This window comes from Malaclemys terrapin, chromosome 12 (assembly GCF_027887155.1).
Source record: "Malaclemys terrapin pileata isolate rMalTer1 chromosome 12, rMalTer1.hap1, whole genome shotgun sequence".
Classification (NCBI taxonomy): Eukaryota; Metazoa; Chordata; order Testudines; family Emydidae; genus Malaclemys; species Malaclemys terrapin.
In genome coordinates this window covers 43,524,921-43,596,853 of record NC_071516.1, presented here as the reverse complement: position 1 = coordinate 43,596,853, position 71,933 = coordinate 43,524,921, and the positions used below count along the sequence as shown (strand labels likewise).

At 42.8% G+C, this 71,933-nt stretch overlaps 7 protein-coding genes across 7 annotated transcripts in view; all 7 read right to left on the bottom strand.

The window, feature by feature from the left end:
* The window catches only part of LOC128847006 (olfactory receptor 12D1-like), a 933-nt gene extending 196 nt beyond the window's left edge, over positions 1-737 (bottom strand). The window contains exon 1 of the mRNA XM_054046325.1: positions 1-737. This exon is cut by the window's left edge and continues 196 nt beyond it. Within this exon, the coding sequence (XP_053902300.1) occupies positions 1-737 (737 nt within the window).
* A 1,505-nt stretch (positions 738-2,242) lies between these two features.
* Positions 2,243-3,184, bottom strand: LOC128847012 (olfactory receptor 12D1-like). The gene has a single exon (XM_054046331.1). It carries the CDS (start codon positions 3,182-3,184, stop codon positions 2,243-2,245), a length of 942 nt encoding a protein of 313 aa, XP_053902306.1.
* A 20,162-nt stretch (positions 3,185-23,346) lies between these two features.
* On the bottom strand, positions 23,347-24,300 carry LOC128846094 (olfactory receptor 11A1-like). Its single transcript, XM_054045168.1, has one exon. It carries the CDS (start codon positions 24,298-24,300, stop codon positions 23,347-23,349), a length of 954 nt encoding a protein of 317 aa, XP_053901143.1.
* Positions 24,301-33,244: 8,944 nt separating this feature from the next.
* Positions 33,245-35,167, bottom strand: LOC128846093 (olfactory receptor 11A1-like). Its single transcript, XM_054045167.1, has 2 exons — positions 35,106-35,167; positions 33,245-34,232 (listed from the first exon to the last, which is right to left on the bottom strand). The coding sequence occupies exons 1-2, from the start codon at positions 35,165-35,167 to the stop codon at positions 33,245-33,247; spliced, it is 1,050 nt and encodes a 349-aa protein (XP_053901142.1).
* Positions 35,168-38,970: 3,803 nt separating this feature from the next.
* On the bottom strand, positions 38,971-41,268 carry LOC128846092 (olfactory receptor 11A1-like). The gene is made up of 3 exons (XM_054045166.1): positions 41,261-41,268; positions 39,420-40,351; positions 38,971-39,104 (listed from the first exon to the last, which is right to left on the bottom strand). Exons 1-3 carry the CDS (start codon positions 41,266-41,268, stop codon positions 38,971-38,973), a joined length of 1,074 nt encoding a protein of 357 aa, XP_053901141.1.
* An 11,932-nt stretch (positions 41,269-53,200) lies between these two features.
* LOC128846091 (olfactory receptor 11A1-like) lies at positions 53,201-54,148 on the bottom strand. The gene has a single exon (XM_054045165.1). The coding sequence runs from the start codon at positions 54,146-54,148 to the stop codon at positions 53,201-53,203; it is 948 nt and encodes a 315-aa protein (XP_053901140.1).
* A 9,933-nt stretch (positions 54,149-64,081) lies between these two features.
* LOC128847146 (olfactory receptor 6N1-like) lies at positions 64,082-65,029 on the bottom strand. Its single transcript, XM_054046497.1, has one exon. It carries the CDS (start codon positions 65,024-65,026, stop codon positions 64,082-64,084), a length of 945 nt encoding a protein of 314 aa, XP_053902472.1. The 5' UTR covers positions 65,027-65,029.
* Positions 65,030-71,933: the final 6,904 nt, after the last annotated feature.

Sequence of the window (71,933 nt, the reverse complement as noted above, 5' to 3'; positions counted from 1 at the left end):
AAAATCACCACCGTGAGGTGGGAAGTGCAGGTGGAGAAAGCCTTCCTCTTGCTTTGTACCTTCAGGAGGAGGAAGGAGATGATGTAGAGGTAGGAGAGGAGTATAAGTATGAATGGGCCTATCACGATGCCTCCAGTAACGATGTTGAGGAGGCTCAGGTTGAGGCGGGTGCTGCTGCAGGCCAGGCTCAGCAGGGGTTTGATGTCACAGAAGAAGTGGTGGACATGATTGGGGCCACAGAAATGCAGCTGGGAGGTCATGACCGTGTGCATCAGGGCGTGCAGGAAACCACTGGACCAGGTGGCCACTGCCAGGAGCAGGCAGACCCATGGGTTCATGACCAGCCTGTAACGTAGTGGGTTGCAGATGGCCACATAGCGGTCGTAGGCCATGACGGCCAACAGCACGGCCTCACTGCTGCCAAGGAAGTGGAAGAAATGGAGCTGCACCAGGCAGCCGGTGAAGGAGATGATCTGATGTCTTGATAGGAAGCCAGACAGCATCTTGGGTATCGTGACCGTGGAGAAGCAGATGTCTAGGCAGGAGAGGTTGCCCAAGAAGAAGTACATGGGGGTGTGGAGCCGGGGCTCGGCCAGCACCACGGCCATGATAGCCCCATTCCCCAGCACACTGGCCATGTAAAGAAGCAGGAAGAGAGTGAAGAGGAAGCACCGCAGCTCCTGGAGCTTGGTTAGACCCAGGAGGATGAACTCGCTCACCTCCGTCTGGTTCTCCATCGCTGCAGGGGGGAAGAGGAAATGCCATAATAGAAAGAAATGCAACAATCTCCATGGTTATTATTTCTATATGCACCTTCCATCTAAGGGCCCCACACTGCCTGCCAGTTATTAAGTAACACTTCCCATGGCTGCTCTGGGGTAACATCCCAATTTCACAGATGAAATAATGGGTGCTATGAGGGATAATGTGCCGTGTATATTTATATCTACATTGTCGTATTGATGACTGTATTGGAATTGCAAGGTATCACTTTAAGTGTGTTTTCGTGTGGAGGTGTTTTTCTCAAATGCTGGGGGAGAGGGCTCAGGAAGAAAGTATAAGAGAGGTAGCTCAAAATAATACAGTGTGGTGAGTTGTGCCTCTCGGCCTCAGGGAACAGCCTGTTTTCTCTCTCTTTGTTTTGGATTATTGTATGTAGTCATTCTACATTCGAAGAAATAAAATAGTGTTATGTTGCAACCTAATAAAGCTAGCTAAGGAGGTCACTGGATATCTAATACTGATTTTCCTTAACTTTTGGGACACTGGGTTAGTTCCAGAATATTGGAAGTAATCTAACAATGGACACATTCTTAAAAAAAGATAAATGGGATGACTCGTGTAACCATAGTCTAACATAATTTCCAGAAATGGAGTGGCTGATAGAAGACTTGATTAATAAATAATTAAATGGGGATAGCATAATTTATTCCAATCCACATGGGTTTATGGAAAATAGATAGATAGATAGATAGATAGATAGATAGCACAATTTTGGCCAATAAAAGATATAGAATTCATGCAATATACTTAGACTTCTGCAAGGCGTTTGATCTGGTAGTGCAAGACAATTTGATTCAAAAACTAGAAAGAGACAAATTTAGTATGGCATACATTAAATGGATTACAGACTGGCTAAATGATAGGTCTCAGAATCTCACAGTAAACAGGGAATTATGATCAAACAGGTGTGCTTTTAATGGGAACCCGCAGGGGTAAATTCTTTTCCATATGCTGTTGAACATTTTTATCATTTTGTCAAACAAAAAGATTCCCCCTGAATTTCCAGCATATTGTTTATTTCCACCCAGGCTTCTTATTCCCTAAGGTCAAATTTCTGCTGCCCAGTGCAAAACTACTGTCAAGGGTGAATTCTCTGTAACTTGAAGTCTTTAAACCATGATTTGAGGACTTCATTTACTCCGCCAGAGGTTGGGGTCTATTACAGGAGTCTATTAGGTGAGGTGCTGTTGCTTGCATTGTTCTGGAGGTCAGGCAAGGTCAACACAATGGTCCCTTCTGACTTTAAAGTCAACGAACTCTCCCTTACTATTAACCTCCATTTTCTAGTTTAGGAAGGTTATCTACAGCTTATTTCCCAGTGCCCAATGCATAGTGATTCCCTACAAACTAATGGCCAGCTCCCAGTGCACAATAGACTCGATGAGAGAAAGCACATTGTATTGTCCATTACCCACTCTCGTTCTCAGCCTCAGAGACAGAGAAAAAAAATCATTTTTTTTCATGTCCTTCCAGGGAATAGTTTTCTTCCTACCACTTTCCTCAGGGCAGATTTCACCTCCTGGTTCCTCAGGGTGTAGATCAGGGGGTTCAGAACTGGGGTGACGATGCTGTACATGAGGGTAGCTATCATGTCCCTATCTTGGGAGTCCCCCTCAGAGGTCAGTACATAGTTAAAGATAATGGGCACACATTGTAAAATCACCACCGTGAGGTGGGAGGTGCAGGTAGAGAAGGCCTTCCTCCTGCTCTCCCGTGACTGTACCTTCAGGAGGAGGAAGGAGATGATGTAGAGGTAGGAGAGGAGTATAAGTATGAATGGGCCTATCACGATGGCTCCAGTGACGATGTTGAGGACGCTCAGGTTGAGGCGGGTGCTGCTGCAGGCCAGGCTCAGCAGGGGTTTGATGTCACAGAAGAAATGGTGGACCTGATTGGGGCCACAGAAATGCAGCTGGGTGGTCATGACCGTGTGCATCAGGGCGTGCAGGAAACCACTGGACCAGGTGGCCACTGCCAGGAGCAGGCAGACCCATGGGTTCATGACCAGCCTGTAGCGCAGTGGGTTGCAGATGGCCACATAGCGGTCGTAGGCCATGACGGCCAACAGCACGGCCTCACTGCTGCCAAGGAAGTGGAAGAAATGGAGCTGCACCAGGCAACCTGTGAAGGAGATGATCTGATGTCTTGATAGGAAGCCAGCCAGCATCTTGGGTATGGTGACTGTGGAGTAGCAGATGTCTAAGCAGGAGAGGTTGCCCAAGAAGAAGTACATGGGGGTGTGGAGCCGGGGCTTGGCCAGCACCACGGCCATGATAGCCCCATTTCCCAGCACACTGGCCATGTAAAGAAGCAGGAAGAGAGCGAAGAGGAAGCACTGCAGCTCCTGGAGCTTGGTTAAACCCAGGAGGATGAACTCGCTCACTTCCGTCTGGTTCTCCATCGCTGCAGGGGGAAGAGGAAAAGCCATAATAGAATGAAATGCAGCAATCCCCGTTTTTTTTTTTTTTTTTTTAATATATGCACCTTCCATCTAAGGGCCGCACAATGCCTGCCAGTTATTAATTAACACTTCCCATGGCTGCTCTGGGGTAACATCCCTATTTCACAAATGAAATAATGGGAGCTAATAGGGATAATGTGTGGTGTATATTTATATCTACATTGTCGTATTGAGGACTATATTGGAATTGCAAGGTATCACCTTGTGTGTGTTTGCGTGTGGAGGTGCTTTTCTTGTCATGCTCACATGCTGGGGGAGAGGGCTCAGGAAGAAAGTATAAGAGAGGTAGCTCAAAATAATACAGTGTGGTGAGTTGTGCCTCTCTGCCTCAGGGAGCAGCCTGTTTTCTCTCTCTTTGTTTTGGATTATTGTATGTAGTCATTCTACATTCCAAGAAATAAAATAGTGTTATGTTGCAACCTAATAAAGCTAGCTAAGGAGGTCACTGGATATCTAATACTGATTTTCCTTAACTTTTGGGACACTGGGTTAGTTCCAGAATATTGGAAGTAATCTAATGATGGACACATTCTTAAAAAAAAATAAACGGGATGACTCATGTAACTGTATGTCTCTCAGTCTGACATAATTTCCAGGCATGGAGTGACTGATACAAGACTTGATTAATAAATCATTGAATGGGGATAGCATAATTTATTCCAATCCACCTGGGTTTATGTAAAATAGATAGATTGATAGATAGGACAATTTTGGCCGATAAAAGGAATAGAATTCATGCAATATACTTAGACTTCTGCAAGGCGTTTGATCTGGTAGTGCAAGACAATTAGATTAAAAAAAACTAGAAAGAGACAAATTTAGTATGGCATACATTAAATGGATTACAGACTGGCTAAATGGTAGGTCTCAGAATCTCACAGTAAACAGGGAATTATGATCAAACAGGTGTGCTTTTAATGGGAACCCGCAGGGCTAAATTCTTTTCCATATGCTGTTGAACATTTTTATCAATGACCTGAAAGAAAACATAAAGTTTTTAGATCACACAAAAATTGGGGGGGTGTTGAATGTTTTAATTTAATAATGATTCAAGATTGTCAAATAACAGGCTCAAATGGCATTATTTAATCTAAGTTTATTAATCAAAGATTAATACAGTACTATGCAGAATACAGAAAGTATAGACACTTTAACAACAAGGAGTCTGGTGGCACCTTAAAGACTAACAGATTGATTTGGGCATAAGCTTTTGTGGGTAAAAACCTCACTTCTTCGGATGCATAGAGTGAAAGTTACAGATGCAGGCATTATATACTGAAACATGGAGAGCAGGGAGTTACTTCGCAAGTGGAGAACCAGTGTTGACAGGGCCAATTCAATCAGGGTGGATGTAGTCCACTCCCAATAATAGATGAGGAGGTGTCAATTCCGGGAGAGGAAAAGCTGCTTCTGTAATGAGCCAGCCACTCCCAGTCCCTATTCAAGCCCAGATTAATGGTGTTAAATTTGCAAATGAATTTTAGTTCTGCTGTTTTTCTTTGAAGAAATATGGACCCACAGAAAGGAGACCCTTGAAGAATTCCACCTGGACTTCAGCAATTTCCACCCCACCATCAACCTTAGCCTGGACCAGTCCACACAAGAGATCCACTTCCTGGACACTACAGTGCAAATAAGTGATGGTCACATAAAGACCACCCTATAACGGAAACCTACTGACTGCTATACTTACCTACATGCATCCAGCTTCCATCTAGGACACATCACACAATCCATTGTCTACAGCCAAGCCCTAAGATACAACCGAATTTGCTCCAACCCCTCAGACAGAGACAAACACCTACAAGATCTTTATCAATCATTCTTAAAACTATAATACTCACCTGGGGAAGTGAGGAAAGAGATTGACAGAGCAAGACGGGTACCCAGAAATCACCTACTACAGGACAGGCCCAACAAGGACAATACTAGAACACCACTGGCCATCACATATAGCCCCCAGCTAAAACCTCTCCAGCGCATTATCCACGATCTACAACCTATCCTGAAAAATGATCCTTCACTCTTACAGACCTTTGGAGGCAGGCCAGTGCTCGCTTATAGACAACCCCCCAACCTGAAGCAAATACTCACCAACAACTACACACCACACCACAGAAATACCAACCCAAGAACCAATCCTTGTATCAAACCTCATTGCCTACTCTATCCCCATATCTACTCTGGCGACACCATCAGAGGACCCAACCACATCAGCCACACCATCAAGGGCTCATTCACCTGCACATCCAATAATGTTATATATGCCATCATGTGCCAGCAATGCCCCTCTGCCATGTACATTGGCCAAACTGGACAGTGCCTCTCCAAAAGAATAAATGGACACAAATAGGACATCAGGAATAGTAACAATCATAAGCCTGCAAGTGAACACTTCAATCTCCCTGGTCATTCTATTATAGATTTAAAAGTCACTATCATTGAACAAAAAAACTTCAGAAACAGACTTCAAAGAGAAACAACGGAACTAAAATTCATTTGCAAATTTAACACCATTAATCTGGGCTTGAATAGGGACTGGGAGTGGCTGGCTCATTACAGAAGGAGCTTTTCCTCTCCCGGAATTGACACCTCCTCATCTATTATTGGGAGTGGACTACATCCATCCCGATTGAATTGGCCCTGTCAACACTGGTTCTCCACTTGCGAAGTAACTCCCTGCTCTCCATGTGTCAGTATATAATGCCTGCATCTGTAACTTTCACTCTATGCATCCGAAGAAGTGAGGTTTTTACCCACGAAAACTTATGCCCAAATAAATCCGTTATTCTTTAAGGTGCCACCAGACTCCTTGTTGTTTTTGTAGATACAGACTAACACGGATACCCCCTGATACTAGACACTTTACCATCCCCTGTTGATGGTGAAGAGAAGGTAGTTTGGACTCTTCTCTGTACTTGATAGAATGCTTACAGTGTTCATACCCAATCTAACTTTGCTTTTATTGGGTGTCAGACAACTAAACTCCTTTTTTGGGGGAAAATCCTTTCCCGACCTTAACTCCACCATGTTTTCTGTTTCCTAATTACTGATAGACTTTCTTTTATGGTTCTCAGTTTACCTGACTGACAAGTAAAAAGGAATCTCTAACCCGGACATTATTACTAAGAGCTGTGACAACCGATAGTTCTCAATGAGTTAAAAACATCTTTCGAAGGGTCATTACTTTCCTCCATGACAGAACCCCTGTGCAATTACAAGTATCCCTTATCAACCAGCCAGTTTGCTTTACAACATACATTTGTAGACACTTTCATTAGTTTGAGTGTTTTTTTTCCCCTACACACCTGGACTGTATTAAGAAAGACAGGGTAAAAATGTTTCATACATTCCATCATAGAGACCATTTTCCCTTCACCCATCAGGTTAACTTGAAGGCCAAGAAACTTTTTTTAGTTGAAATATATATAGGACAATAAATGTACAGATACACAACATGAAAAAGGCTGTTGGCTTTTAAAAGAATTCTCAGGGTTTAACGTACAAAAATCATAAAATGTGGAGTTGTAAATAATGAAGAGGACAGGATGCTGATACAGAGTCATCTGACTCAGTTTGCAAAATGGGGGAAATTTTAAATAGCAAAGTCAAGCCAGATGGTATACAGTTGCTCGTGTAGCCATAATTCTGCCCCTCGTGCATCCATCCTATGCACTAAACAGGACAGCTCTCTTGTGGAACAAAATAGCATATGATCAAGCAATGAAAGAGAGTATCATAATGCATACCTACAAGGGGTCAGCGTTAAGGTTGCACAGCAGTTGTAGAATCTGGCATTTCCCAGCTGCTGAGTGTAGTATTTGACTTTGCAACTTAAATAATGTTCTTTTGTGCATTAATTCTTATTCTGTGCAGCTATAATAGCCCCACCATGCCTCCTCTGCAGGGTTTACCCCTGAACCCCGAGCTCTTACTACTTAAACTACACAACAAACTACATGAGCCGGCAGCAGACGGCTGCTAGTCAAGAGATGAGGGGAATGGAAGAAGTCAGGAGCTTCCCACTAGCTCATCTGCCTTGGGCAGCTCTTTCTACTCTGCTGTGGATCAAACAGATATAGGGCATCTGTGACACAGGCAGGGAGCTGCTGGTTGCTAAATACGGGCTGGAAGTTAGGCACCCATATCCCTGTGACTTTCAATATGAGGCTGGCACTGAGAGCCCTTAGGCCTTTTTGAAAGTTCCAGCCTATAAGCTTGTCTCAGTTTTGCAGGGTTATCTAATGCCATATATCATCATAGTTTCTTTTGGTTCCTGTGATTGAACATCTTGGCCATGGAATCAACTGCCCGAAGGGAATGAATGCATCACATCTGTCAGTCTGACAGCCTCTCTTTGCATGAATTTGTCCCCTATATACTCCCCCATTTCTCCCGCACACTCCCTCCTCTCAAACGAAAGTGTAACACACACACAAAAATAAGCCTTGATAAGAGGGCAGGATGAGAGAAGGACATTACCCACATGCTGCCTATTGTAGTACCTAGGCTCCTTTGTGCTAGGCACTGCACAAACGCAGAGTGAGACAATCCCTGACCTGAAGAACCAGCCTAAACAAACAAGACAGAGAAATGGGAAACAAGTTTTCCAAAGCATTACACCAGCTAGTCATGGCAGAAGGAGGGAACAGACCCCAGCTCTCCTGATTTGTAACCCGGTGCTCTGCTCACTGAGCCAGGCTGTCTTGCAAGCATTGGCTGTTATGGCTACTTGCCTTTGTGGAGTCAGAAGCTTTTCAAAGGAGTATGAGGCCTTTTGAAAATCTTACCCTTGGTGATGCTCTCATGCTGTTTCCTTAGAGCTCAGCCAGGGTGGTTTTGGTCCTTCTTTTAATGGAAACAATAACAATCGCTGGCATGAAAGGGCACTGAGGAGAAATAGCAGGAATTACTGTCTGTGGAGAAAGGAAGAGAGATGCAAGCTCCTATTAACTTGAATATCTGGATGGTTGTGCTGAATCTGTGGCACAAATGAGCCTTTTTATCATATTCACACCATGGGGGGAAACCAATTTCCATTTTCTGGATGGCTCCCATGGGGCAGAATGTCTGAACAACAGAAGGATTACTGGTCTATGAATAACAAGCCAAGCGTTCCCTACAGAGATGAAAGTCAAGCATTATTGTGCAGACAAGAGCTGCTGGGAAAATAAGTAAACAAAGCAGTGATCCTAAGGGAATTAAGTGCTCAAATCCCTTTGAATATATTTGAATATCCCAATCTAAAAAAATAAGACTCTGGTTTGCAAATATTGTGCTTTATTTTATTTATTTATTTATTTACTAAAACCACGGAATTTGGTCCACTATGATTCTGTATGTAGTTCTTTGTGATTCCTGGTCCCATTCGGCCATGGAGGATTAAAAAAGATGTAGCAAATTAGATGCAGTTTGCAGAAGGTTAAAGTATCTATGAACACTTTGGCTAAAACCCCATCCTGGTTCAGTGGTGACATGAAGGAAGCAGAAATATTTTTTTAAATGAAAAAATGAGGCGATTGGTAGCAATCGATGTAAACTAGAAGTTCTGAATGTAGAAATTTGATAAGGAGATCTAAATACACCAGGAAAGAAATTAGAGTAGAGAATAGGAGTAGAGGTGATGTATCACCTATAGATTTCATTGGTGAGATCAATATTTGAATTCTGCATACAGTTCTGGTTGGAGTGCATATTTTAAAAGGGATGTTGAAAATCTTGAGAGGGTTCAGAGAAAGGCCATGAAATATATCTGAAGTCTGGAGAAACACTTTACAATGAGAGCTTACTAAAGACGAGATTGATAGAAGACTTGATTACACTGTAAAAATTCCTTCATGAGGAGAAAATAGCATGGCTCTTTAAGCTAATAGAGAAAGGCAGAACCAATCACTGGTATCTCAAGCAAAACAAATTAAAAGGAGAAATAAGGCACCCATTTCCAACAGGAAGGTTGATTAACCACAGGAACAAACCCCGAAAGGGAAGTGGTGGATTCTCCTCTTTTGCATCTCAACACCAAAAAAACAACCAGTGCTCAAGTGGGGCCTAAATGCTCTACTGGAACAGCATCCAGCACTTTTTCTGAGAGCTGCAATGGCATTGTGGTACTTCTTTCAGGGGCACAAGGAAGGCTGTGACTGGAGTACTGGGGAAGTGTTGGGTCCACACCTCCCAGCCCACAGCATCAGAACTCAAGCAGGGGCTCCCCATTCAGCAGGGATGCTGATGCCCTGTCCTATTTTGTCCTGTGTGGGCAATGGGTCCTTCGGACTTGATGGGCATGGGCGGAAGAGTAGGCGGTGGTTGGGCCTCCATTCAGAGCTAGCCAAGGAAAGGGGCTTGCCCCTTCATTGTGCCCCTGTTCCTGGTTCTCCTACGGTAAGAACCATAGGCACCCCTTCTTTTACTCCTACTCAGGGTGAATGGACACAGAGGGATGGATAAGTCAAATCTGAATGGTTCTGTAATGATGCCAATCAAATTTGGCCCTCTGTCCCTCTGTCTCCATCTATGGAGGGGTGGACACACCAAAACTGAGTTGCACTGTGACCACATGGGGCAGGTCACAGAACCCTAAATGGAGAATTAGTCCCACTCCCACAGGACAGGAACTGCCACTGGGGTCATGGACTTCATTCCAATTCACAATTACTGTGAACACTATGATATTTGTGCAAAACTGTAGCCTTAACCATCAGGCATGGCTGCAGGCCAGACAGCACCAGAAAATCAAATCTTTTGGATACTGTACCTTCCCCATGGACGTTGAATCTAGTTATAGTGTGATATCTGTTGCTTAGTGGTTCAGCCACAGTCATCCTGAATTAGTTCTTCTGTATTAATTTGAATGCAAATCATAAGGAGTAAGGGCCAGATTTTTTATGCTGTTTAGCTGCCTAGTGGGGTTTTTAATAGCATCTAAGCACCTAACACCCATTGACATCAATGAATTGTGAGCACCTACATGTTTCGGAAAATTCCACTAGGCATCTAAATACATCTAAATATCTGGCCCTAAGGTACTAATCAATAGATAGAATTTTCAGAAGGGCCAACATAACTTAAAAGCCTACGTCCAATTTTCAAATCTAACTTGGGCACTTAGAAATTCAAGCCTCAATTAAAAACAATGTGATTCTCGCTTCTAAGTCATTTAGACACTTTTGAAAATTTAACCCAGTGAGCTTCAGGATGAAAGATGCTGTGGGGGCCTGGGAGATTGGCTCTATCTGACATTAAGTCTTTCTGGTAAGCTACCGGCGTAAGACGCACATGGAAAATCCCCAAATCACAAACCTACAGGTGTTCACTGACAAAAATAGCTAAGAGCTCAATAACATCCTTTTATATGGCAACAATGGTCATGAGTGAGAGTAAACATAGACGAGAGGGAGGATTTAGCAGGGAAATTAGAGGACAATTATTGGGCCGAGACTGAGACCAGAACTGCCCACCGGGGGAGGGCTGATGATTACAATAAAGGGGAAACACAAAAGGATCTCTGTGTTCACTCCTCGGGATGTGGTGGAGGTAAACGGGTGGTACAGCTATGCTTCTGCAGGGTGTAGCTGAACTTCTGCTACAATAAACTGAACTGTAACTAAAGACTCCAGTCTCCATGTGTTCCTGTGTGTGTCCCTTGGTCATGTCTGAAGACATAGGATACCCCAACAGATGCTGTCATTTTTCAAATCTAAAATTGAGTAGCATTTTCTCCACACATAAAAACATCTAGAAGATAATAAGGTGATAAATAACAACCAGCATGGATTTGTCAAGAACAAATCATGTCAAACCAACCTGATAGCTCTCTTTGATAGGGTAACAAGCCTTGTGGATGGGGGGAAGCAGTAGACGTGGTATATCTTGACTTTAGTAAAGCTTTTGATACTGCCTCGCATGACCTTCTCATAAACAAACTAGGGAAATGCAACATAGATGGAGCTACTATAAGGTGGGTGCAAAATTGATTGAAAAACCATTCCCAAAGAGGTGTTATCAGTGGTTCATAGGCATGCTTGAAGGAGATAATGAGTGGGGTCCCGCAAGGATCGGTTCTGGGTCCGTTTCTGTTCAATATCTTCATCAATGATTTAGAAAATGGCATAGAGAGTACACTTATAAAGTTTGTGGATGATACCAGCTGGTAGGGGTTGCAAGTGCTTTGGAGGATAGGATTAAAAATCAAAATGATCTGGACAAACTGGAGAACTGGTCTGAAGAACATAGGATGAAATTCAATAAGGACAAATGCAAAGTACTCTATTTAGGATGGAACAATCAATTGCACGCATTCAAAATGGGAAATGACTGCCCAGGAAGGAGTACTGCGGAAAGTGATCTGGGGGCCATAGTGGACCACAAGCTAAAGTTGCAAAAAAGTGAATATCTTTCTGTGATGTATTAGCAGAAATGTTGTAAGCAAGACACGAGAAGTAATTCTTCCGCTCAACTCTGCACTGATTAGGCCTCAACTGGAGTATTGTGTCCAGTTCTGGGTGCCACATTTCAGGAAAGATATGGACAAATTGGAGAGAGTCCAGAGAAGAGCAACAAAAATGATTAAAGGTCTGGAAAACATGTCCTAATAGGGAAAATTGAAAAAAAATTGGTTTGTATAGTCTGGAAAAGAGTAGACTCAGAGGGGACATAATAACAGTTTTCAAGTACATAAAAGATTGTTACAAGGAGGTGGGGGGGAATTGTTTTTCTTTACCTCTGAGGATAGGACAAGAAGCAATGGGCTTAAATTGCAGCAACGGAGATTTAAGTTGGACAGTAGGAAAAACTTCCTACCTGTCAGGGTGTTTAAGCACTGGAATAAATTTCCTAGGGAGGTTATGGAATCTCCATCTTTGAAGATTTTTAAGAGCAGGTTAGACAAACACCTGTCAGGAATGGTCTAGATAATACTTAGTACTGCCATGAGTGCAGGCGACTGGACTAGATGACTTCTCAAGGTCCTTTTCAGTCCTATGATTCTATGACTCTATACTGTGACATTCCCCAGGATACAGTCTGGACTGTTGAACAGCTGTGTCCCCTCAATTCTTCAGCCTGTGGTGCCTTTTTGCACTGACTTTCCAAGAGAGCAACCACTCCTGGTCTGCACAAATACAGCATCCAGCAGGTAAATCATTCCCAACTATGCTATGGCAGTGCTCTAGACAGCTACTCATGAATTATACCGCAGAGAGACATCAGTAAATTCCCACTCCCAGACTTGTCCCCAGAAATGTGTCTCTTGTACTGCCCAGCACCTCCCTGGACAATACAAGCTCATAGAAAGTCTGTCATTTCATGAATAGAAAATGATATGCTATGATATGTTATCCCAAATCAAATTCCCCAAACACTTCAATCCAAACACACATTGGTTTAGATAAAACAATAAAACAAATGTTTTAACTACAGAAAGACAGATTTTAAGTGACTACATCTAATGAGGCATAAAAGTCAGTATTGTTTACAAAGCAATAAAATGTAAAGCATATGCTAATACCTAACTTAATAAGCTAAGTGAATTCAAAGCAAAGATTTCTCTCATCTCATGTTTTTCCAGTCGTTCCAGCTGGATGCTTTTCAGCCAGGGTCCTCCCACAGTGCGATGCTTCTTTCTTTGTCTTTCCTTGTTTTTGTGTTGCTAATGTGGTGAGCAGAGAGAAATGGAGGAAGAATATTTGGGGGGGGGGCATATGTTCCCCTTTCTTATAACTCCCTTTCACTTTGAAAATCATTTCAGGTGACAATAAGTCTTTGGAGATGAGAAGCTCCAGCTGTTTCTCTGTCAGGATGTAAATTTCTTGCTCACACCCTCCTTCCTGCCAAAGAATGGTCACTTGACCAGGTGATAGGCCATTTGATCTTGTTGACACCTGGCTGAGGCATCATCTTGCTTTGGTCTAGAAACCAGTTTGTGGCTGTTTCCCCAGATTTGATATATGCCTTAATAACATCATACAGTAGAATCTTACAACTTTACATACAATGTTCCCAGACACATTTGACCAGAACAATAATGTTCAGCAAATGATGAGTTTTCAATTGATACCTCACAAGGCATAAGAGTGCAGGCTGTCACCCATACTTAGTGTTTTTTTCTTGATATTGTAATGTTCTTTAGTATAAAGAGTTGTTTCAACAGAAAACATTAATGTCACATATTTTATTTTGATAGCCAGGAATCTATTTAGGGTCTTGTACTCTTACTAATCATGCATGATTAGTAGGTTGGAAGGCTCAGACATTATCAGTAAATGTTGGAAGATATTGATTTCGCTGTACGCAGACACACTGATGAAAAACATTTCCATCGATAATAATTGAAATGTACGGAGAAGCAAAGTACCAAAAATGCTGCTTGAGAACTTATTAGAGTTTGATTTAAGGATATTTAGATTGTATATTGTGACATTTTGTTGACAATTTGTGTTTTAATGGTTATAAAGTTTTAACTTTTTGACTCTCAATGTATATTGTCATTAATAATTATTGGGTGAACAAACTATTGTCTCTCCCCCCAAAATTTCCCACAATTCTAAAAATCTGAATCAATAAAAATTGCAAACAATGGTTAAAACCCATACTTTTGTGCAACTCTGAAAATTTAAATAGATAAAAATAGGAAATCAAATACATCAAAATAAATATCATTATCTGTCTAAATATATATTAAAAATGAATTCTGCCAAGCCCAATGATAACACATGTTAAAAATATGAAAACCATCACAATTGTCCCCAATATAAAATTGCATAGGAAGCCTTGACACCAAGATGAAAGGCAAAATAATTTAATAAGCCAAACCTACCCACAGGAATTGAATTCCAGTGCTACACAAAATGTGGAGTTCTCCCAACCTAATCAGAGCAGAGAAGCAGATTAAATATGTAATTAAAATCTCAAATTTCACTGTGTGGAATGCAGAATACATGAACGTTATGTTTGCAGTGAGGGCAGTATAAACTTGCAAATGAAAATGAAGCCATCCCAAAGCTTAGTATGTCCTCACATGCCCCGAGGAAGCTCCCACTGGCATGAGGTAGGGTCAGCCTAGATGTTACTTCCATTGCGATTTATGCCAGGTTGATTCATTCCCACATTTGAATTCATGTGAGCACCATACATTTATTACCAACTTTTAGAATCCAGATAATTAACCAGAATGCAGTTGGCTCTTTCATGCTAGAATTGACCTATTCTGTATTGGAAATGAAGTGAAAATGGTTAGCATTAGTTACAGTATCCATCCAATCCATTTATGATTTCATAAATTCTAAGGACAGAAGAGAATATCATTGTATTTATGTAGTCACATGTCCTGTGTAATACACGCCGTAGGACTTCCCTGAAATAAAATCACCCCTTACTTTTCTCTTTCTTAAGAGAAATAGATTGAGCTCCTAGAGACTATCACTATAAGGCAGGTTTCCTAATCCTTTAATCATTCTTGTAGTTCTTCTTTGAATCCTCTCCAATTTAACTACATTCTTTTTCCACTGTGGATACCAGAACTGGAAACAATATTCCAACAGTGGTCACACCAATGCCAAAAACTGAGGTAAAATAACCTCTTTCCTCCTTCTCAAGATTTCCCTGTCAATTCATCCAAAGATTGCATTTGCCCCTTTTGTACAAAATGTCACCACAGCATCACAGCTAGGAGCTCGTGTTCTGCTGTTTACCCATCATGTCACCCGGATCTTTTTTCAGAGTCACTGCTTCCCATGAAAGAATCCTCCATCCTGTAAGTATGGCCTACATTCTTTGTTCTTAGATGTATAACTTTATATGTATCTGTATTAAAACACCTATTGTTTGCTAGTGCCAAGCTTACTAAGTGATCCAGATATTTCTGTATCACTGACTTGTCCTCTTCATTATTTACCACCTCTGCAATTTTTATGACATCTGCAAACTTTATCAGTGATGATTTTATGTTCTCCTCCAGGTCACAGATAAAAAGTTAGAATAGCATAGGACTAAGAACCAATTCCTCAGGCACCCACTAGGAACACATGTTCTTGAAGATGATTCCCTATTTACAATTAAATTTTGAGACCTTTCAGTTAGTCATTAATGAATGAATGAATGAATGAATGAATGAATTTTTAATGTGATTTCCTCATTTAACATATAATGATATTTCTTTGCTGCCAAACTACCCCAATGTCCAATAAATAGCAATACACATAAAACGGCTATTATAAAAGTACACCAACAAAAATGATAGTACGGCAACAAAAATGATTAGGGGTCTGGAGCACATGACTTATGAGAAGAGGCTGAGGGAACTGGGATTGTTTAGTCTCCAGAAGAGAAGAATGAGGGGGGATTTGATAGCAGCCTTCAACTACCTGAAGGGGGGTTCCAAAGAGGATGGAGCTCGGCTGTTCTCAGTGGTGGCAGATGACAGAACAAGGAGCAATGGTCTCAAGTTGCAGTGGGGGAGGTCCAGGTTGGATATCAGGAAAAACTATTTCACTAAGAGGGTGGTGAAACACTGGAATGCGTTACTTAGGGAGGTGGTGGAGTCTCCTTCCTTGGAGGTTTTTAAGGCCCAGCTTGACAAAGCCCTGGCTAGGATGATTTAGCTGGGAATTGGTCCTGCTTTGAGCAGGGGGTTGGACTAGATGACCTCTTGAGGTCCCTTCCAACTCTGATATTCTATGATTCTATGATTCTATGACCAAACTATGTATTTTTAGTACTTACAGAGCTGGGTTGAATTTTCCACCTTGCATTCTCTACAACCTTCTCCACACCACACATGATTTCTGTCACCAAGAACCAATATCTGCATGACCCCAAATAACCATCAGCCCTGGCCTTAACACCAAATTTAGAAGTAAATGCACCACTCTGGAAACTGAGTGAGCCCAAAAACTCATCAGACCAGGTTGTTGCATGGCTATATTTGCTTCATTGGCATTATCCCATTTAAACTAAGATGGCCACTGAGTGCTAATTACCCTGAGTGGCCAGACCTAGAACACATGGAGATTTAGTCTCTTTTGCTTGAGTCAACCCAGAGTAATTGAACTTCCTGTCATTAAATGAAGCTCAATCCTTATGAATATGATCCTTTTCCTGAGAGCTGTTCTCAGGGCCTCCTTGACCACTTTGTTTCTCAGGCTGTAGATGAGCGGATTGACCAGGGGAGTCAGGATGGTATAGAAGACAGAGAGCAATTTGTGCAGGTCTCTAAGTTCATTGGTGTTGGTTGGCACATAGACAATAATGAGGGTCCCATAGAAAAGGGGAGAAAAGGCCTTTTGGAAGGGATTCTCAGGATTGTGGAGATGATATGAATATAAGAGGTCAGGGTGGGAGAAACGCTGACAGGGTGTCTATGGAGGAGATGAGGGAACTCACCAGTTCAGCCAGGCTGGTGATGCTACAGGAGAGTGTAATCGCTGGAGTGAACTCACAAAGGAAATGGTCAATTTCATTGGGGCCACAGAAAGTTGACAGTGACATCAAAAACATTCCTATTGTGCTAACTAGGAATCCACTTATCCAATAGCCCGTCATGAGCTGGAGGCAGAACCTGGAATTCATTTGAGCTGCATAATGCAGAGGTTTACATATCGCTAAATATCTGTCATAAGACATCATGGCTAAAATGTAACATTCCTCCATTAAATAAAACCAAAACAATAAAATTGTACAAAGCACCCCCTGACAGAAGTGGTTCTGTCCCCAGTCAGGAGACTGGCCAACATCCTGGGCAGGATGGCTGAGCTGTAGCAGGTCTCCACAAAGGACAAGTTCCCCAGGAAGAAGTACATGGGGGTGTGAAGTTGCTGATCCATCACAACTAGCATGATGATGAGGGTGTTGCCAGCCATGGTCACAACAGGGATCACTGGAAACAACAGGAAGAGAGGAAGCTGCAGTTCTGGACATTCCCAAATCCCAAGAGAATGAATTCTGTGATAAATGTATGTTTTTCCCCTCTTCTTTCTCCATGAGTTGTATCTAGAAGGAGAAAAAAAGCAACAAACAAAGGAGGAATTTCCTTTGCTATTTAAGCTGATAGAGTTTCACCCAATAAAGTAAATGAAAGTTGAAAGAGGAATCCGTGAAGGGCTGAGACATTTGAGATTCTCTAATCAACGCTGGTAATGTCACCGCAGAACAGAGCAGGGATCCATCTAAGTAGGGATCCTGTGTTAAAACGTGGCCCATACCAGAGACTACAGAAGAATATTTTAGCTCCCACAATGGAATGATATCATATATATGGGGAATTCCCCTCACTCCCCCCGACATTTAATTGTTAGCTTATGTCAAAGTTTATAACTTTTTGGGTGCGTCGCTCAGTAGTGCAATATCATCAACAAAGTCTAGGTCTTCTAAACAGTTGCCTTCTGCCGCAGCTTTGCTATGCTGATATTTCACTACTGAGTGATACCCATGAAAAGTTACAAAAAAGACAGGAGAATGACATAAATAGCAGGCCGAGTGGGGCTCAGAACTAGTTACACGAAAACATACGTCCTGGAAATCCAGAGGTCAAGCAGTAGCATCACATGAGAAGGCAAAAATATCAGGGAAGTTCACCTACCTTGGTAGCACAATATTAGCCTTCAAGAAGGAAGGGATAGGATAGGCAGCCATAACATTCACTAAACTCAGCAATGTATGGAAATCAAAGATACACAGCACCAGAACAAAACCAAGATTTTTTCAGTTGAAACATAAACTCGGTGCTAACATACGGCTGTGAGAGCTGGAGAGCTACTAGAACCTTAGACAGAAACCTAGACATCTTTGGAAATAAGTGCCTGTGAAAGATTCTGGGTGTTGGTGGGAAAGACTTCATCACCAAGAAAGGGATCCAAGATCTCACCAACCAGCAGGCTGTTTCCACCAGAATCAGAAGGAAACAATACACATATTTGGGGCATGGGTAGGGATAGTGTCTTCCTTAGCCTCTGTTTGCCAGAAGCTGGGAATGAGTAACATGGGATGGATCACTTGATGATTACCTATTATGTTCATTCCCCCTGAAGCATATGGCATTGGACACTGTCAGAAGACAGGATAATGGGCTAGATGGACCTTTGGTATGACCCAGTAAGGCCATTCTTAGGTTCTTATTAACTCCCACATGATTCCAGAGCAATGATGTCTCAAGTAGAAACCAACTGGTGTGAAGAAGTTAGGACAACCAAGAGAAATTTAAGAAGAGCCCTTAGCTGGGTGGGGAAGAAAGTCAACCTCAATGCAATAGAGCACAAGGAATCAACAGCAGCAAATGAGAGAGAGGAATGGAAGAGACTGGTTTCCATCCTATACACCAACATTGGCACAGGAAGGATGTTACAAGAAATAATGCTTAAGCTCTGTAAGAGGCATCTCTTACACATTGCAAACTGGCTAGTGTAACTGAATACTCATTCATTGCTTAGTGCACTGACCCTCACAGTGATAGGGAAACTGACTCTGGGCACAAAGAGAACACCCCCAGCCCCCAGGCAGACACACAGAGAGATGCTTCTCACACCCATTGACTCAGCGACTCACCTAGGAATCCTCACACCCATTCTGCCCCAAGTCACACCCTGTAACCCAGCTGATGTCTGTGAATCTCTGTTTGTGGGACTGCAAGGAAAATGTCTGCTGATGCCCTGCTGCAACAGAGCAGCCATACCTCAGTTTTCCCAGCCACTCTCTCCAGGGTCTCATTTCAGCAGCATTAGGAGCTCTGGCTGCTCTCCTTTCAAGTATGTTGTGTTTTCTTACCTATGTAAAATTGCCCAGGATTTGACCCAGGAACGATCAGATTTGTTTTAATCCTCAGCATGATGCACTGTCCTCTCCGCTGATGGGTGTAGGAATCAGGATCTGCTTTCCACCCTCACGGTGTCACACACTCACATTTTCTCTGCAAAGATACCTTCAGCTTGCTGACGGGCTGTGCTGCTCTTACTTGATTCATGCTCCTGTGTATATCACACAGAACGTTAATGCCCCCTGCCCTATTCTTACAGAATTTGTAGGTTCTTGTGGCAGTCGGGATCTCCCATGAAGCTGCTGGTCAGGATCACTTTTAAATTGCTTGCAGGGAGGAATTATCACCAGCTTCCTTGTTAAAACTAGTGTAAACAACAAAGCCATTGCAATCTCCCTACAAACCTCATGGGAAATCTTCCACTTTGTCATTTCCTCTGTGTGTGTGTGTGTGTGTGTAGAACTCAATGAGTGAGAAATACACATCCATCACTTTATTAATTGTACTGAGCACCTACAAAGCCATTTTATTTCATAATTCTCAATGTACTTCTTAGGAGCAGGTAAGTGTCAATGTTGCTGTTTTACAGGTGGGTAAATGGAGGCACAGAATGTGGACCGGACTTGGGATCACCCAGCAGTTTGAGGCAGAGTGAGGAGCAGAATCCAGGGGTCCTGACTTCAAGGCATGTGCCATAGCCACATGACTATGAAACACATTATTTTTTTGTTAAGAGGTGGTGCCAAGAGAAGCAAAAGATAAATAGACATTTCACATATGAGCTATGCAAAATACCAATACAAGATGAGGTGGAAAGCATTCGGAAGAAATATTTTGGCCAGCCCTATTCATGTATCCTTTTCAAACCATTGTAACTGAAGTTACCCTGCATATTTCCTGGACATTCTCCATCACAGCTGCAGGACTTCAGAAAGCTACCAAGCCCACAGAGCTACCAATGAGTGACGTGAAACTAAGGCATGATGGAACTGGGCACTAGGGTGAGGTAATTGACACGGTGACATATGTACATACAACCGGCCAATTCCATCTGAGTTGAGTAATATATTTACCTTTATTTTATTCATAACACTTGATATCTGAGGTGTGGATCTGATACCTGACACACTCTAAAATGTTAGCAACAATTCTCTGCCATGATACCATGTTGTATTCCAGGCATCAAATCCACTCCTCGGTACAGTCTCATTCTCTCAAAATATTACTAGCTACACCCGTAACATTGATAATCCCCCAAATATGTAGCCTCCTGTATATAGATACTCTAGACACCCAGGACAAAATTCATACTGAGTAGGATGATACTTCTAGAGTTACTCCTTTGAAATCAATGGAAACATGGATGCAATTAGGCACTACTCAATCTGAGTATGTTATTTGCATCTGACTCTCAGCTACTGTGGTGATGAAAGCCATGGAAGGACCTAGATTAGATGATAGATAGATAGACAGATATATTTGAGTATAGAAATATAGATGAATTGATGTGTATGAGAATAAAAAGAGAGAAAGAAGTGTATGAGGAACTATTATATATATATGAACATAGGAACATAAGAAAGGCCATACTGGGTCAGACCAAAGGTCCATCTAGCCCAATATCCTGTCTACCGACAGTGGCCAATGCCAGGTGCCCCAGAGGGAATGAACAGAACAGGGAATCATCACGTGATCCATCCCCTGTTGCCCGTTCCCAGCTTCTGGCAAACAAAGGATAGGGACACCATCCCTGCCCATCCTGGCTAATAGCCATGGACCTATCCTCCATGAATTTATCTAGGTTTTTTTTAACCGTGTTTTGGTCATGGCTTTCACAACATCCTCTGGCAAAGAGTTCCACTGAGTGAATGTGTGTTGTGTGAAAAAATACTTCCTTTTATTTGTTTTAAACCTGCTGCCTATTAATTTAATTTGGTGACCCCTAGTTTTTGTGTTATGAGAAGGAGTAAATAACACTTTCTTATTTACTTTCTCCATAGCAGTCATGATTTTATATAGAGAGAGGTGGGTGTTTATGGTGATAGATAAATAGATTGATGGAGGGCTGGATAGAAGGATGGATGGGTGTGTATGGGAAAAGTGAGAGAGAGAGAAAGAGGTGTTTGTGGATGGATGGATGGATGGATGGATGGATGGATGGATGGGTATGTATTGATGTAGATAGATGGTTTGATGTGTATGGGATTGGATTGCCAAATATTAGAGGGTTAGAAGATACAATATCCTATAACTGATAACTCCAGGTTTTCATGCACCTTCCTCTGAAATATCTGGTTCTGGCAACTGTCAAGTCTGGTCCCATATGAGTAATTGCATGTTCCTATGAAAGTCCCACCCATAAACTGAAGGCAGGAGCCTACTTATTAAAGGGTTTTTTCTTGGCAAGATCACATGACATCATTGCTCTGGAATCTACCCTGGCTGCCCAGTGTTGTCAGAGTAGGATTCCAGGAGTTAGATGTCAATAGCTTGGGACCAGCCTACATGAGAAATCACCTGTGACTCCAACCAATATTGTCTGAGATGTAATCAGCAGAAGCAATTAGTTTGGGCACATCTTGGTATGAATGAGAAGGGACTGCTTGAGGAGTATTCTTTATAAGCAGCTCTCTGTTATGAGTAAAACTTGGTAAATTATCTAAATACCTTAGGTGCCAGTCTCATGTGTAAAAGTGACTCTCACACTTAGGATTCTTAGTCCCATTGACTTTCAACAACACTTAGGCACCTAACTGCCTAAGTCCCTTTTGAAAATGGAACATTTAGTTCTTGGTCATTTGCGAACGGCACTAAGAACATAAGAATGGCCATGCCATGACCAGAACAATGGTCCATCTAGCCTACTATCATGTATTTGACAGTGACCAGTGCCAGATGTTTCAGAGGGAATGAACAGAACAGGGCAATTATTGAGTTATCCATCCCCTATTGGCCAGTCTCAGTATCTGGCAGTCAGAGATTTAGGAACATATGGAACATTGGGTTGTGTTTCTGACCATTCTGGCTAATAACTATTGATGGAACTATCCTACAAGAAATTATCTAGCTCTTTTTTGAACCCAATTATACTTCTGGTCTTCACAACATCCTCTGGCAACAATTCCACAGGTTGACTGTGAGTTTTGTGAAGAAATACTTCCTTTTGTTTGTTTTAAACCTCCTGCCTATTAATTTCATTGGGTAAAATTCTTGTGTTATGTGAAGGGATAATTAAAACTTCCATATTCACCATCTCCACACCATTCATGATTTTATGGACCTCTAGCATACCCCCCTTAATCATCTCTTTTCTAATCTGAACACTAGTCTCTTTAATTCTCCTCATATGGAAGCTGTCCCAAACCCCTACTCATTTTTGTTGCACTTCTCTGTACCTTTTCCAATTCTAATATATCTTTTTTCAGATGGGGGCAACCAGACCTGCAGGCAGCATTCCAGGTGTGTGTGTACTATGGATTTGTATAGTGGCATTATGATATTTTCTGTCTCATTGTCTGTCCCTTGCTGTTGTTTTGTCCCCTAATAATCATAGCAGGCCATGAAGTTTGGTAATTTATTTAGTGGCTTTTACAGTGTCCTTTGCATGGAATTGATCCATGGTATCAAGGTATCAAATCTGACAAGCATCACTTTACTTATAATACTTCTTTCAAAAGTATGGGCAGGTGTTAAAGTCCACTACCAACAGACTTTGCAAAGTGGATATATCTTGGCCCCATTCCTATAAATTTTCATTCCTGATGTGTACCCTCTTCATAGTATCCCAGGAATGGAGACTTCTGGCAGTGTCAAAAGTCTTAAGAATATTTTTTTAAAATACACAAGAAAACAAAGGGGGGAAACCATGTTAGTATCACTTAATACTTGACTACCTTTTCATTGGACCAAGTGGTCACTTTTTACTTGATCTGTTTTCCTGCAGGATGAGCAGTCAGAACCAGTGTCAATTGTAAACCCCCATTTAGAACCAACATTTTTCAGGTTGGGCATTTTCATTTTTTTGAACAAATAATGGAAAAAAAATGTTCTGAAATTTTCCACAGGAGGGTGTGTGTGTATGTGTGTCTGTGGATTGTGTGTGTGTGTGATTGGAATCGTCCACAGTTCTACTAAACAGATACCTACTTTTGTTTAATTTGAGAAAGAGGGAAATTTTCCTAAGACTGGAACAATTAATGGAGAATCTACTAAATACAAATTGGAAAGACTTTGTGTTACAACACCAATAGCTATGCTCGGTAGGCCTAGATTTTTATCAGTAAATGTCAGTGAATGTCAATTTCACCATTCACAAAATGGTTCTATCCAGTTCTGTGATTCTATGATTTCAATCAATTTCTCAGAATTGATGGGAAACCCGATATTTCTGCTGGGCTCTCCTCAGGGCCTCCTTTACCTCTTTGTTTCTCAGGCTGTAAATGAGGGGATTGATCAGGGGTGTCAAGACAGTGTAAAGGATAGAAACAAATTTGTTTAGGATTCTGAGTGCTCCGGTGTTTGGTAACATGTAGACAGTTATTAGAGTCCCATAGTAAATTGTCACAACGATAAGATGGGAGGAGCAGGTGGAAAAGGCCTTTTGCTTCCCAGTGGTGGAAGAGATTCTCAGGATGGTGGAGATGATATAAGCATAAGATGTCAGGGTCAAAAGAAATGGTAGAATGATGTTTGTGGAAGAGAAGATGAGGGTCACCAGATTAACCAGACCAGTGTCACTGCAGGAGAGATTAATCATTTGGGTGAGATCACAGAGGAAATGATCAATTTCATTAGGGCCGCAAAAGGCTAATTGTGACACCAAATATATTATCATAGCAAGAATGATGAATGAACTTAGCCAAGATCCAGCTGCTAGCTGCATACAGAACCTGACATTCATAAGTGTTGCATAGTGCAGGGGTTTGCATATCGCTAAGTACCGATCATAAGACATCGAAGCTAGGAGATAACACTCAACAGTCAATAGGACACCAAACCAATAAAACTGAACCATGCAGCCAGTAACAGAAATGGTTCTGTCCCCATTCAAGAAACTGCCCAGCAGCCTGGGCAGGATGGTGGAGGTGTAGCAGATCTCCAAGCAGGACAAATTCCCCAGGAAGAAGTACATGGGGCTGTGAAGGTGCTGATCAGCCACAACTAGTGCAACAATGAGTGAGTTCGCAGCCATGGTGACTATGTAGATCCCTAGAAATAGTGAGAAGAACAGAATTTGCAGTCCAGGGAGATTCCCAAATCCCAGCAGGATGAATTCTGAGATAGACGTTTGATTTTCCCCTTCTCCTTTCTCCATTCTCCATCTGATGCAACTAGTGATTGAGAAAAAAAAGTGATCAAACAAGGATCTTGCTGTACAATGCTGTGGTTTCCCTCTATTTGATTTCTTATAAATTCAGTGTGCCATCTAAGGTCAAGGTTTATATTCTCTCCTAACTGAAGAACTGCTTCTCACCCAGGTATTGCATAAAGCTAAGGACAGAATTTCTCCACCAAAGAACAGCATACCTGCCAAAGGGCAGCAAAACAGTGAATTTATCACTTTCCTACACCTGTTCTCAACTTCTTTCATTCACTGATTCACAGATTTATCATCCAAAAGGTACCCTGAAATCATCTCATCAGATGTCCACCACAAAAACATGCCAAAGGATGTTCCTAGACAGACATGCACTCAACTCAATTAATTTGTGTACGGCTAAAACATTTTTTCCGGGAATGCAGGAGATTTATAGACATCTAAGCAGAAAGAGAGACAGAGGGACGTGAAATGGGTTTGGTACAGGGATAGATAAAAAGGACAGGTACAGAGACTGTGTCAGAGGCTTGACAGAGGGATAGATATAAGGGATTAGAAGCATGAATAAAGGGTTTATTAGATAGATTGATAGACAAGGGGGTGGTAGATCTCCTTGTCCTTCATCAATCTCTCTAGAAATAAATCATGATGAGACTCTAAAGTCCTTACTCAGGTAAAGCTCCCAATGAGTGACGACTGACCAAGAGTAGTATCCTTCAGTTTGAGGGTGAGGATTTGCCATGAGATTGGTCACACTCACCTTTAATCCTCAGCATGAAGCGGTGACCTCTCTATCGACAGTGACTGGATCTAGTCTCACAGTCAGTCTCATCCTCTCAGCTCCTGGGGTAATAGCTGCATGTTGCTGTTGGGATGGGGTCTTTGTCCTGCTGCCCAGCATGCCTGTCTATATGACACAAATCCATAATGTCCCCTGCTCTGGATTCTTGCATCCTTTATTGGGGAAAGCAGCCTCCCTGGCCACCTCTGCTGCTGGGATCTCCCTTGGGCTCCCTGCTGGTGATCACTTAAAATTACCTTCCTAGGGAAATTAACACTGTGCCCTTTGTTAAAAGAGTAAAACCAAAGCTGATGGCTTTGGCATGTGGCAGAGATGTCCCCCTGGACATTCATTAAAGAAGGGACTCCATATCCTAGTATAGAGGATAGGTAAAGTAGAGGCAGGTGGTAATGAGGAACAGTCAATATTAATAGAGTCACATTTAAAAATCACACTTGAAGGTAATCAACTGAATATTGACACCATGTACAAGTGCTTATATACCAAAGCTAGAAGTCTAAATACTAAGATGGGTGAAAAAGAATGCCTGGCATTGATATAATAGGAATCATGTTGTTGGTGGAAAGTTGGAGGAATGAGGATAATCAATGGGACACTTAGTACCAGGGTATAAAATATGTAGGAATGGCAGAGTAGGTTGCACTGGGACGGGGAGTGACATTATATGTTTAAAGCATAGAGTCAAATAACACTGCTCTACAGCCAAAATGCTTCTGAAATAAATGTAGTCAAACTTTACTACTTCTGGGTCATTGAGAACAAAAATGATGCTTAAAATTGTTGATTGGCTCTAGTGTTCAAGATATGCTATTGGGTCAGTATATATGACCCTTGACTTGGGAATGGCAGAGGATAAGTGAGTTATAAAGGAAAGGGATCTCAATTTAAACCAGAAATGACTAAAATACATCTTTGACTGGATCTATGAATAAATCTATGACTGGGTTTGGACAGTACTTGCTTTTTAGGCAAAACAATGAATGATGCAATCTGAAGCTGGTATTGCATCATACATGATATGAATTGCATTATGTTATTCCTAGAAGTCATGGATGATGCAATCATAACGAAGCTTACATCACTCTGCTGAAAAAATTGCCCTATATCAGCTCTAGAAATCATAAAGTGTCGTGCTCTCTCATTTGTCAGTGTTTGATTTTGCAAAGGGACACATTTCTGTTTAGCCAAAGTGAGCAGAGATGCCTCGTACTTGTGTGAACAGTGCAGATAACTTCTGCTATGTTTGTGGTAAAGTGACTTTTGCATCACAAAAGCGCAGTATAACCACTATGGTTAAGAAAGCCTATCAACTTTATTTTGGCTACAAAATTGGAGATCAGGACAAGAGGTGGGCCCCACACATATGCTGCAACACTTGTGCAACAAATCTTCGCCAGTGATTGAACAGGAAAAGGAAATCTATGCCTTTTGCAGTGCCAATGATTTGGAGAGAGCCAACAGATCATACCAGCAATTGCTACTTCTGCATGGTGCCTCCAGTTCAGAAAGGCGTGTCAAAGAAGAAAAAGTGGACTGTGCATTATCCAAACATTCCATGAGCTATACACCCAGTACCCCACGGAGAAGGACTGCCGGTTCCTGATGCACCAGAATCATTCTCACTTGAGTCAGATGAGTAAGAGCAAGAGGATGAAACTTCTGGTCCTGAAACATCAATGTTACAGGACCCACATTTTCTCCCATACTCCTCCTCTGAACCACATCTCATAACACAAGGTGAACTGAATGACCTTGTCAGGGATTTGGAACTACCCAAGAGTAAGGCAGAGCTGTTGGGCTCCAGACTACAGCAGTGGAATCTCCTAATAGGTGATGTTAGGGTTTCCATGTTCCGTGACCATCAAAAGGATTTGTCCCATTCTTCTTCATGGAAGGTGATTTTGTAGCCTGCAACAACATCGATGGTGTGATGGCAGCCCTCAACATCGTTCACGATCCAGCTGAGTGGAGACTGTTCATTGATTCATCGAAGACGAGTCTTAAAGCTGTTTTACTGCATAATGGCAATGTTTTGCCATCAATTCCAGTTGGTCATGCAGTCCATATGAAGGAAACCTATGACAACATGAAATAACTTTTGAGGTGCATAAACTATGACCAATATCAGTGGCAGCTTTGTGGTGATTTGAAGGTTGTTGCTCTCTTTCTTGGTCTGCAGACTGGATACACAAAGTACTGCTGTTTTCTCTGCGAATGGGATAGTCGTGCAAGAGATTCCCACTACATCAAGAAAGATTGGCCACTCCGACAGTAATTGGAGCCTGGGAGGAAAAGTGTTCAGCATCCACCACTTGTTGAATCAAGGAAGATTTTGTTACCACCCTTACACGATCAAGCTGGGTCTGATGAAGAACTTTGTCAAGGCCATTGACAAAACACAAGCAGCTTTCAAGTACCTCCATGGAAAATTTCCAAGGTTAAGTGAAGCTAAGATAAAGGAAGGTGTGTTTGTTGGTCCTCAGATTCGTGAATTTCTTCGAGTTGATGCATTTGACGATGCACTGCGTGGCAAGGAAAAGACGGCATGGAAAGCCTTCCAGTTAGTGGCAAAAAAATTTCTTGGAAACAACAAGGCAGACAACTACAGGTTGTTGGTGGAAAACCTCCTCAAGGCATATAAAAGCCTTGGTTGCTACATGTCACTAAAGATACACTTTTTGCACTCTCATCTAGATTTTTTTCCACCGAACTGCGGAGCAGTGAGTGACGAGCACGGCGAGAGAATTCACCAGGACATTGCAACAATGGAGAAACGTTATCAGGGCAAATGGAGCCCATTAATGCTTGCATACTATTGCTGGACAGTGAGAAGAGATGCTCCATTTAATGAATACAAGAGACAAGCCAAGAAGCGCTGAGTAGACACTGAATAGGACTAAACTATGTACATAATAGTTTTTTGCCTTTTGTTTCATAATAAATTTTATTTGTATAACCCTTTCGCTGATTTTTAAAGTGTTACATAAACAGGACAGGTGAAATATTACCATGTAAAGCAACCATAAACACATGAAAAGACCTAGGTTTACAATTTATGATTAAAACTCTACTATCTGCACAATATACATAGACATAAAATGTAAAAACTTAAATATCTTAGAAACAGTAGCCAATCAGTTGTTTTAACTGTCATATTTGAATTCAGCACCTCAAAATACATAATAAATAGCACATTTTATCTCTGAAGCAGATGACTTCTCAAAAATTGTAGACCAGTGTAATGTAAAAGTCTTAAATGGATTGAACTGTACCATAGAATCTCTATGGATAGAAATTCCATGCTTCAACAATAAGTGTATAGCAGTGGGAATATACTATTGTACTGACCATCTGACCAAGATGGTGACAGTGATGGTGAAATGCTGAGGGAGCTTAGAGAGGCAAAAAAATTAGAAAATGCAAGTGACCTGCAAGCAGAGTGGGGCTATTTAAAAACACCATAATAGAGGTTCAGATTAAATTTATATCCCAAATGAGAAAGGACCATAAGAGGACCAAAAGAATGCCACCATGGATAAACAGCAGAATAATGGAGGTCATTAGAGGCAAAAAGGCATCCTTTAAAATTTGGAAGTCCAGTTCCAGTAAGAATAGAGGGAAGTAGCACAAAGTCTGGCAGATTAAGTATAAATGTACCATTAAAGAATTTGAAAAGCAAATGCTGAAGATGAAAACAAACAAACTATATATATAATTTAAGTAGCTCAGAAGCAGGAAGCCTGCCCAAGAGGCAATGGGGACATTAGATGATCAAGGTGTTAAAGGAGCAATCAAGGAAAACAAGACCATTGCAGAGAACCTCAATGAACTATTTTCACTGCAGGAGATGTGGGTGAGATCCCACTAGAGGAGTTATTCTTTTTGGGTAACAAATCTGAAATAAGTTCCCACACTGATGTGTCAGTAGAAAAGATTTTAGAACAAATTGATACATTAAACAGTAATAAGTCACCAGGACCAGATGGGATTCATTCACGAATTCTGTAGGACCTCAGATATGAACTTGCAGATCGCTAACTGTGTGATGTAACCTTCTGCTGAAACCAGCCTCTGTACAAGATGACTGGAAGGTAGGTAATGCAACACCAATTTTTAAAAAGGGGTCCAGAGGTGACCCTGGTAATGACAGGCTAGTAAACCTACCTTCAATACCAGGTAAATTGGTTGAAACTATAGTAGAGAACTGAATTATCAGACATATAGGTGAACACGATTTGTTGGGGAAGAGGCAATACATCTATTCTAAAGAGAAAACATGCTTCACCAACCTATTAGAATTATTTGAGGGTGTTCACAAGCACGTGGACAAGGGTATGGACAAGCATGTGGACAGTTGATATAGGGTACTTGGACTTTCAGAAAGCCTTTGACAAGGTCCCTTAGCAGAGACTCTTAAGCGAAGTAAACTGGGTAGACTGCGTAGACTGTTGGTCCTTCATCAGTTAAAACTGAGCAGATCACAACACGTCTTCCAATCTTCTCTTGCTCTGGCCATCCTTCGCCATGCTTGTCCATATCTCCTTGTTAGGAAATCATCTCACCTCTTTGGAGGCCGACCGCATGGCTGTTTCTGTTCTCACGGATATCTCTCAGATATAGCTGCGGTCCATCTGTTGTCGCTGAGTGGGGCAAAGTAAACAGTCATGGTATAAAAGGGACGGTCCTCTCATGGATCAATGACAGGTTAAAAGACAGGAAACAGAAGGTAGGAATAAAAGGTTAGTTTTCACAATGAGACAGATAAACAGCAGGGACCCCCAAGGATCTGTATGCTAGCCAAAATATTAGTTAATGATCTGGAAAAAAGTGAACAGTAAAGTGGCAAAGTTTGCAGATTATACAAAATTATAGTGGTTAGTTATTTCCAAAGCTGACTGCAAAAAATTACAAGGAGATCTCATAAAATTAGGTGACTGGGTAACAAAACAGCAGATGAAATTTAATATTGTTAAGTGTCAAGTAATGCACAGTGGGGGGAAATAGTCCAAAGTATACATACATAACGATGAGTTCTAAATTAGTTGTTACTCCTCAGGAAAGAGATCTGGGAGTCATTGAGGATACTGTGGAAAAAGTGAATAGAGAAGTGTTATCTACCCTTTCCCACAATACAAAAACCAGAGGTCATATGATGAAATTCGTAGGCAGCAGGTTTAATACAACAAGAGGAAATACTTTTTTACACAATGCAAAATTAACCCGTGGAACTCATTTCCATGGGATAGTGTACTGGCCAAAAGTAAACCTGTGTTCAAAATAAAGGTTAATGAGGTTGCCAGTTTTGTATCTATATAATATAGCATTCCAAATGTGTCCTATTATAAGGCCATTCTACTCCAGTAGCTTTGTATACACACTGGCCTGGTTTGCGATTGAAAAATCTTAGCTATGTCATTTGGTTCCCTCTCTTCTATTATAAACCTTAAGAGATACTGACTCCCTTAAGGAAAAATCCAATCTTTGCATCTACATGGGGCATCCTGCAGTGTGTGAAGATGATCATGGCATCTGTTCTTACGCATTCTCTTCTCATAACACTATGGGCTAGCCTGTGCATCAGGATCAAACCACACTTAAAACAATTTGGATAGAAAAAGTATTAACAAAAATTAAAGATAAAATACAAGATATAGACGGACCTCCTTTGATTACATATGTAAGAAATATCAGCTACCACTGTCTCACAGCTCCTTCTTTCAGTGGCTAAACTCAAGATTTCATGGACGGATAGTGGGCAATTGGTCTGTTCCTATTCTATCACCTTTAAGAGCATGTTAAGAAATATGGAAACAGAAGTCCCTTTGTAGGAATGACTTGTAGGTGGCTTAATGCTTTGCATTACCCTCTCAATCTCAGTCTCAATGAAAGAAATGGGAAAAGGAACATAGCCGTACTATCACAAGAGAAAACTGATACTTCAAGTTCTTTGTCCTTGCAATCTTCCAGAACAATATATTAAACAGAATGTTGGATTTGAGAATGTTGGTTTAAACCTCGATTGGCAACAAACACAAATGCTGGAGGTGCCAAGCCCCATGCCAAACTTCCACATGTCCTCTAAATGTTATATTTATAAGAAGCACATGGGGTCTTTATAGGGGAGAAGGCAAAAATGCCACATTTATTGAGCATACAGCAGTTAGCATATGCTTTTTAGTCTTATACACACACACACATACACACAGAGAGTCTTGCCAGTTGATGTTCATAGTTACCAGTCCAGTGTCTGGATCAATGTAGTGGCCAGCCAAATTGGTAGCAGAGGGGAGCAAGGCTCTGTCGGTTGTGATCCAATGCTCCTGGAGTGTGGCAAGATGTACCCAAAGTCCCATGGCAAAGCACCCTGTTCTTATAGTCCTTTTTCTCTCTTGAAGTCTATGGATTTTGCTGTGCCAGTTTATGACCTGTTATTCCTTAATTGGTGGTATCTTTTTATGTAAACGTTCCAATACACCTCCGAGAGCACTGTCCTTAGGGGTGCTAGCCTTCACCTCAGGGTCATGAATTTGCCCTTCCTTCATTATGGATGCACATTGATAGTTCTCTGGTGTCGTTAAGTCTCTTCACTCCTTCTTCCTTGACCATCTGGGTATAACAATGGCCTTCACATCTTATTTTTTTCTGGATGCTTGCATTCCTCATTCACACAAACAGTCTTCTACACAGGCCTCCAGATAGGATAACATTTTGGAAAGGACTATATAGTTAACCTTACACAACTTAGTTTGCAATGCATACAAGAAGCAAGTACTGTAATGAAATCTTATCCTAAAACAAAAGGTGACCATAATCAGCCATAAGGACTATTCTGGTCTATTCCTGCCTTGAAATCAAAAAGGGTGGCTGGTAGGATCAAATCAAATCACACATTAATTCTCATAGTACAATTATAAATCCTGCTCCTACATATACTTCTCAAAAATGCGTGTTCTGGAACATCCTAACTGTCAGGGTGGTTAAGCACTGGAACAAATTGCTTAAGGAGGTTGTGGAATCTCCATTATTGGAGTTTTTCAAGAGCAGGTTAGAAAAGACGTGTCAGGGATGGTCTATAGTCCTGTCATGAGTGGAGCTCTCGAGGTCTCTTCCAATCCTATATTTCTGTGATTTAGTGCTCTTTCGAAAATTTTAAGATTTTTCCTTCTGTAAGTTTGATTATTTTGGGCGTGCTGGACTAGTTGATATTATTATAGTGACCAAAAGAGTTAATTTGAGAAAATGGAAATCTGCAATTTATCCCTTTTACACAGACAGGCGTAGTGAGATCTCTATGATGGCATTAATGGAAAAATGTCTCATAGGGCATGTCTACACTTACCTCCAGAGCAATTGATCCAGGGGGGAGCGTTAGCAGTCGACCTACTGCAATGAAGACACCGCGTTAAGTTCCTCTAAATATGTCGACGTCAGCTACGCTATTTTCATAGACCGACTTAGCTCACCACTGCCCCTCCGCTCCCATGTAGACCAGGCCATAGAAACACTTTGAAAACATATGAAGAGATCTGGTCACACATGAAAATATTGCATACTTTTGCAGTTAGTATTTATTAGTCTTCGATACTCAGAGGATATGTTCTCACATATTTACCTAATTAGTCACTTTAATAGTTGATGTCCTGTATGACCTCTGCAGGTTCAGGGTTTTTCTTTGTTTACTTATTTGGTTCCAGGTTTACCAAATAATGAACATTTAATTTCATTATTTATATGCTATTTCCATCTCGAGCATGTATTTATAGATGTTTCATTTTGTTATGTGTTTATATTTAATGTCAAAATAATAAAATTAAGGTTTAAAGAAGGGCTCACTCATTCACACCATGGCTACCCACTATTCTCATTCTTCCTATTTCTCATTGCAATGGGAGAACCACTGGCTGCTAGGGTTAGAGAGACTGAGATAACATAGGGAATACAACCAATGCAGCTGTGTCAGTTTACACCTGCTGAGGATCAGCCCAATTTACCTAAATAAATTCAACTGAATAGGAGATGCAAATATAAAAAATGCTGAGTATCTTCTTGCTATAACTCAGGAGAACTGACAAGGAATTGGGACACCTAAATGGGTCCTTTCAGACCAGAACTGATTTATTGCCATATCAATCACCCTCTCTAAATCCTACATTTCTGGAGAGCTCTCCTCAGCGCCTCCTTGACCTCTTTGTTTCTCAGGCTGTAGATGAGGGGATTGATCAGGGGTGTAAAGACTGCGTAAAGGACAGAAAACATTTTGTTGGGAGCTCTGAGTGCACCAGTGTTGGGTAACATGTAGACAATCATTAAGGTCCCATAGAAGATTGTAACCACAATAAGGTGGGAGGAGCAGGTGGAAAAGGCCTTTTGCCTCCCAGTGGTAGAAGGGATTCTTAGGATGGTGGAAATGATATAAACATAAGATGTCAGGGTCAAAAGAAATGGAGGGACAGTGTCTATAGAGGAGAAAATAAGGGTCACCAGGGTAACAAGACTGGTGTTGCTGCAGGAGAGTTTAATAACTGGGGTGAGATCACAAAAAAAATGATCAATTTCATTAGGGCCGCAGAATTCTAATTGCGACACCAAAGATATTACTATAGTACTAAATATGAATGAACTTATCCAAGATCCGGCTGCTAGCTGGATACAGAACCTGCCATTCATACGGGTGACATAGTGCAGCGGTTTACATATTGCTAAGTAGCGATCAAAAGACATCACAGCTAGGAGATAACACTCAGTGGTCAGTAGCAGAGCAAAGCAGTAAAACTGTGTGATGCATTGGCTGACAGAAATGGTATTGACTCCTTTCAGAAGACTGGATAGCACCCTGGGCAGGATGGTAGAGGTGTAGCAGGTCTCCAAGCAGGACAAATTCCCCAGGAAGAAGTACATGGGGGTGTGAAGGTGCTGATCAGCCACAACTAGCACCACAATGAAGATGTTCGCAGTCATGGTGACTATGTAGATCACTAGAAAGAGCAGGAAGAAAAGAATGTGCAGTTCAGGGAGGTTTCTGAATCCCAGCAGGATGAATTCGGTGATAGACGTTTGATTTTCCCTTTCTCCTGTCTCCATGAGGTATACGTCGGTTTCTTCTTTCTCCTCTCTCCATGTGACATATCTAGTGATGGAGAAAAAGAAATAATTCATTAGGGCTGATGCTGTACAATGAATCTGGGTGGATTTCTGTCCCTTTGATTCTATAATAATTCACACTATCAACTGGGTTTATATTCTCTAACAATAAAAAAACAATTTTAAAAAATCCCCCCAAACCTGTGTCACATTCAAACTTTGCACAGAGTTTTGTAACAGAGAATTCCCCCTGTTCCCCCCCGCCTGCCCAATAAAGCAACAACACAGTTAACTGATCACTTTCTGCCCTTGTCCACAGACTTTTAGTTTTTTCATGTATGGATTAATAGATTTTAATGCCCAAAAAGGGCTATTAGAACCTGTATAACACACGCCATTGTTTCCTCCGGTTTCCCGGACATTGAACTCAATAACCTGTGTTTGGCTAATGAAGATCTTCTAGAAAAGCATCCAGGGCCAGATCTTTAAGGCTATTTAGCCACTTAGTAGGAATTTAAAAGAACCTAGACTCCCAAGGAGTAGAAGCTTCAATGGGTGTTTGCCATCTCTATGCCTTTAAAAATCGGACCCTCCATCTTGACTGGACGGCATCAAGAGACAGGGAATCCACCACTGAACTTTGTAGTTTGTCCCACAGGATAATCACCCTCACTTTTAAAAGTGTGTGTTTATTTCTCATTTAGATTGGTCAGGCTTTAACTTCCAGCTATTGGTTTTTGTCCTTCCTTTGTCAAGCTCCCTTTAGTACTTGCTCCTTTCTCTCTATTCCCTGTAATCAAGTCAGCTCTCAGTCTTGTTTTTTATAAGCTAAAGAGTTGGGCTCTTAAAATGCGAACCCCAGAACTGGATGCAGTATTCCATTGCCTGTCTCACCAGTGCTGTAGAGAGAGGTGATTACACTTTCGTGCTTGTTATTCCTCTGTTTATCCATCCAAGGATCACATCCACTCTCTTCGCCATGGCATCGTAGGGGGAGCTTATTCTGAGTTGCTCCTCCACCTATGACTCCTAAACTTATTTGATGGGGGATAGGGTCATACGGACAGACGTTCTAGGACATGAATGTGATTGTATCCAGCTAGAGCCTGAAATGAGGGCGGGATACTGATCAGCAGCACAGAAGACAAGAGACAGTATAGAGGTTCCTGCCCAATGCACAAAGGAAGCCTCCCAATCAGGCACACATTCAGACTCTTCTCACTCTTATTGCCCTAGTGACCGACCAAGGAACACAAAACCCTCTTATTATCAGTCATGAATTGTGAACTATTAGTTATTGATCAACCATTCAAGGTTACTGATTAATTCCTGGCTATATGGGTTCGTGGTGATCCCATTGGATAGGTCCTTCAAGGAGCTGTAAAAACATACAGCCAACTATTAGCTCTCAGCAGTTGCTTGACTGTCATGAGTCTGTAGGGGTGGAACTGCAGACCAGCTCTGTGTAGCAAAAAGAGCTGCAGTAAATTAGTACACCGGGCCACTCTCTCTGTTCAGTAATATCAAGAGCTCTAAAGGGATATAGCGGGGGGAAGAAAGGAAAGTGTACCCTTGTAAGGTTCTTAGATAACCCCATTACAGAAGCACGCCTCATAATACCTCTTGAGGTACAGCAATGCTGTTATCCACATTTTATGGATGGAGAGCTGAGGCAGAGAGCAAAAGAGCCAGATTTTTAAAGATATTTTGTGCCTAGTGTAATTTTCAAAAGCAGTTAGTGCCTAGCTCCCAATTCACTAAGCACCTAAATACCTTTAAAAATCAAGCCCAGAGTGACTTGGTCAGTACTCCACATTGATGCTGTGGCAGAGCAGAAAAGAGAAGTCAGGTCTCCCAAACATCACCATAGTGCCCCAACCATTGGACTATCCTTGCTCTTGAGTGCAAGGTTGGAGCAGCAAATGACAGGCAAAGTTTGTTATGCAGGTGTCGCTGCTTCCCAAGCTGTCAGGAATGCCAAGCCCCATTCAGTTCATTTCTAATGTGCACCCCTTTCGTGTGTGGTGCTCAGCACCTCACAAGAAATGATGAGGGGCTTCAATTCCCATTGTAATCCATGGAGAAGATTCTCAACAGGAGACATGTGGCATCTCCCAGGACTGGGCAGGGAAAGTGAACCTTAAGAAAATGATGCCCTGCCAGGCAGAAAGAGAGAGAGACAGACAGAAAGAAAGGAAAAGAAGGATATATAGATAGAGGGATGTGTAAGGATAAGGGTTGGTAGAGCGAGGTTACAGAGACAGATACTTATTTAAAGGTTAGATAGATCTGTAAAGAACTCAACAGAGAGATGAACCCATAAATAAGTAGATAGATAGAGGGATGAGTAATTGGATAGATAGATAGATAGATAGATAGATAGATAGATAGATAGATAGATAGATAGATAGATAGATAGATAGATAGATAAGGGGCTTAACACATAGATCTTCTTTGTGTTTCATCCATTTCTCTAGCAGTATCATGATGAGATAGATGCTTAAGTCCTTATTCAGGCAAAGCTGTCAGGAAGTGAGGACCCTGTCTAATAGGAGTGTTCTTCTAAGTGAGGTAAAGTCTGAGGAAGAGTTTGAGGGTTTGCCCTGAGGCTGGTAACACTCACCTTTAATCCTCAGCATGAAGGAGTGACTTCTCCATTGATGGTGACTGGGTTTGGTCTCACAGTCAGACTTGTTCTCTGCTCGGGAGACACTTATATGTTGCTGGGAGGCAGGAAGTCTCTCTCTCCTGTAGTCCAGCATGATTGTTTGCCTCACTCAAGCCCTTATATGACTCCCGCTCTGAATCCTTGCAGGGTTTATCAGGTACAGCAGCCGCCCCTTGGCCCTTCCTGCTTCTGGGATCTCCCTTGGGCCCTGCTGCCAGTTATCTTTTACAATTATCTTTATAGGGGAATTAACACTGTGTTGTTGGTTAAAACAGTGTAACACCAAAGCTGATGCCACAAGTATTTGAATTCCAGAGGAAATCTCCCCTTTTCCCCCATGTGCTGTGTCTGTCCCAAGAGCCCCTGAGACTGGGAAATAAATTTCCATGTCTTTAGTAATAAATTATGGCCATCCATAGATCTCAAAGCACTTTGTACCGCATGGCAGTAACTTTATCCCCATTATACAGATCTGGAAACTGAGGCACGGGAAAAGGAAGTGATTCCCAAAGGGTTGTGAAACAGGGCATTGGCATTGCTGGGTGTAGCTTCCAGGCTTCCTCAAGCCTTCCACAGTCAAAGTATCACCATGGCTGCTGGACCACACAGACTGAGAGCTTTTGTCTATTAACGTTCAAAGATTTCTGTATGTGTGAGAAGGATTTGTATTGCTGCCCAGCCCTGTAGCATCTGAGCAAATTCAACGTAAGATCGACATAATAGCAAAATCTCTTCTTCATTTAATGCAGACTCTGGCTCATTCCTCTTTTTGGGGTGGGGTGGGGACGAAGCCCTCTGCTTTGGGGTGGAGTTTTTGGTATTGATTTTTTCGATTATATTCATTCTCTTTTTCTGGGTGGAGATTTGGTTGGGGTTTGGGGAGTACAAGGCGGAGTCATTTTATATTGTTAAATTCAATAGAATCATAGAATATTAGTGTTGGAAACGACCTCAGGAGGTCATCTAGTCCAACCCCATGCTCAAAGCAGGAACTACCCCAACTAAATCATCCCAGCCAGGGCTTTGTCAAGCCGGGCCTTAAAAACCTCAAAGAATGGAGATTCCACCACCTCCCTAGGTAATGTCCTGGTCAGCCCTGCAGCAATCACCAAAAGCACAAGGGATGTTATAATTGACTATGGTGACTCCTTAAGGACTCAGATAGAGACGGGATCCCCATTGCGCCTCGTCCTGCACACACACAGGGAGATAAACTCCCTGCCCCACAACATTTCCGATTGAAATAGACAAAAGGGGAGTTGGGAAACGAGAGACCGATGGCTTGGCTGAAACCCCACCTGAGATCACAATAAATATCAGAAAACAGGTGTTCTGATTTCTAGTCCAGCGCCTTACTTGCTGGAGCACAGTGTAAGACATGAGGGGTCACATAAACTCTCCATAGCTCAAGCATTAGAGCACTGGGCTTGTAAGCCAAGGGTATCTCGACAATTTGGGATATTTTGCAAAGACTAATGGAGAATCCAAGAAATACAGACAACAGGCTGCCACAAATGTAATAGGCTTCTGACAAGGTCAAAAGATTTAGGAATATTATTTAAAATACATTGGGGGGAAAGTGAGAAGGGGAAAAGAACCCAATCTAGTATATAATAACTGAATACATAACTGTTTTTTACTGGGCTGGTTGGTCACTTGTTAGCTGGTTTGATTTTCTGCAGGAAAAGTGGATTCTGAAGAGATTACACATAGTGAATGTGTAGTTTGAACCAGAACCCATTTAAATCCAGCATTTTTCAGACTGAGGGTTTTCAGTTTTTTGGGGAAAAAAACTGTTTTATTTTAATTTTCTATTAGCAATATATATTATATATATGCTTGAGGGGATTAAAGATGATGGATATATATATCATCCATGACTTCTTCTAAACAGACCCCTGCCTTTGTTTAACGTGAGACTTTCAGAACATTTTCATAAGATTAGAAGAATTAATGGGGAAATCTAATAAATCCAGAATAGAACATTCTTATGATTATATCTCAAACCACCTTACAAGTATTCAGAAAATGTTTGAAGAATGATTTTAAAAGACTCAAGAGGAAAACAGAAAAAAACCCCACATTTTATTGCCACTTAATACTGAATAGTTCCCGGTCATGCCAACTGGTAATTTTTTAGTTCATTTGTTTTGTTGTGGGAAAGGTTGTGATGCACACAGGAAGAGTAGCCTGATGCAGAGCCCTGGAAGGTCAATGGGAACCTTTCCCTTGATTTCAGTGGGAATTGGACTTGTTCCTCAAATCTTCTTTGAAAACTCTGAAACTCAGCTGAGGGTTAATGTAAACAAATCCATAAAGATAGAGGCAGCATAGGAAAAGTAGGAACCAAATCCCAATGCAACTGAACAGCTGTTCCCTGGCATGCAGGAGGTGCTGGGAGAGTGGGGAAGGAGTTGATAAGTGGGGCCCGCAGACCCCCTGGGGTACCCTTAGGGTCCATGGATCCCAGTTTGAGAAAGACTGACTTAGATGGTTCCTTTCTGACTAGTGAAATGATTTATTCCCATTTCAATCAATTTCTCTGAATTCATAGGAATACCCTACATTTCTTCAGAGCTCTCCTCAGGGCTTCCTTGACCTCTTTGTTTCTCAGGCTGTATATAAGGGGATTGATCAGGGGTGTCAAGACTGTGTAGAAGAATGAAAACACTTTATTTGGGGCTCTCAGGGCCCCGGTGTTTGGTAACCTGTAGACAGTTATTAGGGTCCCATAGAAAACTGTAACCACGATAAGATGGGAGGAGCAGGTGGAAAAGGCCTTTTGTTTCCCAGTGGTGGAAGGGATTCTCAGGATGGTGGAGATGATATAAACATAAGATGCCAGGGTCAAAAGAAATGGAAGAACGATGTTTATGGAAGAGAAGATGAGGGTCGCCAGGGTAACCAGACAAGTGTCACTGCAGGAGAGATTAGTAACTGGTGTGAGATCACAAAAGAAATGATCAATTTCATTGGGGCCACAGAAGGCTAATTGTGACATAAAGGATATTAATATGGATAGAACGATGAGTGAACTTAACCAAGATCCAGCTGCTAGCTGCATACAGAACCTGATATTCATAAGTGTTGCATAGCGCAGGGGTTTACATATCGCTAAGTACCGATCATAAGACATGACAGCTAACATATAACATTCAGCAGTTGCTAGGAAACCAAACCAATAAAACTGAACCATGCAGCCCATAACAGAAATGGTTCTGTCCCCAGTCAGGAAAGTGGCCAGCATCCTGGGCAGGATGGTGGAGGTGTAGCAGATCTCCAAGCAGGACAAATTCCCCAGGAAGAAGTACATGGGAGTGTGAAGGTGCTGATCAGCCACAACTAGCGTTACAATTAGCATGTTCGCAGCCATGGTGATTATGTAGATCCCTAGAAACAGCAAGAAGAACAGAATTTGCAGTCCAGGGAGATTCCCAAATCCCAGCAGGATGAATTCTCTGATAGACGTTTGATTTTCCCCTTCTGCTTTCTCCATTCTCCATGTGCTGCAACTAGTGATTGAGAAAAAGTACCGATTTGTTAAGGAGTTTGCTGTACAATGCTGTGGTTTCCCTCTATCTGATTAATTACAAATTCAGTGTGCCAATGAAGATCAGGGTTTATATTCCCTCCCAACTGAGGAACGGCTTCTCACCCAGGTGTAGCACAGAGATAGGGATAGATTTTCCCCACCATCTCAGCCAGAGAGCAGCAACACAGTTAATGTCTCACTTTTCTACACCTGTTCTCAACTTCTTTCATTCATCAATGCATGGAGTTACAGGCCAAAAGGGACCATTAGCTCATCTCATCTGACATCCATTATAATACACACCAAAGAATGTCCCCAGTTAGTCCTGCATTGAGCTCAATTAATTGTGTTTGGCTAAAACATATTTTCAAAAAAAGCAGCCAGAGCCAGCTATTTAAAGGTATTTAGGGGTCTAGTGGGATTTTCAAAGGCATCCAGGCAACTAAAACTCATTGATCTGAATGGGTATTAGGCAGGTAGCTACTTTTGAAAATCCAAGTAGGCACCAAAATACCTTTAAAATTCTGGCCCAGGGTGACTTGCTTAAGGCTATACAGAAAGGCAGTGATAGAGCAGAGAATAGAACCCAAGTCTAGTCTAGAAACCAAATGACAAGCTAGTGCCTTAAGCATTGGGCTACCCTTCCTCTTGAAAGCTAACACGGAGCATTAAATGGCCAGAGAAAGTTTGTCCCACTGGTGCCACTACTTAATCTGTAAGGATTTCCAGTCGCCATGCATTTCAAATGTAGAGCCCTTTCCTGTGTGGTGCTCAGACCCTCCCAGGAAATGCTGAGGGCCCTCTGCTCCCTCTGAAATTCATGCAGAAGACACGCAATAGAAGAGACATAGCATCTCACAAGTCTGGGGTGGGCAGGTGCATAGGAAACTGCAGTACAAGAAGGGCTGTGTAGTCAGCCGAGAAACTGAGGAGAAAGGTGGAGAAAAGTCTCTGAGAAAGTGAAATGGATAGGGAGACAGACAGATAGGGGGATGTGTAAGGTGATTGATGGATAGACAGAGGAGTTTTTATGGGAACAGTCAGAAGTTTAAGGAGATAGGTAGATAGATGTGTAAAGGACTCAACAGAGATTTATAGATGTCTAAGTAAAAAGATAGAGGGATGTGAAAGGGGTTTGGTAGAGGGAGAGATAAAAAGACAGAGAGAGACTGTAGAAGAGGCTTGATATAGGGATAGATTTACGGGCTTAGAAGGGTGCCTAAATGGCTTGTTAGAGAGAGAGAGCTAGGTGAGGGGTGGTAGATAGATCTCCTTTGTCTTTCATCAACTTCTCTAGCAATAAATCATTATCACATTCTAAAGTCCTTACTCAGGCAAAGCTCCAGTGAGTGAAGACACTGACCAAGAGGGGTGCCCTCTGAGGAAGAGATAAAAGATTTGCCCTGTGACTGGTCTCAATCACCTTTAATCCTCAGCATGAAGCAGCGACCTCTCCATCGACGGTGACCAGGTCTGGTCTCACAGTCAGTCTTGTCCTCTTGGTTCTTGGACAGAGAGCTGCATGTTGCTGTTGGGATGGGTCTCTCTCCTGCTGCTCAGCTTGCCAGTCTGCATGACACAAATCCTTAATGTCTCCTGCTCTGGATTCTTGCATCCTTTATTGGTGAAAGCAGCCTCCCCTGGCTACCTCTGCTGCTGGGAGCTCCTTTGGGCCTCCTGCTGGTGATCACTTAGAATTATCTTCATAGGGAAAATATTAACACTGTGCTGTTTTGTTAGAACAGTGTAACACCAAAGCTGATGCCTCTGGCATTCTCACCCCAAAGGAAATTTTCCTTTTCCCCCATGTGCTCTGTGTGTGTCAAGAACTCAGGAGAATGGGGAATAAGATTCCATACCTTTAATAGTAAAATCTAGTTCTAACAGGCCGTTTTCCATTCATGGATCTCAAAGCACACTACACAGTATGGCAGTATATTTATTCCAATTGACTGATGAGGAAACTGAGGCACAGAGAATGGACATGATTTCCAAAGAGTCATGAAACAGCCACTGGCATAGCCGGAAATAGCCCCCAGGCTTCCTCCACCAATATGTCAGCCCCGTCTGCTTTGCCGCACAGATTGAGAGCTTTGTCTATTATCATTCAAAGATTTCAGTGTGTATCTGAGGGATTTGTATTGCTGCCCATCACTGTAGTATCTGGGTAACTTCAACATCAAATCAATAAGCATAGCAAAGTCCCTTGTAGATTTAATGGAGTCTCTGTCTTGTGTTACTTTTTGGTGTGAAAACAAAACCCTCTTCTTTGGATTGAAATTTTTCAGTTTTGATGTTTTAGATTGTATTCATTCCTTTTTCCCTGAGTTGGTATTTGGTTGTGGGTTTGGGGATAGAAGGGGGAGTGATTTTATATTGCCCCAGCAGAAATCACCAGAAGCACAAGGGCTGTGATTATTTGATGCTGGTGACTCCTTAAGGACTCAAATAGAGATGGGGGGCCCCATTGTGCAGAGTGCTACACACACAGAGAGGAAGTGTCTGGCCCTGTCCCAAAAACTTGCACTTGACATAGACAAAGGGGAGTGAGAAGGGACAGATACAATGGTTTGTCCAAGACCCCACTTCAGGCCAGAGCAGCAAACAGAATCCAGATCTCTTGGTTCACTGTCCAGTGCCTTACCCAATGGAGCACTGTGTAAGATTCAAGACATTTAAAAAGGCTTCAGAACTCAGGCATTGGAGTCCAGCACTCGTAAATCCCAGGTTATGTGTGCTAATCTCACTGAAGTTTCTTGCCTTTTTTTTAGAAGGCCTTGTGCCCTCACCGGGGGTTGAAATGCCCAAGGCTGTGGTTGGGGGAGTGAAAGATGTGAAGGTAATTAAACAGTGGAAAAATTTACCAAGGGTCATGATGGATTCTCTATCGCTGGAAATTTTAAAATCAAGATTGGATGTTTTTCTAAAAGACATGCGCTAGGAATTCTTTGAGGGACTACATCTACACTACAAACTTTGGTCAATGCAAGTTACTGCGGCATAAATCCTTTATAGATACTATGTTGCTTGTGTTGGTGCATGCTTGGCTCCTTGCATACACCCCAGGATTGCTTGTGTCAATCCACAATGCGGTACACCATGAGTAGGTATCCTGGTGTTCAACTCACCATCATCCAGCTCACTGTCTTTTGGGAAGTTTTGGCAATGCATTATGGGGCAGAAATGAGTCAAGCAGGGGTGACTGGGAGCAACAGTCGACTTCCCACCATGCAATTTCTCCATTCTGTAATGCCCTCCATATCCCATCATTTTCACACCTTTCTTAAAAATACAACAATCCTGCACAACCCTTCTCTCTCTCTGACATCTCTGACAGAAGCGCAGAGACTGCACAGCTCTGCACTGTTGTCATGACTGTTGCAAACAGATGATGCACGTGTGACGGGTTGGATCACAGAAAGCCCTTTGGGACTGCCACCTGATGTCCTTAGACTACCTGTGAACCTGTTTTCCCTGCCACCTTGGGACTTCAGTGCCCTGCCTGGTTTGAGCCAGACACACTAGCCTGCTACAAACACAGACCCAGGTCTGAACTACGTCCCCCAAAAGCTGCAGGGTTAACCGAAAACAGCTTAAGAAGTGCTCCTGTCTCCAGCACTCAGATACCCAACTCCCAATGGGGTCCAAACCCCAAAAAATCTATTTTACCCTGTATAAAGCTTATACCAGGTAATCTCATAAATTGTTCACCCTCTATAACACTGATAGAGAGAAATGCACAGCTGTTTACCATCCCCCCTCCCCCCAGGTATGAATACATACTCTGGGTTAATTAATAACTAAAAAGTGATTTTATTAAATACAAAAAGTAGGATTTCAGTGGTTCCAAGTGTAAGCAGAGTCAGAATGAGCTCTATCCTGACATCTGGTGGTGAGCTGTGGAAAAGGACTTCGGGGGCTGATCTCGTTTGCATGGACACACCCACCCTGCCTAGCATGATGGGACTGTTTGCCCAAATGGTCACTTTGGCTGCTGTGGGATCCCCAGTCTCTTTGTTATTGGGGCAGGAGTAATAAAGTGGTGTTATCCTGGTTATGTGAATCAAGACAGTAGAACTGTACTTGGCATTTTATGATGGAGGGACTCACCTTCAACTAAGTAACACTCGCTGGGCAAGGGACATGGGTTCCAAAGTCCAGGGAATTGAGAGAGAGGGCAGGGCAGGGCAGGGCAGGGCAGGGCACGGCACGGCACGGCACGGCACGGCACGGCACGGCACGGCACGGCACGGCACTGCACTGTGGGACCCTTCTGAGGGTCCTAAGCACTACTTGACTACTTCTCTTCTTCTTCTTCCTCCTCCTCCTTTTCACAGTGTAATAACAGAGCTAGTTTTGACTCCGTTAGGAGTCTTATTACATACTGCAGAACTGAAATCACTGACACCTTGCTCTAAGCATTAGATCTATTCTAGGCTAGTGGTTCTGAGTGCACCAGCACTGAGGCTCTCCTCACCCTCAGAGATATTGCAAGATATTTCTTTTACAGACTAGTCTCCTTCTAGTCTGGGTCCAGTAATTGCTCACACCCCTCTGGTTACTGTCCTTTGTTCCAGTTTCTTTCAGGTATTCTTTGGGGGTGGAGAGGCTACCTCTTGAGATAGCTGAAGACAAAATGGAGAGGTCTCCCAGAGCTTTATATAGTTTCTCTACTGTGGGTGGAAATGCCTCCCTCCCCCTGTGTAGAATCCCCTCTACAAGATGGAGTTTTGGAGTCACCTGGGCAAGTCACATGTCCATGCATGACTTAGTTCTCTACAGGAAAGCTCAGATGTGGATTCGCATATATCAAAGTCTATTGTCACCTTAAGTATTTCTTGATTGGGCACTTACTGAGAATAGTCTTTTCTCAAGAAGCTGACCAAATGCTTCACTGAGGCTACTTAAAATCAAACATGTACACAGCCAATATTCATAACTTTGAATACAAAAATGATACATGCAAAACAAATGGGATGAATATATTCAGTAAGTCATAGCCTTTGCAGAGATATGTTACATGGCATATGTAGCATCAAACATATTCCAGTTATGTCATATATACATTCATAAGCATATTTCTATAAAGCATTATAGAAGCAGGGAAATGTAACAATTTCATGGAGGACAGATTGCTGTGGGACATAGTGCAAATCAATTTAACATTGTTGGTAGCATTCGCAGAGCAGTGGTAGATCATAGAATCATAAAATCATGGAATATCAGGGTTGGAAGGGACCTCAGGAGGTCATCTAGTCCAACGTCCTGCTCAAAGCAGGACCAATCCCCAACTAAATCCTCCCAGCCAGATGGTGGAGTGCAGCTTCTGGACCCAAGAAACGAGCACTGACTGGTGGGAACTGTAGCATTTTATCTCAAGTGAATTTAGTTAATTACATTAATTTAGTATTAAGTAATTTTGTATTATATTACCATGGTTCTGTCTCTGTTGGCTACAGTTTCAAGCTCAGATTGAAAGGTAACTCTGTCATTTGTCTCAGATCTAGTCTCCAAGAAAACACAAAAAGCAAGGAAAGTAACACAAGCCATTCACAAGAAAAATGTCTAGTCTGCCTTATCCATTTTATTAAAGTTACCAGCACGGTTATGATTATCTAAGCATATAAAATTCCTAAAAATACCCATGCATACATCATGCTCACGTCCTCCTAGAAAATCTTAGGGTCTGAGGGGTTCCTCAATAATTGATCATCAATAGAGAGATGGTTCCTGATGGAGTTTTCCTGAAGTTAACTCATTTTTCCCATTCAGGGCACCATCTTTTATAACGTGATTCTGACAGGGCCGGTGCAACCATTTAGGCGACCTAGGTGGTCACCTAGTGCGCTAGGATTTGGGGGGCACCATTTTCTTTGGCAGCGACCGCGGCAGCTGGATTTTTGGCCTCCCAGGTTGCCGCCAGCATTTAGGCGGAGGGAGCTGGGGCAGTGGAGTGCGGGGAGGGCCGCCTGAAGCAAGGAGGGGGCGGCACGCAGGGGAACTCTCCGCCCCAGCTCACCCCTGCCCCGCCTCCTCCCCGAACACCCCCCCGTGGCAGCTTCCCCCCTACACCCTGAGGCGCCCCCACAGAGGCACCCCCACATGGCGGCAGCTCCCCACCCCCCACCCTGAGGCACCCCACCCGCCACAGCTCACCACTGCCCTGCCTCCTCCCTGAGCACGCCATCACTACTTCACTTCTCCTGCCTCCCAGGATTGCGGCGCCTAAGCTGATTGGCGTGCTCGGGGAGGAGGCGAGGGAGGGGTGAGCTGGGGCGGGGGGTGTGCCTCAGGGTGGGGAGCTGCCGCGCGGGGGTGCCTCAGGGCAGAGGCGGGGAGCTGCTGCGGTTGGGGGGATGCCTCAGGGCGGAGGAGGGGAGCTGCCACGGGGGGGTACGCCTCAGGGTGGGGGCTCGGGGATGGGGGGGCGCAAGGTGGAAGTTTCGCCTAGGGCGCGAAACATCCTTCCACCGGCCCTGGATTCTGACTAGAGATAATATACTGCGCATGTGCATGCAAGAATCAACCCTCTTTTTTCTTATCTGTATTGTGTCCCCCAAGAATATTAGGCTATTCTGTTTTTCACAAGAGGTTTAAAGTCCCTTTTATTCTCATTAGCATTTATGCACAGCATGTGCCCTGAGGTTAGGGCATGTGTTAGAAAAATGTGACTATCTGGTATCTTATAATCAAAAATGAATCTTGCAGTTAATTTTTCGCAATACCACTCATTGGCACATCTTTTCCCATAACCTTATGACATCAGGATATACTTTGGTCACTTACTTATGTCAAGTATTTCTTAAACGTAAGGCCTAGTATAGCTAAGCTAAAATCTTGCAGGCCTCAGCCTGTAGGCCTTGCATTTCAGCCATACTCACTTAGATACCTAATGCATACTTCTCCCTTCTGACTACTGATCAATCTTATCCTTCTATAATCCTACAATTTAAATCTATTCAATGTACAATGATTACATATGACATGACAAGTTAGTTAATCATCACATCACACAATAAATGAATGATCAAATGAAGCAATTGCCTACAGATTGCTTCATAATGCAGGTTAGAGGTGACAAGCAGTAGCTGCAAAACTTACAGAAGCAGAAGGCCACATTCCGGATCTGTGCTGAGCTCGCCCCAGCCCTCAGCCACCAGAATGAATGCTGCATTGGCAATTGAGAGGCAACTGGATTGTTTCCGGACAGTGGGAAATCATTTTGGAGTTGGAAAATACACAGTGGGGGTCATTGTTATGCAAGTGTGCAGGGCCACAAATCATCTCCTGCTACACACGAGTGTGACTCTCAGTAATGTGCAAGACATAGAGAATGGATTTGCAGCAATGGGGTTCCCAAACTGCAGTGGGGCAATAGATGGCATACGTATCCCTGTTTTGGCACCAGCCTACCTTGCCACATAGTATAACAACAGAAAGGGCTACTTGTCTATGGTCGTGCAAGCATTGGTGGATCACCGGGGATGCTCCAATGACATCAGTGTTGGCTAGTCAGGGAAGGTGCATGACACTTGTATCTTTAAGAGCACAGGACTGTTCAGAAAGTTGCAAGCAGGGACTTTTTTTCCCCAACCAGCAGATTACCACTGTCAAGGTTGAAATGACAGTAATGATCCGGGGATCGAGTCTGCCCCTTGCTCCCCTGGCTCATTAAGCTGTCCAGTTGCCACTTCGACAGCACCAAGGAAAAATTCAACTACCAGCTCAGCAGGTGCAGAATGACCTTTGAAGGGCTTTTGGTAGATTGAAGAGGCAACGCCACTGTTTGCTCACAAGATTGAACCACTGTGAGAAAAATATCCCAATGGTTATAGCTGCTTGCTGTGTCCTGCATAAGATCTGTGAGGCAAAGCGGGGTGAGGGGGATGCCACAGGGGTGGCGGGCAGATGTGGAGTGGTGGTCTGCTTAGTTTGAACAGCCAGACACATGGGCAATTAGAAGAGCACAGTGCAGAGCTATGAGGAGGAGGAAGGCCTTGAAAGAGCATTTTAACAAGGAGCCACAGTGACACATTGTGGAAGTGGCACAGGCCGAGGGACTTACTGGCCACCGCTTCCAGCAGCCCCCATTGCCCTGCAGCCAGAGGGAGCCGCGATCGGCCGGACCTGCGGACGTCTGAAATAAATTAAAGGAACAGAACGTAACATGGGGAAAGAACATCCTTGTCCATTTTGGCTTCATATACAGCAGCCATGGCTCTCACAGATCAGTGTATGTGAAGCTGTGGGTGTCCTTACTGTCTTCCTGGGTAAAGCGGTAGGGATATGAATGCGGCTTCTGCTGCCATATGTAAATGTTGAGCTGGGATGTAGGGAGGTTTGCAATGGAATTCTCCGTTGACTGCAAGGGAGGCCAGACCATGACTGTTGAATCTGTAGGTCCACAAGAATCTGCAGCATCTGTATTTGCTGCTGGATAAGCCCCATTATGTCTTGGGGCATCTCCCTCTGCTTTTCCTGCTTGGACTCCTGTGCCTTGTAGCCCACAGAGCTAGCTTAGCCTTTTTATTTTATGTAGCAGTAATGCAAGGAACCTACAGGTCTCTCTCCTGTAAGACATTGGCTTAGGCAACTTAGCATAAGTAAAGTAGGCCTACGACCCTTAGCATGTATCAAATGGCCTGACTGTTACACTAGATTTTGGGGAACTGGGAATAGCTTGCTCAAGAGAGGGAATTGGTACATAACGATATCAGGCAACGACAGGACCACTGAACTGATACTGGGCTTAGATATTTTAGGATAGAATCATTGGCTGATGTTTACCCGCAAACTTGGTTTAGCATAGGTGACGTATATGATAATGAACTAAAAGGCATGAATAAAGGTACCCCAAAATGATGAGGGTGGGGAAGTTAGATATGGACATGGGAGGTGGGGCATCTGAATGAATAGTCATGATAGTATCCAGGCCCTCTAACAGGTCAAGCCGCTATGTAGCAGGGGCTAGCTTTTCCATCACTGACTCTTCATGGTTATCATCTACCACCAATCTCTGGCACTGGGCATCTGGACAATCGGACTCATTTGTCTTGCCAGGGACAGTGCTGACCCTGTGTCTCTTTCCACCAGGTCCCCAAGGAAGGGTGTGAGTATATATTGAGCAAGGGATGACACCAAAGATATTCCTCATACTATATTACTGCTTTTTGTTTATGTGGTTTGGAGCTTTCTTGTCTTTACTAACGGTGTTAATAAAAATGGCTAAGACATTGCTATGCTCTCAGTGCAAATGTCTTTGCTGTACATCCCAGAGTTCCCCATACGCTAATGAACTTCTTAACAATTAGCAACCAATACAATTATAAACTGTTAACAGGGCCGGATTAACGCAGGGGCTCTAGGGGCTGCACCCCAGGGCCTCGGGCTAATGGGGGCCCTGCAACAGGCCCGCTGACGGGGGGGTAAAGAGGACAAATGCCCAAAGGCCTTAGTCCCAAGGGCAGTGCAGTGAGACTAAGGTGGTTTTCTGCCCGCCCTCACTCCACACCACTCCCGGAATCAGCCAGGGCATCCCCGTGGCCCCTGGGTGGGGTATGTTTCCACAAGCTGCGGGCAGCAGCATGCCGTGGAGGCCCCCCTGCTCCCCCAGGAACCACTTCCAGAGGGGTGTGCCAGTCACTTTCAGAAGCCGCCTGAGTTAAGGGCCAACCCCCTGACCCCCTCCTGCACCTCCACTCCCTACCCCCACCTAAAGCCCACACACCATCCCGCATCCAAACTCCTTCCCATAGACCGCATCCCCTTGGACAGGGGCCCCACAAAATCCCAGGGTCCCCAGGTGAGTTAATCTGTCCCTGACAGTTAAAGAATCAGGCTACATCCATTCTCCTGTCAGTTTCTTTCCCTTCTCCAGGCCGTCTGCAATGTTCACCCTCCAGGCCCTCTGTAGGCGGGCCGATGCAGCCTTGGCTTGCAGGATCTCGCTGAATATGTCATCCTGAGTCCTCTTCTTTCTCCTCCTTACCTGGCCCAAGTGTTCTGAGACATCCCTAGTGACACTTCTGCTTCACAGTGACCATGCACAGCCCCACTCACCAATCCCAGCCATGAGTGAGTACAGCCCACTGGGGGTGAGAAGGGTATGGAGATGTAGTGGTAATTGTTTGGTTGCATGAAACTATGTGTACAGGGCAAGGGCACTGAATACTGGCATCATTTTCAACAGTTGGCGGTGATTTTAGCTTATGGTAAAAAAGGCTCAGAGAGCACAGCTGCTGCTGGCATGCTGAAGCTACCCAGGGCTGTATGCTGCTAGCCTATTAACGCAATGGCACCTGCTGAAGTTATCGCCAACTGGGGTGGGAAAGTGTCCTAGTGGTGAGGAAGAAATGAGGCTGCCATCCCTAGAAACCTTCAGGAGAGGGTTGCAGAGTACCTCCATGAACGTTGCCTTGAGATCTCTCAAGAGGGTTCAAGGGACATCCCCGTGTACATAAACAAACATATCCACATGGTCTGCCTTGATCTAACTCCATAGGTAAATAAGAAGCAGATAACAACTCTACCTTCCTTGGATGTACTGCTACTTCTTCTAGTCCAAGTAAATTCATAAAAAGTCTAAAGCTATGTCCTGCTAAGTGCGGGGCAGGGGCATCATTGATACATGATTGTTATAGGAAATCCATTCACACACTTACAGATGCGCCAACTTCGCCAGTTCCTGGGGGTGTGCTCGACCCCTGCTCCACCCCAGGTCTTGCCCCCACTCCACCCCTTCCCACAAATCCCCACCCCACCCCTGCCTCTTCCCACTCGCATCCCATTCCACCCCCTCCCTTCTCTCTTCCTGCCCCTGCTCGTCCCCTTTCCTCCCTGCCCCAATGCCACCTGACTGTTGCTAAACAATGGGCAGGAGGCACTGGGAGGGAGGGTGAGGAGCTGATCAGCAGGGCCCACCAGCAGGTGGGAGGGAAGGGGAGGGGAGGAGATGATCCAGGGGGCTGATGGTGGGTGCTGAGCACCCACTATTTTTTTCTGTGGGTGCTCCAGCCCCATAAGACACCAGAATTGTTGTCCATGCACACTTACTCAAGATGCTTTCATCTGTACTGCCAGGACTGACTGGACTGTGGTGGGGTTTCAAACATGTCCTGGCTCACAGCATAGCTGGATCCCCTGTTCACATGTCACCCCCTCATCCACCTCCTCTTCCTCCTTGCTTTTTATGGCAGTGCCCTGTGACTCTGGCTCCTCTGAGGTATCCACGGTGGTGTGTGGGGTAGTGATGGGGTTTTCCCCAAGTATCTCAGTGGCTTAGTGTTGGATTGACTGTTGGCCTCCCTGGTCTTCTTGTATGCCTGGCACAGTTCTTTCTTTCAATATAAGGAAGAGTTGCAGATATTAGCTGGCTTATGTTGGTGACGTACAGATATTGGCTTCTGTCACAAGAATTCCAAACAGTTTGTAAACTTTGTGTCATCTCAGCAATCTGGGATCATTTCCAAAGACTAAAACTGCTAATGGAGAATCCAAGAAAGGAAGAACACATGATACCACAAATGGAATAGGCTGGTGACAATGTTAAAAGGCTTAGATTATTATTTCAAAAAATATGCAACACAGAAAAAAGGAAGAGACAAAACTCAACCCATTATTTTATGACAATACATAACCATATTTTGACTGGACCAGCTGGTCACTTGTTAACTGGTTTGTTTTTCTTAGGAAAAGTAGATTTCTGAAGATATTACACATAGTGGATGAATAATCAGAACTAGAGTCAATTTAAAATCAACAGTTTTCAGACTGAGGGTTTTCAGTTTTTTGAACAAATCCTGAAAAAAACCTAACTTTCCATAGGGGACAAAAAAAATTCCGCCATCTTTTCTAAACAGATCCCGCCTTTGTTTCACTGGAGACATTCAAAGCATTTGTCTGAATGAAATAATAAACGAAGAATATAATAAATATAGATTAGGAAGTTCTCATAGTTATAGCTCAAACAACCTAACAAGTGTTCGGAAAATGTGTCAACAAGTACATAAAAATGCAAGAGGAAAACAGAAAATAAAATTTATTATCACTTAATACTCAACAGAAAACAGTCAAGCCAACTGGTAAGTTTCTGGTATATTTATTTTGCAGTTGGAAAGGTGATGATGAACTGAGGATGAATAGCCTGATTTAGACCCACAGAGGCCAATGGGAACCATTCTGTTTACTTGAGTGGGTGTTGGCTTTGTTTCTTAAATTTTCTTTGAAAGCCCTCAAACTTAACTGATTATTAATGTCTACAAATCAATAAAGATACAGGCTGGGGTTTTCAAGGCATCTTAACAAATTTAGATGCTCAACTCCCACTGTCTTTCAACAAAGATTGGATGCCAAGCTGCCAACCCCACCTTTGAACATTATAGGGTTATACACTTTCCTCACTCTTCCTGTATCTCCTTGCAAAACAAAAACCATGGGCAGCCAGAGGTAGAGAGACTGAAATAATACTGGGAATAAAAAAAGAATGCTTTAATCTCCCATCATGCACTTGACTGTATTTTTTATTTAGGCAAAGACAGCTGGAGCTCAGGATGGGATTTTTAAAAAAATATTTAGAGGAAGATAATTGCCTGGTTCAAATTGCATTGCACTGTAGAAATGAATGGCCCTCTAGAAATTGACACTGGCTGAGGATCTGCCATTGTTTACCTAAATAAATACAACTCTAAAAATAAAATCCTCTGTATCTTCTTCCTAAAACTCAGGATGCTTTGACTGATAAGAACGTGGACCATGTAGATTGTTCATTCCTGACTAATGATTTGATTTATTCCCATTTCAATCAGTTTCTCTGAATTCATGGGAACACCCTATACTTCTGCAGAAATTTCCTCAGGGCCTCCTTGACCTCTTTGTTTCTCAGGCTGTAGATGAGGGGATTGATCAGGGGTGTCAAGACCGTGTAGAAGACAGAAAATACTTTGTTTGGGGCTCTGAGTGCACCAGTGTTTGGTAACATGTAGACAATCATTAAGGTCCCATAGAAGATTGTAACCACAATAAGGTGGGAGGAGCAGGTGGAAAATGCCTTTTGCCTCCCAGAGGTGGAAGAGATTCTCAGGATGGCGGAGATGATGTAAACATAAGATGTCAGGGTCAACAGAAATGGGGGAACAGTGTCTATGGAGGAGAATATGAGGGTCGCTAGTGTCACCAGACTGGTGTCGCTGCAGGAGAGATTGATCACTGGGCTGAGGTCACAAAAGAAATGATCAATTTCATTAGGGCCACAGAAGGCTAATTGTGACACCAAACACATTAATATGGTAAGAACTATGAATGAACTTAGCCATGATCCAGCTGCTAGTTGGATACAGAACCTGCCATTCATACGGGTGACATAGTGCAGGGGTTTACATATCGCTAAGTATCGATCATAAGACATCACAGCTAGCAGATAACACTCAGTGGTCACTAGGAAACCAAACAAATAAAACTGCACAATGCAGCCTGTAACAGAAATGGTCCTGTCCCCAGTCAGGAAACTGGCCAGCATCCTGGGAAGGATGGTTGAGTTGCAACAGATCTCCAAGCAGGACAAATTTCCCAGGAAGAAGTACATGGGGGAGTGAAGGTGCTGATCAGTCACAACTAGTGCTACAATGAGAGTGTTTGCAGCCATGGTGACTATGTAGATCACTAGAAACAGCAGGAAGAAAAGAATTTGCAGTTCAGGAAGATTCCCAAATCCCATCAGGATGAATTCTGTGACAAATGTTTGATTTCCCTCTTCTCCTTTCTCCATGAGGTGTGTGTAGGTTTCCACTTTTGCCATTCTCTGTGTGATGTAACTGGTGATTGAGAAAAAGCAATAATCATTTAGAGAGTTTGCTGTACGGTTAAGACTTAATCAATTTCCTTCCATTTGTTTCCATAAAAATTGAGATTGCAAATCTGATTGGAGTTTATATCCTGTGTCAGCCAAGGGACTGGTTCACACCCAGATATTGAATAGGGCAGTGGCTCTCAACTGGGGTACCGATACCCTTGGGGGTAAGCAGAGGTCTTCCAGGGGGTACAACAACTAATCTAGATATTTGCCTAGCTTTACAACAGGCTAAATAAAAAACTAGTGAAGTCAGTACAAACTACAATTTCAAACAGACAAAATGAGAAAGTCAGCAATTTTTCAGAAAAAGTGTTCTGTGACACTTTTGTATTTTTATGTCTGATTTTGCAAGCAAATAGTTTTTAAGTGAGGTGAAACTTGGGGTATGCAAGACAAATCAGACTCCTGAAAGGTGTACAGTAATCTGGAAAGGTGGAGAACCACTGGCATAGGGTATTGGGATACAGATTCCCCTCCAGCCCACCCAAATAGCAGCAAAACTGTTAATTTATCACTTTTCTACTAGGACTGTAGATTATTCGCAGTTAACTGAAAAAATTAGTCACAATTAATTGCCATTTTAATTGCAATGTTAAACAATAGCATACGAATTAAACTTTATTAAATATTTTTGCATGTGTTGGTACATTTTCAAATATATTGATTTCAATTACAACACAGAATACGAAGTGTACACTGCTCACTTTATATTATTATTTTTATTACAAATATTTGCACTATAAAAATTATAAACAAAAAAATTGTATTTTTCAATTCACCTCATACAAGTACCATAGTGCAATTTCTTTATTGTGAATGTGCAACTTACAAATGTAGATTTTTTTTGTTACATAACTGCACTCAAAAACAAAACAATGCAAAACTTTAGAGCCTAAAAGTCCACTCAGTCCTATTTATTGTTCAGCCAATTGCTAAGATCAACAAGTTTGTTTACATTTACGAGAGACAATACTGTCCACTTCTTATTTACAATGTCACCAGAAAGTGAGAACAGGCGTACACATGGGACTTTTGTAGCCGGCATTGCAAGGTATGTACATACCAGTTATGCTAAACATTCATATGCCCCTTCATGCTTCAGCCACCATTCCAGAGGACATGCTTCCAAGCTGATGACACTGGTTAAAAAAAGTAATAGGTTAATTAAATTTGTGACTGAACTCCTTGGGGGAGAATTGTATGTCTCCAGCTCTATTTTATCCGCATTGTGCCATATATTTCATGTCAGAGCAGTCTTGGAAGATGACTCAGCAAATGTTCATTTTAAGAACACTTTCTCTGCAGATTTCACAAAACACAAAGAAGGTACCAATGTGAGATTTCTAAAGATAGATACAGCACTTGACTCCAGGTTTAAGAATCTGAAGTGCCTTCCAAAATCTGAGAGGTACAAGGTGTGGAGCATGCTTTCGGAAATCTTAAAAGAGCAACACTCCAACACAGAAACTACAGAACCTTAACCACCAAAAAAGAAAACCAACTTTCTGCCTGTGGCATCTGACTCAGATGATGAAAATGAGCATGCGTCGGTTCGCACTGCTTTGGATTGTTATTGAGCAGAACCCATCATCAGCATGGATCCTCTCGAACGGTGGTTGAAGCATGAAGGGACATATGAATCTTTAGCGTATCTGGGAAGTAAATATCTTGGGATGCAGGCTACAAAAGTGCCATGATAATACCTGTTCTCAGTTTCAGGTGACATTGTGGACAAGAAGCAGGCAGCATTATCACCTGCAAATGTAAACAAACTTGTTCGTCTGAGTGATTGGCTGAATAAGAAGTAGGACGGACTGGACTTGTAGGTTCTAAAGTTTTATATTGTTTTATTTTTGAATGCAGTTATTTTTGTACATAATTTGACATTTGTAAGTTGCACTTCCATGATAAAGAGATTGCACTACAGTACTTGTAATAGGTGAACTGAAAAATACCAATTTTTTGTTTTTTAAAATGTACATATTTGTAATAAAAATAAATGAAAAGTGAGCACTGTACAATTTGTATTCTGTATTATAATTGAAATCAATAGATTTGAAAATGTAGAAAACATCCAAAATATGTAAATAAATGGTATTCTATTATTGTTTAACAGTGCCATTAATGGCATGATTAATCACAAGTATTTTTTGTAATTGCTTGACAGCCCTATTTTCTACACCTGTCTCAACTTCTTTCATTCGTCAATGTATAGATATAAAGACCAAAAGGGATAATTATATCATCTCGTCTGATGTCCACTAGGACACATGGCAAAGAACGTCCCCAGTTAGCCCTGCACTGAGCTCAACTAATTGTGTAGGGTTAAAATTTATTTTCCAGAAAGCTTCCAGGGCCAAATTTCAAATATATTTGTGTGAGTTGTGGGAGTTTCAAAAGCCTCCGGGAAACTTGATTTAAATTCATTAATTTATTTATATTTATTTTATTATTTAATATTAATCATTAATTAATTGAATTGAGTTAAATAGGTTTTAGGTAGCTAAATGCTCTTAAAATCCCATTAGGTGACTAAAAACCTTTGAAAATCTGGCCCAGACTGACTTGCTCAAGGCTATACAGGAAGGCTGTGGTATATCAGAGAAGAGAAACTAAGGGCTAGTGTACACTAGAATCATTACAGCGATACTGCTGTACCGATGTAGTTGCACCGCTGTCGCATTGCTAGAATGTAGATGCTCTATGCCACCTCCCCAAGCTATGTAGGCAGAAGAGCTTCTCCTGCTGACATAACGTTGTCCACACTGGTGCTTAGGCATGGGCGGTGCATGAATCCCCTCCCCCCATTTGGGGAGGCTAGCCCCCTGTCCTGCCCTTTCCACCTAGGCCCCACCACTACCCCACCCCACCCACTCTCGCTCCCCGGGGCCAGAGAAGCCCAAAGCCACCCTCCACAGCCAGAGAGATCCAGCCCACCCACCCAAGCCACCCCAAGCCCTGGCCCACCCAAACCGCCCTAAGCCCCAGCCAGCCTGCCCACCTGAGCTGGCCCCAGTGCCTGCCCGTCCAAGCCGCCCTGTGCCCCGGCCACCCAGAGGCTCTGAACCCCGCTGTGGCTCATGCCCGGCAGGGAGCATCAGCGGAGGTTTAGAGAGGCTTGTCCTCCCTCAGCCCCTATTATGTGCCACCCATGCACATAGGTCAGTGTAATTTATGATGCTCAGGGCGGTGACTTAATCACATCCTAAGTGACATAAATTATACCAAAGTAAGCACTAGTGTGTACAAGCCCCAAGTCACCCAATGACAGACGAGCGTCGTAATCACTGGAGTATCCTTCCTCTTAAAAACTGAGATCGAGCAATAAATGGCCAGGCAACGTTTGTTACACAGGTACCCCTGCTTCCTAATCTGTAAGGATTTCCAGTTGCTATTCAAGGCAATGCCAATTTACTAGGTGGCCTATAGAAATGATGCATGTTTATGTTCTACAGAAAGGCATTGAAATGTAAGCAGATCCAAAACGCACTTTCCTAAAAAAACAGGCGCGACAATAGCCAAGGAGGCTTTCTAAAATATGAGTAAAGTGAAGGGGGACAACTCAAGGCAAGTTAGAAATATCTTAGGGTGGAACCCCTGGTCCTGGTGTAAGTAGGTTTTGGTCTTAATTGGCTTTGATGAGTCTTTTAAATAAATGCTAGTGGTTTTGAAAATGCTATCCATATTGGTAGCTCTTCATATGGGAATTACACAGATGTTAATTAAGACAATGTTTACTATAAAAAAACAATGAGAAACTAGGAAATAATTAACTATGGTAGCAGAAATACAGATATGGCAAAAGGCAGACTGAATGTTAGTTAATCAAGGGGCATGATTATAAGTGATTACATGAACGGTAATAGTCTAATTTTACATTAGACATGCCCATTAAGATATGGTGAGAGAAAGCATCACCCCGGAATGGTGTCATTTCATTTTAGAGTGTGCGTATATAATCCCGTATGTGACTATATTGCAATACCTGCTCGCTTTAGCTAACCAGTTTATTCTAAATAAAGCTTTTAATTGTTTCGCTCATTGTGCCATTCCCAGTGCTCCAGTAACCTGAATTATCCATCACCACCCTGGAGGCTCAAACCTTAAAGAATTCAGGTTGGTTTTATTGTTTATCGTTGAACTACTAACTGGGAATAGATAAATCTAAGGTTACAACATCCCATTCCTACATGGTGCTCAGTACCGCCAAAGAAATGATGCATGCCCTCAACTACCTCTGCAATCCAGGGAGAAGATACTCAGTGGCAGACTTGTGTCATCTCCCAAGACTGGGCTGAGGAGGTGCATAGGAATCAGCCCCACAAGAAAGTCTGGAGAGGTGGCTGAGAAACTGAGGTGGAAAGTTCCCTGAGAACGAGATGAGATGTTAGGGAGAGAGAGACGGGCAGAGAGCAGGAGTGTGAAGGACAGATAGACAGGGGTGTGTAAGATGATGGATAGACAGACAGAAGGGTGTTTATATGGGGTAGATAGATGTTTAAGGGGATAGAAAGAGAGAGAAATGTGTAAAGGGTGGATAGAGGGATTATTAGGGATATATAGGGGGATTGTTTAAGAGGTTCAATAGAGGGATAAATAGATGTGTAAGGGTATAGCTAGATAAATAGATGGCTGTGTAAAGGACTTGATAAAGAGATATATAGGTATGTGTGTGTATAGACAGATCTCTTTTAAGTTTCATCAGTTTCCCAAGAAATATATCAAGGTGAGATGCTAAAGTCATCACTCAGGCAAAGCTCCCAGAGAGCGAGGACACTGCCCAAGAGGAGTGTCTTTCAGATTAATGGTTGTATCCAAGGAAGATACTGGGGGATTGCCCTGAGACTGGCAACACTCACCTTTAATCCTCAACAGGAAGCAATGACCTATCCATCAACTGTGACCGGATCTGGTCTTCCTGTCAGACTTGCCCTCTCAGTTCCTCCAGAGACTCTTACATGTTGCTGTTGGGTTGGTTCTCTCCTGCGCCCAGCGTGATTGTTTGCACCACACAAACCCTTATACAACTCCTGCTCTGCATTCTTGAGGGTTTATAAGGTACAGCAGCCTCCTCTGGCCCTTCCTGCTGCTGGGCTCTCCCTTGAGCCCTGCTACTGGTGAGCACTTAGAGTTACCTTCACAAGGGAATTAACACTGTGCTGTTTGTTAGAACAGTGTAACACCAAAGCCAATGCCAGCGGCATTTGAATCCCAAAGGAAATCTCCTTTTCCCATACGTGCTATGCATGTGTCAAGAGCCCAAGAAAACGGGAAATAAGTTGCCATGCCTTTAATGGTAACATTTAGCTCTAACAGACCTTTTGCCATCCGTAGATCTCAAAGCACATTACACAGCATGGCCAGTATCATTATCCCCATTATACAGAGGCACAGAGAAGGGATCTGTTTCCCATAGTGTCATTAAATAGGGTATTGGCATAGCTGGGAATAGCCCCCACACAGTGAGAGATTGCACACACACACACACACACACACACACACACACACACACACACACAGTGAGAGATTGTCCCGGACCCCTCAAACTTACAACTGAAATAGAGAAATAGTGGGTGGTAAAAGACAAGCAACAGAACCCAGGTCTCCTCACCCACTGGAGCACCATGTAAGACTTAAGGTGCTATGCAAAGTCTCCATAGCTCAGGCATTAGAGAACTGGCTTGTAAACCCAGGGTGAAATTTCACTCTGCCCTGTTAAATCATTTTTTGCTGGGTCTCTAGGGTAGCAGTCTGTCCATCCACTTGTGGTGCTAGAGGACATGGGTTGAAATGTCCAGGAGGTACAGTTGGGGGAGTGAAAATTGTTTACCTTTTTGCTAGTGAGGGTAGTTAACCATGGGTACAATTTATAAGGCGTCATGGCAGGGTCCACATCCCTGGCCATTTTAAAATCAAGATCGGATGTTTTCCTAAAAGATATGCTGCAGTTCACAAAGGAATTATTTCGGGCAAGGCCTATGTTCTGTATTATACAGGAGTTCAGACCAGATTATAACAATTGTCCCTTTTGGCCTTGGAATTTACGACTCTATGATTAAGGCAATCATGTGCCATGTGGGCTTGGCAGGGTTCCTAGGAGGTGCTAGATCTAAAATCACAGCTCTATTTCTCTTGCTTGCCTCTGACAACTTCCTGGAGCTCATAGAAACTTGCCTGTTCTGCAACATTATCAGCAAATTTCCGCTTTCTGAGTTCGGAACTAATTCCTGTCTATCTCTCTGGTAGTATACTCCATAGCACCCACCACTGCAGTGCCAAAGTCATTTCAATATCTGAAACGCGGTGCATTCATATCATGGACTCTACTTGCATGCCAAAGGGTGGGAGAAGGGGATGGATGCTCTGATAGAGTCATCTTTCCCAATTCAAATAATTGTAATCCAATTTTCATATCTCAGCCTCCCTCAAATGCTCCTCCCAAACATCACCTCTAGACATAAGATACTAACGATACCTCAATAGAACAAGCAATGTCTCAGCCCTCTCATCTCAATGCTTCCCAAACAGCTGGCTAAACAAATTGGCCTTTGAGAGCACCCTAGGAGTTGATATATCATGGGATTATTTCAGAACAGGAGTGGAGGACATTCCATAGCTCCCATGCTTTTGCAGAGAATCCCCTCCAGCCACCTCCTCCCTGCTACACTCAGGGATATCTAGCATGAGAATTTCTGTTGTTCACAGTTATTGCAGTGGTTCATGGGGGGAGAGGTGGACTCTCAGATAGGCTGATCCCAGGCCACATAGTGCTGAGGAGGTCAAAAGCAGTATCTTACAATGCAACCAGGTTCCAGGGTCTGTCTACAGGGTACACAAATTATGGAGTGGGTATCCATCTTGTACACCAGCTCCAACTTCCAATGGGCTCTAAGATGAGGCCCCTTTGTGGAGAGTCATCTGGGATTTTCAAAGCGGTCTAAAGGCCCAAATCCCACTGAATTTCAATGCCTTAAAAATAATCTGGTAGAGAGCAGCAAAGGATGATACAGGGAAAAAGGTTTATTGTAAGTGGAAATACCCAGGAGGTAGTGGGAGGAAGGGAGATAGGACCAGGTTTTAAATCCTTGGAAACCAGATACTTTTCATGAACAAAAATTTATTCAGGCAAAAGCCCAATTTTCATTCAACAAACAGTAAAGTAGGAAAATTTTCAACTAGCCCTACTTCAGTGATCTTTGGATCAGGCCCCAGTTTCCAGGAAGCCCTGCCCTCTTGGGTCCCTTGGAAAATCCCAGTGACAGTGACTTGCCAAAGGTCATACAAGAAACCTGTGGCAGAGGAAGGATATGAAAAGAGGTCCCAGTCTCCTATAGGCTCCTTTGGAAATCCCAGCCCTAGCCTCCAAATGACAAAGGCATGGATTCCTAGATTTTAAGGCCAGAAGGTGTCATGCGATCATCTCATCTACCCTCTTGTATAACACCAGACCAGAGAGCTTCACCTTGTAATCCTTGTGCTGAGCCCCATAATCTGTGTTTGTGCCATAAACACATCTAGTCTGGATGTGAAGACACCAAGAGATGGGGGAATCCATCACTTCCCTTGGGAGTTTGTCCCATGGTTAATCAACCTCACTTTTAAAAATACTATGCCTAATTTGAACATTTTTGCTTTGATATCCAGCCATTGGTTCTTGTTTTTGCCTTTCTCTGCTAGATTAAAGAGCCCTTTGGTATCTGGTATTTCACCCCATGAAGGTATTGGTAGCAGGATATGCATCTAGAGAATAAGATCATGCCCTTTTGGCCTGGTGTAGGCCTTCCTGACCACTGTGGCTTCAAAACACTGCTGTTGGTCTAGTTACACTCCCAGATAATACACACAGGAACTTCACCTGTCCTCCATGAGATCTTGAAGATAATCTCTAATGGTTCAGAGATTGCTGTAGCTAGTTCCAAAAATGTGTGAGGGTGAACTTCATCAGCCATAGCTACCTTAAAAACAACTGATGTATCTATATGCTAGTATGTGAAAGCTCTTTCTCTAAGAATTCTGGCAGTTGGGCCAAGTAATCCACCATCTATACAGTCTCGCTCGTACAACCCATGAAATTGTTGCCTGCAAATTAGCTGCAGAATAATGGTGAGAATTGGTTGAATTACCTTTGATATCACAATGGTCTGGGACTCTTAGTATAGCATAGATTCTTGCCTTAATGTAGCTGAAAGCCTGTGCTATCACACAGGTGTCCTTTGTAAATGACTGAGAACTTAAACACTGGAGGGTAACAGACCAGAAATCCCATTGATGGTTGAACTTGCTGATATTTGGACAAAAAAAGTGCTTATCCATACTTATAGCAGTTTCCTTTGCTTCACACTGACCCCACAGACAATCTAGGTTTCAGAGTGACAACCATGGAATATGCTTATATAGATTCTTTATTCTCTTCTTTCGTATTACAACCCAAGATCCTTCTGCCTTGGTGTTAATATTCATTGCTGGACAAGGTCCTAACAGTGGTATAGTGGTAAAAAAAAGAAGTGAGTAAACTAACTTAAACTAAACTCCATATACCCCAAATGAGAAATGGGTGAACAGAGTTTACCCATCTTTACCCTGGATGACGCCACTGGTTTTATTTAGTTAAATGTGGTATTACTCATTAATATGCATATATTATAAATTCATGAACTTATAATTCAGTGTGTTGATATGAAAAATTATTTAATTACAAGACTATTAAAAGGTGACAGATAAATAATACAAGGTTTAGAGATGGTCACAATATGTCATTTGAAACTTTATTTTCAATGAAAAATTGCCTTTCTAAAAAACAAAACCATTTGTGAATATTTTCATGTTCTCTTTATTTGACAAAAACAAAGACAAACAACTAAAAGCTCTGAACATTTTTGTTTCTTGCAAATAAAATATTGATTAGTTTGAGGTTTTCCTCCTTTCTGGCTATTGATTTCCTTCTTCCTTCCCCACTTTTCCAAGGCAAAATGGAAAAAAAGACAAATAAAGAGACAGAAATGAAAATGGACATTTTTGAGGGGAAAAAAGGGATTTTGGTTTTTGGCCTTTTTTATTGAAAATACTTACCATTTTCTAACCAGCTCTAGGAAGGGGACACAGCAGATATGAAGCATTCCAGGTTAAGAGTTACAGTGAGCATGGCTATTGTAAAAGTTACAACTGTTTTGATTTTTAAGGTTTCCGAGTAGCAGCCGTGTTAGTCTGTATCCGCAAAAAGAACAGGAGTACTTGTGGCACATTAGAGACTAACAAATTTATTAGAGCATAAGCTTTCGTGGACTACAGCCCACTTCTTCGGATGGATCAAGTACTCCTGTTTTTTTTTATTTTTAAGATACATTTGATCCTATATGGCCCATTTTCAATACACGAGATCTGTGCAAAGTCTACTGAAATCAATGGAAGACTCCTAGGCTGTGATTTTCAAATGAGGGGATTAGGTGAGACTGATTAGAACGGGGCACATGATTCTTTTAGGCCATTTAACATATCCCCACCATGCCAGTGCTTTATTCTGCATAACCACATTTCTACACATGGCATTTGGTTTTGCAAATAATAGAGCCAGCTTCTACTACCGTTGCCCATATTTTGTAATAACTTACTTTGCCAAGAGGCTCATCAATCTGAATAGTATCGCTTCAGGAACAAGGCTCTGATTCTTACACTACATTGTGGAACCTTGAACCGATGAGATGCAGCCAGCTGGACTGGGATTAAGGAGGAGGAGTGGTAAAAAAATTCCCCATACTAACTCCACAGCCAAAGTTGCTGTCAGTGGCCAGAGTTAGAGGTGTCCTAAATGGTGCCATGGCTAATAAATCCAGTCCGATTTATTCCAATGCATTAAAACATGTGATACCTAGAGCAAACTTTTCTCAGGGCCTCCTTGACCTCCCTGTTTCTCAGGCTGTAGATGAGGGGGTTGACCAAAGGAGTTAGAATGGTGTAGAAGACAGAGAACACTTTGTTCAGGTCTCTCAGTGTGTCAGCGTCTGGTAACATATAGACAATGATTATAGTCCCATAGAAAATTGTCACCACAATGAGGTGGGAGGAGCAGATGGAAAAGGCCTTTTGCCTCCCAGCAGTGGAAGGGATTCTCAGAATAGTGGTGATGATACAAACATAGGATGTCACGGTTAATAGAAATGCGGACAGTGCATCTATGGAGGTGAGGATGAAACTCAGCAGTGTGATCAGGTTGGTGTCATCACAGGAACGTTTTATTACTGGGATGAGATCACAAAAGAAATGATCAATTTCCTTAGGGCCGCAGAACTTTAATTGTGACATCAAACATACTATGGTGGTACTGGCCACAAATGAACTTATCCAAGATCCGGCTGCTACCTGTATACAGAACCTGCCATTCATTAAGGCTGCATAGTGCAGGGGTTTGCATATCGCTAAGTACCTATCATAGGACATCACAGCTAGCAGGTAACACTCAGTGGTCACTAGGAAACCAAACCAATAAAACTGCATTATGCAGCCACTAACAGAAATTATTCTGTCCCCAGACAGGAGACTGGCCAGCAGCCTAGGCAGGATGGTGGAGGTGTAGCAGGTCTCCAAGAAGGACAAATTCCCCAGGAAGAAGTACATGGGGGTGTGAAGATGCTGATCAGCCACAACTAACACAATGATGAGGATGTTCCCAGCCATGGTCACAACATAGATAATTAGAAACAGCAGGAAGAGGAAATTTTGCAGTTCACGAAGACTCCCAAATCCTAGGAGGATGAATTCTGTGATGGAGGTCTGATTTCCCCCTTCTTCTTTCTTCATCACATATACCTAGGAAGGGAGAACAACAACAACAAAGAGTGGAAGAATTCGCTCTCCTCTTAAGTTAGATAAAGGTTCATTTGTTCAAATACATAACTGTTCAAAAAGGAAAATTATCTTGTAGGATTGAGTAACTGAAACATTTAAGACTCTAAGGAACACAGGAATGGCCCTAGAGCAATTGATTCATAAATTCCAAAGCCAGAAGGGACCATTGTGATCATCTGTCTGACCCACTCTACAACACAGGCCATAGAAATTCCCCAAAATAATGATCCATCAAGCTTGGGTTCTTGCTATATCAGAGAATTTAAACTCCCCTAATGGACATTTTTTCAATATCATTGTGATGATTTGGAAACTCTCTCTGTACAGTGTGTGAATTTTGTGTGAGATGATGAACTCTTGGTTTGTATCTTTACCAAGCTTCAAAATCCATTTTGAATTTGCAGCCCTTTTCCTTCTCACTTGTTGGTTTTCCTCCACGTTAGACTGAAATTCCAAAGGTGGGTGGTAAAAAGGTAAGAAAAGGGTCATTGACTTGAGTGCCTGGCCATTGAAATATAATCACCCTAGACAAATTATTGACCACTGCCCAGGGGAATTAGTTTAACAGGGGAGTGGTCTGCTGGCAATGAGGTCACCTGGTAGGATTCTGTGGTCACCTGTTGAGGATGAGTATGGAGCCACCAGACAGAGGAGACTAGAAGGTTATAAAGGGCAGAAACTGCTCTACTTCCTCTCTCTCTGTGGCCATTTTTCACCATCTCAAGAGGAGGGAAGCTGCTGCAGGAATGGAATGAGGCAAGGAGGAAAGGGATGCCCCCTAGCTGAACACAGATGGTCCCCTTTGGGAAGGATGACCTGGAGTGAGGGGCAATGCATCTAGGGTTCATGGCAGCAATACCGTCCAAGGACAAGGAAGAATTTGTGCCTTGGGGAAGTTTTTAAACTAATCCGGTAGAAACAAGCTTAGGGGGTCTTTCATGCGGGTCCCCACATCTGTACCCTAGAGTTCAGAGTGTGGGGGAACCCTGACAGCACTGGTAGCAGGGACCCGGCAGCTGAGCCATATGGTTGCAGCTCTCAGGAGGGAGTTGTCATAGTTCAGGGTAACAGCACCCATATTCCCCTCTCTGTGGTCCACCAAGGGCATCCACTTAAAGATTTGCCGGCTCCCAGACATCACCTCTTTTGGCCAGAGACCTTCACCTCACTCTCTCTTTAACGGGGTATTTCCAGATTGCAAAGTTTCCTGCCTTCACTCTGATATCCACAGCAAGCCAGACTGTCTAAACAGGCCAGTGTCTGTGTTTTGTTTTCTCTCCAAAGGCTATGAAAGGCCGTAATTGCCAGCAGTTACAAATTACCACAGCTCTTTATAAGCAAGCACATTACAGAAAAAACATAATAATAATAATAATGAATAATAATAAATCCTACATGTGTCATAACTATAAAGGGAAGGGTAACAGCCCTCCTGTGTACAGTACTATAAAATCCCTCCTGGCCAGAGACTCCAACATCCTTTTCCCTGTAAAGGGTTAAGAAGCTCAGGTAACCTGGCTGACACCTGACCCAAAGGACCAATAAGGGGACAAGATACTTTCAAATCTTGGTGGGGGGAAGGCTTTTGTTTGTGCTCTTTGTTTTGGGGGTTGTTCGCTCTTGGGACTGAGAGGGACCAGACATCAATCCAGGTTCTCCAAATCTTTCTGAACAAGTCTCTCATATTTTCAACTTCTAAGTAAACAGCCAGGCAAGGCGTGTTAGTTTTTATCTTTGTTTTCTCAACTTGTAAATGTACCTTTTTGCTAGAGTGTTTATCTCTGTTTGCTGTAACTTTGACCCTAAGGCTAGAGGGGATTCCTTTGGACTCTTTAAGTTTGATTACCCTGTAAAGTTATTTTCCATCCTGATTTTACAGAGATGATTTTTACCTTTTTCTTTAATTAAAGCCTTCTTTTTAAGAACCTGATTGATTTTTCCTTGTTTTTAGATCCAAGGGGTTTGGATCTTGATCCACCAGGAGTTGGTGGGAGAAAGGAGGAGGATGGTTAATTTCTCCTTGTTTTAAGATCCAAGGGGTTTGGATCTGTATTCACCAGGGACTTGGTGAAGAGTCTCTCAAGGCTACCCAGGGAAGGGAATTAGCACTTTGGGAGTGGTGACAGCAGACCAGATCTAAGCTGGTAGTTAAGCTTAGAAGTTTTCATGCAGGTCCCCACATTTGTACCCTAAAGTTCAGAGTGGGGAAGCAGCCTTGACAACATACATGCTAAAAAGCTTATCAGAATCTACCCTGACCATGGGGTCTGGTATGCATCAATCCTTCAGAACCCACAACTGGATGTTCCCAGTGGTTATGACTCATAAAACTATTTGAGATTCAGAACCTTAATCCCAACTGGGCAGCTCAGTCTTTATTCAGCTCGGGCCTTTGGACTTCAACAGAATAGGTAATTAGCAGATGATCACCCTCTCCTTGGACATAGCTTCAAATGGCTGGGTTTTTGAATAACCAAAAGTGGAGAATTTGCATTCTTTCCCCCCTCACCATTCCCCAGGAAAACCACTTAATGTTTTTGGTCCCCAAAGTCCATTCTTGTCCAGCCCATTGTTCAATACATTCCTTTGAACCCCCAGGTCTCATGTCTGTCACATCTCCCCTCCACCCCCGGAGAGGTTACAAACTAGCCCAGCCCACAACAATACATAATTTATTAATTTCATACAATGGAAGATACTTAAACTTAATTCAATAAGTTCTCCCAAAGACATGGCAGGAAATAGCCATATCATTTCACAGGAGTCTTAGATGGAGGGTCCCCCAGGCCAGGACAGTGCCAAGGCTTTGTCGAGACCCATAAGGCTTAAAATTCCCAAAGATCCAGTGACTGGGTTCCTTCCCAGCAATCTGGTGGTCTGCCAGCATGGTGAGCCTGACCGGGTCTGTGACAATCATATGTATGAGGTATTTTTTCCCCCCATGTAGTTAATTATTGGCCTGTTTCATGAAGCAGAAAAGCTGATCTCTCTTATACATTGGTAACCTCGCTAGTGTAACTGTGTGTATTTATTTATTCTTATATGGCCCTCACAACTGTAGTTCTGACCACCTGTCACAGATATGGTCAGGCACCCTCTGCCAGCTGCCCACCAGCCTGCTGTGAGGGGAATCCAAGCCCCTGGACCTGTCTGGAGTCCAGTCACCACCCCAGCTTTTGGGGTCCCTAGGCCCGCTCTCGGAATGCAGAGCATCTAATTCGCCTTTCTGAATGCTGGCACCTCCTGTCCAGTGCCTGAGCTCCTTGCTGACCCTTCAAGATTCCCTCATCGCTTGAATAAACCTCTCCCATAAATTCACACCAGAGCACGAGCCTTCTGTTTTACCATTCAGCTCTCTCAGGGGGCACATGGCCATTGTGAAGCAAATAACACTCATAGGCATAGACATGCTGTGTTGTTCTTTTATACTTAGTACATATAAAGGGTTTGAACAGGGGAATCTCCCCCTCTAAGGAGAGTGCCCTAACTGCTCGGTTACGGGAAAGAGATAAAGGGTGGCTTCCCTGCTTCCTAATTTCTAAAGTTTTCAACTCATCATTACAGTGTGCTGGTCCTAGGAGCGGATGGATGCCCACCTGAATGGTGTTCAGAGCCCTCAGCAATCACAGAGGTGGGAACAGGAGACAACTCAGACCTTACATGGCTGGGCTCAGAAGAGCATGACAAATCTTAGCACCTCCATTTGGGAGGGTCTGGAGACAGGCCTGAGAAAGAGTTGAGAAAGTGAGGGAAGACACCTGAGAGAATTATGAGATGTCAGAGAGAGAGAGAAGGCCTTGCTGAGGTGAGGAAAGGGGAAAGAGATAAAACGGGAACACAATCCAGCCCAAACTACAGTCCAGTGGATGTGTGTTACTGTGGAACTGCAGGCAACTTCTGTGCTGGCTTCTTGCTCTGAAATGCTGTTGTAACTCAGTATTCCCAGATAGTCTCTACAAGGTTTCAGCTCAGGGGAGAATGGGCTGTGATACAGAAAGGTGACTGCCCCTGCAAATTGCATTCCTGCGGAGCAGATCAGGTTGGGTTTCTTCCCAATAGGTCAAGTTTTCCATCATAAAATTTCCAGGGCTTTGCCCAGAAATGATCCAACTTACCTTTAATCCTCAACATGAAGCAGCGATCTCTCCATTGATAGAGACTGGGAGTAGAGAATGGGATCTGATTTCCATCCTCACTCTGCTATCTCAGACAATCTCATTCACTCCGCAGAGACAACTACATTGCTGGGATAGGATGGGCTGCTCTAGGCTGATTCATACCCCTGCTCGCTCCATTTTTACAGGATTTATAGGGGAAAGCAGCCTCAGACTGGCTCTTGCTGCTGCTCGGCTCTCCCTGGAGGCGGCTGATAATGATCACGTTTAAATTCATGGGGAAATTAACACCATGTTGTTTGTCAAAACAGTGTAAACATCAAGGCCATTGAAAAAAGAAAACAAATTAAAAATTACTTAGATAAGTTAGATGTCTTCAAGTTGCCAGGTCTTGATGAAATATATCCTAGAATACTCAAGCTGACTGAGCAGGCATCTGACCCATTAGCAATTGCCTTTGCAAAGTCATTGAACATGGGAAAGATTCCAAAGGAGTGGAAAGGGGCAAATATATTGCCCATCTATAAAAAGGAAATAAGGACAACCCAGGGAATTACAGACCAGTCTGTTTAACTTCAACACTCAGAAAGATAAAGGAGTAAATAACCAAGAAAACATTTAGAGGATAATAAGGTAATGAGTAACAGTCAACATGGATTTGTCAAGAACAAATTTTATCAAACCAACCTAGTAGTTTTCTTTAACAGGGTAACAAGCCTTCTGGATTGTGGGAAGTTGTAGATGCGGTGCATCTTGACTTTAGTAAGGCTTTTGATACCATCTTGCATGACCTTCTCATAAACAAACTAGGGAAATACAACTTAGATAGAACTACTATAAAGTGGGTGCATAACTGATTGAAAAAACATACCCAGAGTCATCAGTGGTTCACAGTCAAGATGGAAAAGCGTATCAAGGGGGTCCCAGAGAGATCGGTCCTGGGTCCAATTCTGTTAAATAGCTTCATCAATGATTTAGATAATGGCCTAGAGAGTACACTTATAAAGTTTGCGGCCGATACCAAGCTGGGAGGGGTTGCAAGTGCTTAGGAGGATAGGATTAAAATTAAAAATGATCTGGACAAAATGGAGAAATGGTCTGAAGTCAATAAGAGGAAATTCCATAAGGACGAATGTAAAGTACTCCATTTAGGAAGGAACAATCAGTTGCACACACACAAAATGGGAAATGACTGCCTAGGAAGGAGTACTGTGGAAAGGGATCTGGGGGTCATAGTGGACCACAAGCTAAATATGAGTCAACAGTGTAACACTAATGCAAAAAATCAAACATCATTCTGGGATGTATTAGCAGGAATGTTGTAAGCAAGACACAAGAAGTAATTCTTCCGCTCTTCTCAACAGTGATACGGTCTCAACTGGAGTATTGTGTCCAGTTCTGGGCACCACATTTCAGGAAAGATATGGAGAAATTGGAGAAAGTCCAGAGAAGAGCAACACAAATGACTAAAGACTTCAGAATACAGATACCATGTCCACCCAACTATCTATGAGTGGAGGGAAACTGAGGCACATTGTCATCCAGATCCTAGGATGAGGAAATCAACATTGGCACACATGGACATACAACAAGCCAATTCCATTTGAGCTGAGTTAGATGTTTACACTGATTTTGTCCATCACGCTGAATGTCTGGTTTGCCTCATCCTGACACAGATGTCACCTCCAATTCCCCGCCTTGGGGTCATGTTGTATTTCAGGTTGCCATCTCCATATCCAACATAATTCCACTTCCCCAATACATCACTAGCTCCACCGCTAACACAGAGTAGAATAATAGATAAAAGGCTTCAAAAATTTAACTACCTGAAGACACCTAGTAAACTATTAACTCTGAGTAGGACTGCACTCCCGGAATTATCCCTTTGAAATCAATGTGAGCCCAGATGGAGGTAGGTGCTACTCAATGTGAGTAGGTTATTAGCATCTCATCCTCATCTAATAAATTGGTGAGGAACATGTAAGTACCTAGCATGTCCAGATGGATGGTCAGAGAGATAGATAGAGGGATGTGTATACACATAGATCACTATCTTGTCCTGGATTTCATAAGGAGCCTGCTCGAGTTAGACACCCAACATGCACCGACATTTGATCTCATTCCAAATGCCATTCAATAACGAACATAGGAAAATAATGGAAGGTGTCAGAAATGTAGCTTGTCTTCTCCCTGTCTCCTAACACAAGAACAATGGGAGAGTCAATGACATTGAAAGGGAACTGAAACTGCTAAAACCAAATACTTTACACAACCTCCCTATCCCTCAGCTTCCCCCAGACATCCCACCCAACACACAGCTACCTCCAAATTCCAGCTAACCTCAGACAATCCTGTGCAGCCCCTACTTATCTCCCAAATCCACAGCTAACCCAATACCCCTACTCAGCACACAGTAACCCCCAAATATCCCCATCAAACCCAATACCTCTACCCAGCCCCCCACTAATCCCCAAATAGCCCCATTGAACCCAATACCCCCACCCAACCCCCAGTAACCCCCAAATGTCTCCAGCTAACCATGGATACTCCATCCAGCCCCCAGTAACCCTCAAATAGGCCCATCGAACCCAATACCCACAATCAGCCCCCAGTAGCTCCTAAACATCCCCATTGAACCCAATAGCCCCCTAACCCTAGTAACACCCAAATATCCCCAGCTAACCACAGATACCTCCATCCAACCTCCAGTAACCCCCAAATATCCCCAGCTAACCACAGATACC

Bases quoted from the DNA above. Each gene is read 5' to 3' on its own strand.
- LOC128847012 (XM_054046331.1), bottom strand. From the start codon at position 3,184: ATGGAGAACCAGACGGAAGTGAGCGAGTTCATCCTCCTGGGTTTAACC.
- LOC128846094 (XM_054045168.1), bottom strand. From the start codon at position 24,300: ATGGAGAAAGGAGAAGGGGAAAATCAAACGTCTATCTCAGAATTCATC.
- LOC128846093 (XM_054045167.1), bottom strand. From the start codon at position 35,167: ATGGCGAAGAGAGTGGATGTGATCCTTGGATGGATAAACAGAGGAATA. The intron at 34,233-35,105 runs GTAATCACCTCT...CTCCATCACTAG, and splicing joins GGAATAACAAGCACGAAAGT to ATATGTCACATGGAGAGAGG.
- LOC128846092 (XM_054045166.1), bottom strand. The intron at 39,105-39,419 runs GTAGGGTATTCC...TTGAGGAACAAG, and splicing joins GAGGAGAGCTCTGAAGAAAT to TCCAATTCCCACTGAAATCA.
- LOC128846091 (XM_054045165.1), bottom strand. From the start codon at position 54,148: ATGGAGAAAGGAGAAGAGGGAAATCAAACATTTGTCACAGAATTCATC.
- LOC128847146 (XM_054046497.1), bottom strand. From the start codon at position 65,026: ATGAAGAAAGAAGAAGGGGGAAATCAGACCTCCATCACAGAATTCATC.